At 41.2% G+C, this 72,089-nt stretch overlaps 4 protein-coding genes across 4 annotated transcripts; all 4 read right to left on the minus strand.

The window, feature by feature from the left end:
• Nucleotides 1-471: 471 nt before the first annotated feature.
• On the minus strand, nucleotides 472-25,310 carry LOC134177841 (uncharacterized). Its single transcript, XM_062644617.1, has 15 exons — nucleotides 25,219-25,310; nucleotides 24,752-24,812; nucleotides 24,435-24,674; nucleotides 24,148-24,314; nucleotides 22,494-22,552; nucleotides 22,012-22,274; nucleotides 17,374-17,489; nucleotides 11,191-11,416; nucleotides 10,996-11,135; nucleotides 10,814-10,943; nucleotides 10,462-10,746; nucleotides 8,292-8,633; nucleotides 7,616-7,921; nucleotides 7,206-7,371; nucleotides 472-1,971 (listed from the first exon to the last, which is right to left on the minus strand). The coding sequence occupies exons 1-15, from the start codon at nucleotides 25,264-25,266 to the stop codon at nucleotides 801-803; spliced, it is 3,720 nt and encodes a 1,239-aa protein (XP_062500601.1). The 5' UTR covers nucleotides 25,267-25,310; the 3' UTR covers nucleotides 472-800.
• A 67-nt stretch (nucleotides 25,311-25,377) lies between these two features.
• Nucleotides 25,378-26,257, minus strand: LOC134177842 (23 kDa integral membrane protein-like). The gene has a single exon (XM_062644618.1). It carries the CDS (start codon nucleotides 26,241-26,243, stop codon nucleotides 25,515-25,517), a length of 729 nt encoding a protein of 242 aa, XP_062500602.1. The 5' UTR covers nucleotides 26,244-26,257; the 3' UTR covers nucleotides 25,378-25,514.
• A 10,549-nt stretch (nucleotides 26,258-36,806) lies between these two features.
• Nucleotides 36,807-37,829, minus strand: LOC134177046 (uncharacterized). Its single transcript, XM_062643749.1, has 3 exons — nucleotides 37,692-37,829; nucleotides 37,078-37,176; nucleotides 36,807-37,031 (listed from the first exon to the last, which is right to left on the minus strand). Exons 1-3 carry the CDS (start codon nucleotides 37,827-37,829, stop codon nucleotides 36,807-36,809), a joined length of 462 nt encoding a protein of 153 aa, XP_062499733.1.
• Nucleotides 37,830-44,318: 6,489 nt separating this feature from the next.
• On the minus strand, nucleotides 44,319-44,917 carry LOC134177131 (tropomyosin alpha-1 chain-like). The gene has a single exon (XM_062643865.1). The coding sequence runs from the start codon at nucleotides 44,865-44,867 to the stop codon at nucleotides 44,487-44,489; it is 381 nt and encodes a 126-aa protein (XP_062499849.1). The 5' UTR covers nucleotides 44,868-44,917; the 3' UTR covers nucleotides 44,319-44,486.
• Nucleotides 44,918-72,089: the final 27,172 nt, after the last annotated feature.

Raw genomic sequence — 72,089 nt, forward strand, 5'->3', positions numbered from 1 at the left:
CGTGACATTTTGAGCATGCGCAGTTCTCATTGTACTGCCTAAAATGTGAGATAACAAAAATGGACACTAAAAAGTTGACGCTGATACCAATCATATCATTGCATGTGCGCATCAAATTTTATTTTAATTTTAATTGGTCAACTTAAACTGGACTGGCGAATTCAATCATTTAAGAAATTTAATTGGTTTGGCCTAATCATAGGTAAATCTAAATTGTGCTGGTAGCCCAACCCACACATTGTTGCATAATGCAAGATCCAGGGTTTGTAAATGACATATAATATTATATGCATTTAATGCAGGATAGAAATCACAAACAGCGGATACCATACCATTAATTAATTTTCAGCAGAAATCTATTAACCACAATAAAGATGATAAGCACGTATTCAATATTCTTCACATTGCCAACTTAGTGTACCAAATTTGTGGAGCATATATTTTAGGCCCCTGTTTTCTGTACAGATGAAGTGTACTTCATTCATTTATTCAGTTGATCATTGTCTGCATGCACACATTTCTACTTTCTTCCAATGCAGTGCATAAGAATGCAGGTCATAGTGAACACTCACAAGACCAAAATATGGCATAGTGTCATTGCTCAATTAACAGTTCTAACTTTCCAGAATTATGAATTTCAAGCACTTGCTAGCTGCATTGCTGCTATGTCAGTCTCTAGGTTAGGTGTCTAACATAAGTCATAGATTATCTTTCTCATGTCTGAAAGAACTATTGAATGTTACTAAATCATGATGATACTATGCTGCAATTTAATGAATTCAGACTCACCAAAAACAATTTTAATTGACTCCTCCTCCACCAATAGTGTGGTATGGTCCATCAATGTTCTGAACAGTTCGAACACTGTCATCATGTGTGTCAATCAGTGCTATAAGGTTTTGAGACTTTGCAGGTGTTGCAAGGTATCGGCCAACATGATGTCCAATCATGGCAATGGGTCGCTGGTATGTCCATCCTGCCAATGAATTCAATGATGTTCGTTTTCTCTTCAACATTCTACCAACTGAATCCACGAGTGTGATATTATGACAATCATCCAGTGAAACTTTGGCTAACACTTTCAACTCCTTAAACGTCACATAGATGTTCCAGCCATTAGGCTTTCCCACATAAACGACATCACTTGGAAAATGTCTGCCAACTGTTGCATTGATAGGGATTGTGCAAACATGTATTGCTCTTGCTCCAGACACAGAAGACAGACGATGCACCATTACATCAGGAGAAGAGCTGCTGTTATATTGAGGAAGTGAGACCACATAATGACCATCTGGAGATGCATGTGAGAAAGCACATGATTTCATTGGTGTAGAATGAAGAATCTGCATTGTCAATGTGTTTATCTCCATTAAGGGGCACTGTCCAACATCTCTGAAGCAGCTTGCAAATGCATGCCCATTCAGGAACGAAAATGTCCAACCTGCTGTTGTCTGGCAGCCATAAACATTTGTGTTTATCTCAATGCTAGAGAAGTGATAAGAGTGGAGGTTCAACTCTGCTACTAATGGAGTGCTATAAGATGAAACAATTGCAGTGTGGGTACTACCCCGGAGGCCCACGTGAAACAAAAGAGACATATGGCCGACTGGTATGTTTGAGATGTCCTCAATACCAGTGGCTTTAATAGCCTTCACATTACAAGGATTCTCAATGACAAAAAGTGAAGGAGAACCAAGAGTTTGGATCCATATTTGCGTTTTGTTTTTTGTTTGAAAAAAATGGCATTGATATGGAACCACATTCAGTTGAATTGACTGAACAATTTCTTCTGTCACAATATCAACAACATATATACGTTTAGTAGACATTTCTGGAACATAGATGTACAGATTGCAAGCTCTTGTAGGCTTTCCCCATCGACAAAGATGACAGTTGCCCGTCTGTTCAACAAAACCATTCAACATCCAGTCTGTAGGTTTGTGTTGATATTGTGTGTCCACTGAACCGATTCTAAAAAAAACAAAATTGTTTCTCTAACGCCACCACTACACTTCAATGTTAATTAAGTTAACTAAAGCAAATCAAATCTACAGCCTCTTCTCGCATATATTCTACAGGTACCTGTATGACTGTTTGTCTGTCTGTTCAAATGAAATGTAGTTTCACTAGATTATGAACCCGTTCCTTGCATGGTAGTCTCGTGCAGCCAGCCCCTCCCCCTTTATGACTTCTGTTTTGCACTGGCTATCTTAGTAGGCAAAAGTTAACTAAGATGTGGATATTTCTTCCATAACACCTGCTGCATGCCAGACAATATTCTGCATCGTCCCTCAGCTTGTTCCTGATTATTGCCCATAAAATAATATTCTAAATCTGTCATCATTAGTCTCGTGTACCCAGACCCCTTTCCGCTGCGTAATTTCCGGCGACTATTCAATTGGCCCATCCTTAGAATGAAAACCTTAACATCTCGTCAGTTCGTTCTAACTTAGGCAAATGAACAATATTTCTCTTCAGCTATCTAGATCTCTTTGCTCTGGATGTAGTTGGAAGTTCAGAAAAACAAATCAAATACAGCTTGCTCTAATATGGTGGGAAAGAGAAACCTCCAATTTACATCTTCATTGTTGGAGTCTTCTATGAGGTCGTTAAGTACGTGCATGTGGTCGGTTCTTGGATGCTCTATGAATTCAATCGTTCTTCAGTTCCATCAGAGAATTTTAAAATAGAAGTGCCGTACGGTATTATATAGAGACTATCCACGGTCAATTAATTAACAGATCGATTAGAGACTTCGTTGGTAGCCCCATTTCTGAAGATGTTAGAGTCACCGTGCAGCTAGAGCTACGGAATGGCTGAAAAGACGGGGGAGGGAGCTCAAGGTGCCACAGCTCTTTTCTTGGGTTTAGTTTCTTTTCTCTATTTCTCTGTAGCTTTACATCATGCACGTATTTCTCTAGGATCTCTTTCGCACACAGGGATAACGCACAGTACTAGCTACTTGCGTTAACTACCACGTAGCCTACTAGGACACAAGTAATTAGATGCAGAGGATCTACAGTAGAGTGTATACATCGATTGCTTGAAGTTTGGAAAGTGGTAAATGCCTATAGGGAACCACAAAAGGAGCTTGAAGTCATTTATACATTGGCGTGATCCATCTCTAAGGCGGGTCTTTGCATATATTTGCAAACATTTTAGGGTGTACGTCTCCACCTATAACTCCACTCTAACCCGCGATGGACGTATTGGAAAGCAATACACAGCTTGTAAACAAAATACCTATGTAATGCCTATCATTGCTTTAATTCATGCAAACAATTGATTGTGCACTTACAAGGCAGTAATTAACAGTGTGTGTGTGGTGTGTGTGTGTGTGTGTGTGTGTGTGTGTGTGTGTGTGTGTGTGTGTGCGTGTGTGTGTGTGTGTGAACCATCCTGCTCGATCCTATAGTCCACTTGATAGGGTTCCCTACATTGTTCTTACGAAATGTGAATCTCTAATTCCAGTTCTCTTGGACTTTTCTAACAATTGTTGGTTGTCCTGCATATGCAGTTCCACAGCAGTGGAAAGTTGGAGTTATATACGTCTCATCCCTAAATCTAGTGCAGCAGAAAGTTCATCAAATCCAGCTAACTTTAGACATATATTGCACTGCATGACACCATGTATTAGTAAAATCTATACTGCAATCTTAAATGATCATTGGTGTGATTTCCCGCTAGAGAATAACTTAATGAATACTTGTATTCAACTTTTCTTCCTGCATGGTGTCATGCAGTGGCACACATGAACATCATTTCAAACTATGGTCTGCTTATTTTCTAAGAGAAATCGACACACTCTATCTGTCTGTTGGCTGGATTATTTGCATATGCATATGGTTCCTACCTCACTGGCTAATCAAGGAAAGTTTCAAACAACATCATGCTACACAACACACCTTCAAATGGTTGTTGAAAATCTCTACTCTGATTTGCAACTCATGGTATGATATGACAAAGAAATGGTCTACTTCGATCACTACTTCCTTATAAGATAGGAGTATTTCAGGGTAATCCATTTTCAGTAATTGTTTTTAACACAGTTATTATAACACCCTTGCAGTTCAACTAAAACAAGTTACACCAGCACTTGCTTCCAGACTGAATAGATCAGCTTATGTGATAGATGCCCTTCTATTTGCTGATGATGTGACTTTGATGGCAAAGATGTCCAAGAACCTGCAGAAACTTTGTGATATAGTGTCCAAATGGTGTCAAAGGTTAATGCTATATAGTCATCAAGGTGCCAAAATGTAGTTGCTTGAAATTGTAATATCAAACTAAATGTCACAACCATGACCCATTAATTTCAATATGTGGGCAAACCATTCCCTTCTTTGGCAATATAATTAAGTCCTTCAAATTTTTGGAATGCCTATAAATGGTAATTAACGTCTAATGAATACAAGATCTTTTTGAAAAATAAAGTTGAAGAATTTATGAAGAAATTCGACACTTGCCCTATCAATTAATGGCCAAAGGAAAGTGAAATAGTACCATCATGGTGTCTATCTGAGACTTACGTGGTTTCTCTGTCTGCTGCCACTAGCCCCAAGTTGGATGAAGATAACACTTGACTACGTTGTAACTTTATATCTAAAGAAATAGTGCAAATTACATCATTCTGCTTGTTCAGATCGACTGTATATTTGGATATATCTCCAAAGGAGGTTTAGGATTGCCTCATTTATCTACTGCAGCTATTCAATTGCAATCTAGCTGCCAAATGTGCTCGGTTCTTAACATCTAGCAATGAAGAAAGCTATTCACAACTCTCATCCTGAAAGATTTTCTGGACTAAAGTCATTACAAATGATCCATTATCGTTGTCCAGATCACTCATAGAGAAAACTAAATTCAACCTCAAAGCAGATCAACAACAACTTTGAATAAACTCAACAGTCGAAAAGTTCAAGGATTTACAAGCAGACTAAAAAGTTCTGCACCAGATATGTGTGCCAGGTGCATTCGTCATTTACCATCCGCCAACTGTCTTTCATCATGAATGCTACCAACAAAACTTTACCATCGAATGCCAGCTTAGTCCTATGAAAAAGAGAAACTGTGACAAATGCCCTCTAGCTATGTCAAAGAAGACAAACTATTCTCCATGTACTAAACAACTGTGAAGTTATAGTGAGAAATGGATACTACCTATAATACGTGACATGATGCTGTTCTACATCTATTATTCAACAAAGCTATAAATATCTTCCTCCCATAAGGGTCGTTCTACTGATTTCCCTGCTGATATTATTCCTATGTTTCAACGCCCTGATATTGTTTTATGGAGGAAAGATCCCATTAAAGTTTATTTTGTTGAGGTGACAATATATCATGAAACAATTTAAACTTTGATGCTGCAATTAAGTGAGCGCAAACAAAATTGGTCAATAACATCAAAGAGCAAGGATTTGTATGCAAGCAGATCAACATTAAAGTTGATTCTAAAGGATCTATCAACATCATTGGTCTCAGGCAGTTCTCTCATCTATTAAACATTCCAACAAAAAACACCACCAACATCTCATGTCTAGAAATACTGTATTGTCAAAACTGTAATCGAACATTCTTTCAAAATATGGATTGTTTGAAATAGATTACATAGTAATTAAGATTAGCTTAAATAGAGTTATCTGATCTATTGCTCAGTGCACTCTAATTAATAGTTCTATCTGTCCTGTTGTTTGCAAGCATTTTACTGACTGTATTTACTTTAGTGTAGTGCCACAGGATTGTTAGTCTGTGCTGCTCCTAGATCGTTCTAAATAAATGAGTTTAAACACAACATGAAAGTGACCACATTTATGAAAAAATTGAAATATTTAATCGTTACACTATGCAAAAAGAAGGAATCATCAACAAATAGTCGTTTATTTCCCGACAATTTACAAACAATGTAAGCTTTTCCAAAGAAAAGAGTCAACCTCTCAAAAGGGGATCTCCACCCAATGTTTGTGAAAACCTTCCTCGTAATGTGTCGGTGTGAGTGCCAATTTTGGTAGCGACTGGATTTATATTGTGGCCGTGAATGGAATACACACACACACACACACACACACACACACACACACACACACACACACACACACACACACGCGCACACACACACACACACACACACACACACACACACACACACATTTTCAGTTTTATATATACTAGATAAATTAGAACTATTACAAACTACATCTTACACATAAACTATAATTACTTTAAATTAATACACATCTTGTGACCCCTGACTGTTCACGTCAATGATTTCTCTAACAAACAAATGAATTGAATAGTTTTCAAGACTACACATAGTGTGTACTCTTTCTAAATCTAGCCATGCCAGTCACTTCCTTCTTATAAATCCAGCATTACACGTCTGAAAAGCTACAAAAAGCAGCAATGCCAAAAACACTTAAAGTAGAATATTTGCATTGCCAGTTTCTCTTTCATCTTCATTGACAATAGACCTGATCAATCCAAGAGCTGTCTGTCTGTCTGTCTGTCTGTCTGTCTATTTCATATATTTCATAAATAAATGCCATTACAACCAAAACTATTTAAAATGTTCCAGAGACCCAATAGTGTCAATATACACTTCACAAACCAATGTACACAAAACTGAGTATGATAGTTCTTTACATTACTAAAGCTTATAGATAAAAGGCGTGATAGTCTGCCTGCCTGTCTGTCTGTCTGTCTGTCAGTCTGTCTATCTTCATTTATTTCAATACAGTTTAAGCACAATTACAACACTAAATATATACTAATCCTTGTCTCTGCCTCAAACTTTAAAAGGCTAAAACCACCTATGCCATTTACATTAAACGCAAAGAGTCTTAACTAACTACCATAAACTACATCTAACCTGTATGTAATCAAATAACCAGCGCACGCTACATTGTACATCCAAATCTTCACCCATGACCCCATGCATCTCCCCAAACTCCTGTTATCCTCTTCAATTTTCCTAGTATCACTCAAACATTAGCTTTCTGTACAATTACAGCTATACGTTTCCTCCAGTAGCAGACAAACTCAGAATGGTTTTTCTTCCCTTCACAGTCCCTTGCTCTGGACGCAAGAGTATTCTGTCTGTCTGTCTGTCTGTCAGTCCAGAAGTACTATACTGTAGGATTTGCCTACCTCTCTGAATTGCCATGTACCTATATATACTTGCAATTATTGATTATATAAGTACACACCTGCACATAGTACTTGTATCATCTCCAACAACAACAGTGGTATTGGCTTTCACAAACTTAGACATTACAGCTTCCTCTGCATCTACAGCGTATATGCCATCGCACCCAAACGTAAGAAAAGTCTCTCGCTGAAGAACCTTTTGTTGAGGTCTCACGTGACATGTTTCTAAATGCAGATTCACGTGTAATGTTCTCTCATTTGCATTTGCATTTGTTTGTTTATTTACTTGTGTGGTGCATGTGTGCACAGATGTGTGCAGATATGCATAGGTGTGTGCAGTGGTGTGTGTGTGTGTGTGTGTGTGTGTGTGTGTGTGTGTGTGTGTGTGTGTGTGTGTGTGTGTGTGTGTGTGTGTGTGTGTGTGTGTGTGTGTGTGTATGTGTGTGTGTGTGTGCGTGTGTGGTCTCACTTGCTTCAGTGATAACAGCATCCAAGTGCTCAATATCCGGTGCAGTGAATACAAGCAATCCCCCGATCAACATGTTCTCACCAGTTTGTGCATCACGAGCAACCCACAAATGACCCTCATAGGTGTACAATGACTTCTTCTCATGTGGTTTCAATGTTGCAAACAAACGAGTTGAGCCATCAAGTCCCAACCAAATAAGATGAGTAACACGAGGTGAGAAGTTAATAAAACGAACATAGACTTTACGCATTAGTGCTAAAGATCGAAATGATGATATTTTCTGTGACCGACCAAAAAAGACATTATCTACACAAATACAAAAGTAAACTGTATATTAGAACACAAATCTTGACATGAAGACTCAGAAGTCCTCTCTTCCAGGCAATATGCCACTTTAGGAAAAACAAAATCAAGTAAGCCAAGTTACATGTCATATACTTCTTACACCCAACATGTACAAAACTCTCATGCATTCCTCTTTAATTAAGCACCAACCCAGGCACACATCCATGCAAACAAAAAAATCACGAACACAAAACAAACATTAATGCCTTAGTGTCCACATATTAACCAAATACAGTATATGAGAGCTATTAATTAATGAATATGTTGCAATCACACAATATAGATGTTTGGTTTTGACACAACACAACACAAATTACATGACTGTCCTTACCATCAAAGTATGGATCGCAAACTACCACTGACTCTTGCCACACAGGGTTTGGAAAAAATGGGAAAAGACCATTCATTGTCAGCCAATAGCCATTCACCTTGTCCCTAGCCAAAATGGGATGCGTACGATACGTGTACATGAAGTATACTCTGTTGGGCTGAACTGTCACCAGCTGATCAGGCTTGCCTTCATAATTAATCCACCACAATTCAATAGCATTAGTGTAATTGTTGACAATTGCTAGACGAACACGAAATCGATAGTTTAACGCTTTCCATTCCTGACCACCTTCTGCCTGAAAGAATTGATATAGATTTGCCATGGTAGGAGCTTCCAAATCACCTGAAGAGAATCACAGCAGCTTTAGATAACAAACGCCATATTTTCTAATACACAAGCTGGAAGCAGTGCATCAGCTTGACACCTTCAAAATCAATCAACCAGATGTGATGCAAACCATTACGTAGCCAAAATGTGTACTAGATTACATGACTGCTTTTCTCACAATTTAGTTAAAAACTGCTGCTGTATTCAATTAAAACTGATAGCTTCAGATATTTATAGTAATGAACACAATACTGTTCACCAAATATCTTACTACAGTGTGCTCAAGTAAATAAGCGTTCAATACTATCAAACTCTATTAACTAGATTTGCAACAAATCCAGATCTATTTTCAAATAGTCAATCGAATACATTCCACGTTAGGCTGCCACATATAATCTCTTAAAATCAGCTCCTGCATTCAAGAATTGAGGAACATACTATATGACATTTCTGGCATTATAAAGTCTGCATACAAGTGACAGCAACGTAACAACATGCACAGAGAAAAAACAGTCATATGATCAGTCATATGATCCATATAATGTAAAAATATAATTTAGAGACAAAAACCGTGAGTTAGCTCCGTGACTACACCCATCCACTAACTACACTGAGAAACAGTAAGCAATGTAACCATTCAGTGCAACATCTATGTAGATTAAACTACCTCTCAGTGTGTCGATCAGTTTGTTGCTAACATTTGAAAGACAATGTAGATCTAGACTGCATACCATACACCCAATAAATTAATAAACATGTAATTTATAAAATTTAGATTATTAATTAATTTAATATATTAATTTCAAACGTTTTATTTGCCAGTGTACTGTATTACCTATAAAGGCAAGAAAATTAGGCTCTAACAGTATACAGAGGCAGACTTCAACTAGGTATTACCTGAAGTACATTGTACTTGAACTCTATAGACCTTCATGTGTGAGATCAACAAGCAAGACAGTAATGTAATTTACAGCACAATTAAGTTTGAAAAGAAATAACCTAAGTCTACATCATCTAACACATTCCTAAGAACAATTTCAACTTTATGAATGCTATGGAACAAAATTAATACTGTGATGTAATAAAATACTTAGAATAAGCATTCATCCTTGTAATGATAAAATAAACAATAAACCATAAATTACAAAGCTGTGATCATAACCTACATGATTTCAGAGCACTTTTCAATGCATACTGCTACTGTAACAAGAATAATGCATAAAAGCATACATCCTGATGCAGATTGTATAAATCACAATGAGCAACTTCGCTAACCATGTGCATAAACCACAATGAATATTCATATAGCTGAGCTGCATGATAGCTAGAATTCGGTTATCATTCCAGCACAAAGTGTTAACAGGTGTCTAACAGACCTTGCATGCCTTGCCCTTGTGGTGTCATGCAGTTAATACAGCGACTACAAGAAACCAAGCAGTTCTTGCAGTTCTGATTCCCATTCCAGAACTATGTCACAATGCCAATAACATGAAATGCATGTTGATCAATCACGCTCATGCCCACAACAGCTAGATAAGTGTAGCCTGCCTTTTTAATCAACACAGTTAAATACAAAACTCCTTTCATGAACTTGTGCTTGAAAAGTGCATTCTAGCTTCTTCAGAAGCAGATCAAACTCAAATGAGTTGTGAAATTACAGGTTACTTTAATAGAAACAAAATGTACAAAACTTCAAACAAGAAGAAAAGAGATACATGCACGCACTGCATACGCTGTGCAAATAATACTGGTACTAACAGTAACACTCGTATAGGTCGATCCTATATTTGAGTACTAGCTGACTCCTAGCTCCATCACATACTGTCAACAATAGAACACTTGCCTAATTCCACAACTTTAATTGGAATAGTTCTGCTGTCTGTTCCGATTCCAGCCGTCCTTCCAATGCATCTATAGATAGCGGTGTCTGTTCTTTGAAAGCAAGGAACTGCCAACTGACCAGTTGCTGAGGTCCACTGCCAGCTAGCAAGGTCAATTGGTCGGCCATTCTTTGTCCAATAAATGGTTGGTTTGGGATCGCCACTCACAATACAAGTGATGTTACAATAGCGTTGCTTATAAGCATCAACAATGTTGTGCGCTGTGTATGCAAACACACGAGGAAATTCTGTAAATATGCAATAAAGCATTCAAAACATTTATTGAAGAAATAAAAAAAAGTGAAAACCCCTAACCCATAACAACAACTTCAATTTCTTGACAAACAGCTGTGCATGTGTTGCGAGATATATTCCTTGCACACAGACTGTACACCCCATTGTCAAAGTAATATGCAGGAAAAAATTTCAAAGAATTGCCCACAAACTGGAAAGATTTCATCACAAAATGTTTAAAAAGGAATTGTGCTCTTACTCACCCTAATTCTATTAGTTGGCAATGCAAACTGGCCATTCTTTGTCCAGTATAACAACGATCCAAACACATCCAACTTCAGTGATGGAATTATTCGAGATCTTGTCCTAACCCGAGTCCTGGCTCGTGATAAGAGTGTTGCACCTAAAATAAGCACCATACAAACAAAGCCAGCTAGCTAGAGCATAAACAATCATACCACTGACAGTATGTAAGACAATTGCTGCATCAGCCACATCATCCGCAGAGATTACAACTAGTACATAAGATCCACTGTCGTAACAATTCACATTCTTGATCTGAACAGTTCCATTGCACCAAATTGACACCCTATTGGTCACATTGGCCTCATCTTTACTGATGAAAGCTACAGAAGTAGTGCCATTATATAATGTTATGTTGAGACACTGTCCATCATACGACACCTGGAAAAATATGATACTGCACTCATTTGAGAACTAGAATCTTTGCTTTTAGCGCAAGTAATAAATCAGTTACCGCAATCTACTAACTTAGAGATTAGGGAACTGAAAGTAACCCACCAAGTTTCCAGCAAGACTCTCATCCTTATGTTTTGCAAGTTATCTGTAAGGGACATATTGCTGGCTGTACAGCTGCAAAGCCAGAAATAAATGTCACAATGCATGTGACTTCACACATTTACTTTACTCCCAGTTAATTTCATTAGTCAACAACACTACTCGTCAATGTGGAAAGATGCTGGTAAATGATAAAAAAGAACACCAATATAAGCTTGAAATTTTTCAACAACTTCGAATGCCACAATATAAAAATCATTACATCATTCCTAAAATCGCTGTTTTCATTAATGCTATAATCACAATGACCCAAATGACATTATCTGTAATTGCTACACTTGTTTGTAGCTTTTTGCACAATGCAATAGTTTCATAAGAAAGGAACATGCTTCTATTACAAAGAAACAAAGAAAAAGTGCAATGTGCAATCTTATGCTCTAGACACCAGTGTTTCCATTGTTTTAGTCATGCTCAAACTATCTGCAAATATATATTGTCCAGATCAAATCTGATGTCTCCTTTTATCTTAAATGTTAGCTAATATCCATGCAGTCAATAAGCAAGAATTGCAAGTGCAAACGAACATCACCCTATCACAACTGGTAGCCATATTTTGACAAGCTGTTTATCTAACTTTGTCAGGACATGTCCAAGCCAAAAAATTCTGCATACATATGCACAGGTCCATATACCTTACAACCTTGTATAGCATGCAGATATAAAGGGTATATCTATATGCTGCACATTTTTTAAGATACTGTGTGTGTGCATGTGCGAGAGTATGCATACATGCGTGGGTGTGGCCTTACCCTGTAATAGCTGTGGCAGAACATTCAGAAGAACTCAAGACATGGCACACCATAAATGTGATGCAATTCGATAAAAGAGGGAGATGAGATGTTTTCTCTTAGACCGTCTTGTTAGCTAAAGGCCACAAGACAGCAGGTATCATCAGTGATGGCCAACTGCTTCCAGGTCCATGTGTGGTGTGTGTGTGTGTGTGTGTGTGTGTGTGTGTGTGTGTGTGTGTGTGTGTGTGTGTGTGTGTGTGTGTGTGTGTGTGTGTGTGTGTGTGTGTGTGTGTGTGATGTGTGATGGTGGTGACCAGAGTTCTATGAGCGCTACAATTGCTTGGCCGTCTTGTCTTACCGGACCTCCGTTGCCGTTTATAATAATACCTCATGGTGCTTGTACCTCCGTTCGGTGAGTCAGGGCAGCGAACGATGCTGCCACTAGTCGTATGTCAACGGTCACCACTCATCGTGGTGTGGCGAGCCCTCGAGTGGTTTCTTCCATCCTAGGCAGGAAACAAATTCGCCCAAAGAAGAGCAAAGCAAATTTGCTTTTAGCTCGCGACGTAGCAATTTGAGATGAGAGTGGAGAACTATACGAGTCTGTAGAGGCACCAAGTGGTCATTGTTTCCAGCATTTGCAAAATGTCCTGAATATCAAAAGCCACTTCGACATCTCTGTGTTCAACACTCTGGTAACACAACCTGCCTGTGAAGAGATTGCAACATTACCCACAGCAGACAACCTTTCAAGTGCCATCAAGAGTCTTGCAAATAACAAAGCTCCTGGGAAGTCAGGCGTTTTGCCTAAAATGGTTAAGTATGGTGGTCAAGCTTTCTTTGATGGCCTACTGTCGCTGGTGCACAAAGTATGGAAGGTAAGCTGTGTACCACAGGATTGGCGAGATGCTGAATTGGTTCCAGTACCAAAGAAGGGCGATCTATCATGGTGTGATACTTAGCGAGGTATTGCCTTGCATGACGTTCAGGGCAAAGTAGTTGGGAAAGTCATCAAGAACCGACTACAACAGTTAGCAGAGTGTGTACTCGGAGATTCACAATGTTGCTTCAGGCAGGAATGCTCATGCACTGATCAGATGTTCACGGTAAGGCAAATTTTAGAAAAAGAATATCTGGTGTCCATATTTGTATCGACTTGAGAAAAGCCTATAATTCTGCCCCACGGGAAGCTCTGTGGAGGGGTCTGAAAGTGCTTGGTGTTTCAACTACTATTGTTAAACTCATTTCATGTTTCACCAGGACATGTTTGTCCGAGTACATCTTGACGGTAGTCATACTGAGCGGTTTCCTGTAACTAATGGTCTCCGTCAGGGTTGCACAATGGCACCAGTTCTATTTCATTCGTATTTTTCCCTTGTCTTGAAAAAGTGGTGCAACGAGATGGCCAAGTCATATCCTGATGGCGAGTTCAGTTTCCATTTCAATGTGAATGGCAACCTATTCAATCGCCCTTGAACATAACACTAATCAGCTTCTGTGATAGACCTTGAGTTTACTGATGACGCTGTACTTGTAACACCTTCTCATTGCTCCTCATAGTTGGCCCTTGAACCAGTCAACACTGTTGCATATTTGGACTGACAACAAGTTTGATCAAGATAAAAGTCATGGGTTGTGGTGTAAACTTCTCGGAAGCAGAATGTCAACTACTTGTTGTTTCTGGACAGACTGTGCAGCATGTAAACGCTTTAGGTTATCTGGGTAGCTTGCTGTCACTAGATGCAAGGATAGGCCCTGAAGTTGACCGCCGGCTTGCTGGTGCACCACGTGCTTTTAGTGCCATGCAGTGTGTGTTTACTGATAACAACCTGTCTGTGAAAACAAAGCAGATGTTGTATAAATGCTTGTATTGTGACTGTTCTGCTTTATGGAGCAAAGAGCTGGCCCATACTGAAGAAGGATGAGATACGCTTATTTAAATGCGTTCCATCACCACTGTTTGAGGTCTATTCTAAGTCTCTCGCTGGGATCAACAGCTGTCACATATCACAATCTCAGATCTTCGCCGGCAATGGGGTGACATTGGCCCTCTCTCAGACGTTCTTCGCAAGCGTCGTCTTCAGTGACTAAGACACATTACACGCATGCCCCGGACCGTCTTCCTAAAAAGTTCTGTTTGCCTGGCTACCACAAACTAGACCTGCACATGGTCCTTGCTTATGGTGGAAAGATCATGTGAATGACAATCTGCAAAGATTGCAGGTAGGCAACTGGTTTGGGCTAGCACAAGATCAGAAAGCATGACGGGAGATGTGCACTACACTTCCAGACTCAGCGGTTTCATATCCATCAAGCATCCCTTGCTGTCAATGCCAACGGTATTTAAGAGCTGCTCGAACCTAGCTTGCCACAAATGCTTTGCAACTCATCCGCTTCCTTTTCGTGAACAGCCTGGTGCATGACAATGCTCAGTATGCCGGAGATAATTTAAAAATTTTAGCTGTGCACAAGTGTGTACCTGTTAATCAGCCACAATCGACGCCAACTCAAGCAGTGTTGTCAAAGCTAGCCCTGATTTAGACACCTCCACTGAATGTCCAGCTTTGACTAACAGGCTTGCTGCTTGTTCCACAGTGGACAATATTTGCACTGCTTCAAGTCCTGACCTGGTTTTAGATGCCACATCTGTCATCGTTGGCACCGCATATCTGTCGACAGGAGCTCTTTCTAGCATGTATGTAATGACTGCAATCAACGGTTTTGTTGGCCTCGAGACTTGAAACGTCACTACTGTTCCTCTACTGTTTGTCTACAAGTAAGAAAAAAGCAATCTTCTTAGCTCCCCTCGACAGAATAACTAGCAGCTATACACATGGTATGGTGTTTGTATTTGTGTTTGTTTGTTTGTGTGTGTGTGTGTGTGTGTGTGTGTGTGTGTGTGTGTGTGTGTGTATGTGTGTGTGTGTGTGTGTGTGTGTGTGTGTGTGTGTGTGTGTGTGTGTGTGTGTGTGTGTGTGTGTGTGTGTGTGTGTGTGTGTGTGTGTGTGTGTCCTGGATATTGCATGTGGCACCCAGAGTACATAGTGCTCTTCTGCTGTCTGCCTTTGTCCGGTCTCCTCTAACTTTAACGACCTATTGGATGCCTAGGTACGATCAGTGAGGAGCAAGGCACACATAAAGTGTATTGCAGAAAGGGACCATTTCTTATCATGAGTCCAGGACATCTGTTTGATGGCGTCACTCACATCAAACGTCTTCTGTACAACTGAAGAGAACTTGTAACCCTCTGAGTTGCTATTTCATTCTGCGCATAGAACAACAGTGATAAGTCAGAGATCTAAGCATTGAATTTCGATCAACATTGCCATGATTGGTGGCATGATGTGGTATCGGGTGTGGATGGCTGCCAATGGCTGATGAAGATGGGAGTATGGATGGTGAAGACGAGAGCGTAGATAGCTAACAAGAACGGGAGCGGGGCAAGCAGTTGAAGTCAAGAGCATGGATGGATGGCAAAGATGAGAGTGTGGATGGCTGACAAAGGTGGCAGCATGGCAAGAGGAAAGGCAGGAAGGAACTGTAGTTTACTATTAACATTACATATATTGCGTTGAACTCGACAGTTGTTACTGTTGTTCACCAGTATATGGGGTGGCGTGGTTGCTGATGCGAGAGCTCCCCATGTGGGTGGCGTGACCAGATGCCTGGTCTACATGGTATACTGTGTGTGTGTAACCTAGCCTCACGTAGCCAAACCCCTCCCCTTTTTTATTTGCAGTTGGGAAAAGGTTTGGTGAAATTGCACACAAGCACTGGTGCCAGGCATACGCCCACATCTTTCCAACTAGTAATTAGATTAAGGTTAAGCTGACAGGTGATAATTACTGGAAACACTCTTCCCTCTGTTGTGGGCGAGAAATCACTTGTTGGAAGGCTTACAACAATCAATGGACAGACTTTACAATAGTATGGCATTGTTCTTGGTATAGGGTGCTTAATTAGCTAGGAATTCACGGAAACTGAGCGCTAACCTCTGCATAATTAATTGTTTCAACTGCTAAGCCCTGACGTGCCATCGCCTCGATCTCTTCCCGCAACCCTTAAATTTGCTGATCTAGCCTATGAAACAGAGCAAGCTTCGTTCGGCAATGTATCACAAACAGGCTCGATCCAACTGTTTCTGTCTAATCAGCTGGTCAACAAAAGAATGTCTGACTAGCTTACACTTGCCAAGATGTCTACATCGCTTGAGCATTGCGAGAGCTGTTTCTTTTTCTGTTTGTGCGTTTTGCTGAAAAAGACTCCAAGCACAAAGCACAACAGCCCAGATCCATTGTGTAACTACCAATCAACTTGTGTGGGGTTGCTTACATGTTAACGTTAATGTAATTATCTTCCACCCGAAAGTTGGTGGCGGCTGACACCAGTGCTTGTGTGCAATTTCACCAAACCTTTTTCCTGCCGGTAGATATCAAAATGAGAAGGGGTTTGGCTCCACGAGACTATGTGCACGTAACCATCAAATACTGACATTGGACACAGTACCAGTACAACTGCAAATTGAAGAAACTACAATCAAAAATTGAAAAGCATGTGCACAAATAGACGCCATGTCAGTTGCAAGCAAAAGCAACGAACAGACAAGTTGTATATTGTAGAACACATGCTCACCTCTCATTAGTCAGAATTGTCAGAATCTATCAATTTAGTACACCTGGCCTGATGTGTGCACAAGTACATAGCTAGGGCAGTACTTATAAACACAGGTATTAAATAGATTCCTCAGAACTTGCCAAGATAAACGTCCGTACAACTGCAGTAATTACCCTAGCCAGACAAAAGCTACTAATGATCAAATACCTACTGTAAATGTCTAATGAATGGCCATTATTGCCAGCCCTGCCTGTACCTAAACTCCTATGTGTACTTTAGCATGTTATATCCTTGCAGCTCCACATACAAGTTTCTATATGTTTAGTCAACAGGCCATGCACCTTCAGGATGTCCTTTAATTAATCAACAGTTCATTTGTGTAGTCTTACAAGATATCATGAATGCACTTCAGCAATCTAGAAAGAACTGTTGACTCACTTTGAATGGTAATACAACAGTACTGCCAACTTTAGTCAGTAGCTCACCAACAGGTGTAGTCACACGTAGAGGTACGAGTGAAACCCTTTGTTTCAAACGCATGACTGTGCTATTTTCTATAACACAACACAACACAACACCATCACAAGTATTTTATCTTCTGTGTAGCTTTTCTTTACTGCCTATGGCACTATGCCTGTATTGGTGCGAGGACAAATATACATACATATGTACCACAATGTACAACTGTCTCAGCTCTTATTTAATTAATGCCTCGTCTATCTATTGCTTCCAGTCAACTTCCTAATTATATATTTATGCCATTTTGACACTCCTATTGGACGCCATCACTTCGAAGACGTTGCTGCCATTGCAAAGAACAGACATATCTAATGTGGCATCTATATTGCATATTTTTAATGAACCAAATATACTAAAATAATATCTGACCTTTCTTATGTCACCAGCAAAGACGACATGCTCCGTGTGTACCGTCCGAGGTCTCAAACGGGCATTAAATCATGTCCAGGGGGAGAGTCCAAAAGACAACGACATGCAGCTTCACTGTCAAGTTCTGTCGCTTCAGTGTGTGTTAGCCAAGTTCAGTGGAGATCAGACTTGCCGTTTTCGAGAAACGCTCTTACAGACAGATACAGCCAGACAGCCAGACATACATACATACATACATACATACATACATACATACATACATACATACAGACAGACAGACAGACAGACAGACCGACAGACAGAGCTTGAAGATGTTCAGCGTGCCACCTTGCTCCTCAGGTCTTGTCATGTACCTAGGCTTAAATAGTCTTCAGCCATAGGGCCCCAAAAGCCAAAGTGCTCAAAAACCAATGGGATACATGGTGTGGTGGGCTCTGATATGGATTGTTGTTGACCATATTTTGCCATCTTTCTCTGTTCTCGCATCTCAGCTGATTGTAGGGTGCCGCATGAATGTGGGTGAGCCATTGAAATATCCAAGTCTGTTGTGGAATGTTCAGTGGAATCGTATGTTGCTATAACCGGTCGGTTCTCTGAGTTGATATATCTGTTTCTAGCCTCAACTTGATGAGGAATGTTTAATTTATCTAAACATTTAGCCCAAGTCAAGACGATTGTACTATGTTGCCAGACTGGGCCCCTGCCAAACATGCAGGTTAATAGATGGTAACCGTGTTCATCAAGACTTGTGCCACAGTCACACTTGGTACCAATTTGAGAAAAAGGTAAAGGAATGCCAAGTCTCAAGAATGATGCCAACCGAAATTCTGAATATTTAGTAACAAATTTTGGTGCTGAAGGGACAGCTTGAAGCCATGAACCAGCTCCACATCCCTGACATGACCTTATCCTTGCAGCATGCTTGACAGAAGAAGTTTGTATAATACATGTTGCAGCGTTCTCTTCAGCGATATCAGAGCTTAAGTGATTTAGGAGTCTTACTGGATTTGCCATAAGTCCAGACAAAGTCTGAGGTGTGAGTGCCTCTCTATCCGATCCTACAGTGGCAAGAAAGCTTGCCACTGCCTCACAAAGATGCTCGAAAGGAGGTGGACTAGCATAGCTGATTAGATTGTCACATAGATCTGCTCTAGATGAAAATCTTTGAGGAACTTTGCATAGAGAATTACACCATGATCCCACAAAGGCAGCAGTGGAGATTTGCATCAAGGCTGTAATGCCAAAACCTCCAGGCAGACAAAGAGAGAGAGAGAGAGAGAGAGAGAGAGAGAGAGAGACATTTTGGGAGATGGGGGCAAGAAGCAGAAAGATACCTGAATACTCTTGCACCCAGAGCAAGGGACTGTGAAGGAAAGAGAAACCATTCTGAGTTTGTCTGTTACTGGATGAAACAAATAGCTGTAATTGTGCAGAAAGCTAATGTTGGAATGATAACAGGAAAATTGAAGAGGATAACAGGAGGTCAGAAGATGGGGTTATGGGTGAAGCATTGGATGTACAATGTAGTGTTCACTAGTTAGTTAATTACATACAGTTTAGCTGCAGTTTATGGTAGTTAATTAAAACTCTTTGCATTTGATGTAAATAGCATAGTCTTTAAGTTTGAGACAGAGACCTACACACACACACACACACACATGCACGCACGCATGCACGTGTGCGCGCACACACACACACACACACACACACACACACACGCACGCACGCGCATGTGCACGCACACACACACACACACACACACACACACACACACACACACGCACGTGCACGCACACACACACACACACACACACACACACACACACACACACACACACACGCACACACAGACTTGGACAAAATTATAGGGACACCTGGCATTTTGTGTAGCCTAACTTTGGCACCGAATTTTTTCTAGCAAAACAAAATGTTTTTCGAATCTCTTTTTATGGATTGTGCCATTGTTAGTATGTAACATAGCTTGAGTTCATAATTACAGCTGTACTGACTATTACTGCGCATCTAGTTTGCTTCGAAGAAGAAAGACGGCCATTTTTACTTTTCTTGTCTTTGTACACGTTCATCGCTCTTGGACGCCCATTCTTGGCATGCAATCTAAGAATGCTTTGTTTTAGACAGTGAAAGCAATTTTGTGGATCCTCCTAGCAACATTATGGAAAAAGGTGAATCATCTGTTTTGCACATTGATTTCACGCATGTCATCACAATTTGAATTGTTTTGCCACTTTAAGCAATAAACAAACTTTAACGTATTCAAACAACCATTTGATACTAATTACAAAACAATCCTGCTAAGACAAAACTAAACAAGTTACAGCGACAAAAGAACACCGACATGCCACTTCTGGTCCATGCTTTACATAGCAAAACCTCAAACTTGTACTGCCCTAAATGTCAGCTGCACTAAAACTGCTGCCCTTGAGACAGCCAAACTCATGCGATAAGATAGCCTGAGCGTTCAGCTGCACGCAGTTGCAAAGTCTTGTTCTGTGCGACATTTAATGAGTCATAGCGATGCCTTGAGGCAAACAGTTGAGTCTGAAAACGCGAGGAAAACTTAAAGCCCTTCACTCAGTTGGCAACTCTGTGTGTCAGATTGAAGCTTTCGTCCGCCGCTCCAGGAATTCAGTTCATCAGTGCCTGCAACGGCTTTCCCATGGCAGCAGCAATTACGAAAAACGACCTAGATGTGGGAAGGCAACAACAAGCCGAGAAGATCATCGACTGAAGAGAATGGCACTGCAGAGCCGCAGAGCACCATCACGACTGCTCTTGTATCAGCTGGCTGAAGAAACCGGCTAGCAGGTGTCAGGTAGAACAGTCCGTCGCCGTCTCAGTGAGACAGGAGTGAATGCTCGGAGACCTAGAAAAAACCACTGCTAACAGAAAACCATCAGCGTTTGCAACTGGGATGGGCAACCACTCACACACGGTAGACTTTGGATGACTGGAAATCTGTTCTTTTTACAGATGAGTCAAAAGTCAGCATAGGAAACGATGGTGCTCTGTACATTTGGCGTCCCAAAGATGAGGAATTTCTCCCTGAATGTTGTGCCCGTACAGTCCAGCAAGTGGCTAGTGTGATGTTGTGGGGATCGATGTGTTGGCATGGTGTAGGGTCCCTGGTGAAACTGGAAGGTCGTTTGGACAGCACGGCTAATACAACAGGTTCTGGAGGAGCACATGCTTACAGACGCAGCGGCACTGATAGAAGACGACTTTGTCTTCCAGCAGGACAACACGCCAATCCACACGTCTCGGTCAACAAGACACTGGCTACGCCAGCATGACTTCACACTGTTGGACTGGCTGCCAAAATCGCCTGATACAAATCCAATTGAGAACTTGTGGCGTGAAATCAAAACTGCTACCAATTGTCATCAACCAAGAACTGCAGCTGAGCTCTGGAATGCTTTACACAAGGCATGGCAGCAGATTCCAGCCGCGCGTGTCCGGAACTTGGCAGAAAGTGTTCCGCGACGTCTGGACACAATCAGGAGGGCAAGAGGCAGGAACACTCAGTACTGATGAACTGGTGAAGGGTTTCAATTTTCCTTCGCGTTATTAAAACCGGGTTTTTAAAAGCCAATAAACAAAATCAGAGAGAGTCTAACCTACAATGCTTACGAAGTCATGACGTCATACACTTTTAGCTCTCGTTTTCAGCAATGCGAAACGTAAAGAAAACTATTTAGGGTCTACAGTATTCTTAAGAAACCTAACAATCAACTCGATAACTATTAAGTTCTTAGGAATGTTGATAGTTGGTAAATTGTGACCTAATTATTGCGTTACTACATACCCACAGCGGGGTGTCCCTATAATTTTGTCCAAGTCTGTGTGTGTGTGTATATATATATATATATATATATATATATATATATATATATATATATATATATATATATATATATATATATATATATATTATGTCATGCGCAAAGCGATGATAGGGGCAAACCATGGATGTCTAGTTTTCCAGGTAATTTGAGAGTCAGGGTTAGGATTAGGGTAGGGTTAGGGTTAGAGTTAGAGTTAGAGTTAGGATTGAGATTAGGGTTAGGTATGCATGGTTTGAATTGGCGATCCATGGATTGTCCAAATCCGCACTTTGTGCACAACATATATATAATTTACAATTGCAGACATAAAGAGAATCAGTCTCACCTTTCACACATTCAAGAGGACAAATCTTTGCATCTGATACATAAAGAAGTTTTGGATTTGTAATATTTCTCCTTGATTCAACTGTTCCTTTCCATGCATGTATAAAAAATTGACACCTATCAAGACTTGCATCCTGTGGATCAAGTATATTGAGTTGACGCATAAATTGAAGACGAGTAATGCCCTGTTGAAAAGTTCCAGACAACATAGTTAAACCAGACTGGTCACTGTCCAACACCAGTGAGATTTCAGATGAAAAATGTCTACATGAAACAAGGAATTTATATAACAGTACATACTGTACTATATTGCAAACGATCGCATGCACAAAACACAATCAACATAACACAATCACAGATGAGAAAGCATGTCCATAATTATAACATCTTTGTACGTTTTTCCCTTATAAGATTATTGAAGATGTTGCTCATAATCACTACTACCTCTCATACTTTACAACACTATGTGCATAAACAAGTTACCTGTCTTGAATTGTAAATCGACTTCCTTCAATCCATCCAACAAGGATATCATCGTCTTCCTAAAATTTCACACAAAGGCAAATAAATATACTACTGTTAGAGCTAGTTTGTTACGCATACACCAAATTAGAAATTTCATATGGTTAAAATAAGAGAAAGTATACAGCCAGTTAATTACTAGTCTACTAACTTCATTAGCTACCAAAACATGTTATGTACCGTATTTCCGCACAGTTAGCTACATGCCAGTATAAGCGGGGATAACCAAAAACTTGCTTGTCGGACTCTGGTAACAATACAGTATTACCAAGGCATGCCGGTACAGCACGAAGGAGTGCCTATAATGACGAGAAAGCAACTACACATGAACGGTAATTCTATAGCATACTGCACATGCACCATAATTCGATTCCATGGCATGACCTACTAGAGAATTAATGCAGCTTCTCCCGAAGCCCAGCTAGTAGAGAGAGAAGTTGAACACCCAGATGTTATTGAGAATGGAACTTTGCAGTGTGGCAGAAAATCATACATAATCAGTTGGTGGAAAGAAAGTATGACGAGCTCAGTGGAAACAAAATGAAAGTCACCAGGGAATGTGGAGTGTCTCATCAGTGACGAGATGCCTTCTAGCAGATGAACAGTTTGAACAAGTAGACAAATACATGAGGCTGACAGAAGATGATGAAGAAGAGGAGGAGGATAAAGACCGAGAAATTAAACATTATAGGATTAATTATATATTACATCTAGATGAGAAAAGCGTCTTCATGTTTATTTAGGTTAGTTCAATCAATATCTAAGAACGGATGCAGCATAGATCTATGGGTACAGTCTGGAGAAAAGTTAGTCAAATCACCTCTCTTTCTCCGGCATACCGATGTACTCCGGGGTATACCAGCACCTTGGTAATCCTAGGCTCAAACCGGCATGCAGCCAAATGCGCGGAATTAGGGTATTAATTGCTTGCCATAAAAGATGTACATACTGTAGCAATGAGCAGCTAGCAATTAAACAATCTATTCAAAACGTGGTCAAATTTGGTTTAGATCACGTACTGCTTATAACCACTTTGTGTACCACTTTCAAGGCACAAACTATCCCCAAACCCTATGTAAGAAAGTTGGATATGCAACATCTAATGTTATTATCCAAGAATCTTAACCCAAAAAGAACTTACTTGTCAAGAAACCAAATTTCATAATTTAAAAAAAACTACATGCCCTATTTGTGTGAATTAATTCATGTGTAATATAGTCATATCATGAATACCAGTAATGTAAAAAAATGACGTAAAGAATTTAATAGTGCAATGAAGTGTGTGACTGTATAAAATTATATGATTTTGTTGAATGCAATTGAAGGTATCAGCTAAACAGACCAGCCACTGTTTACAGTCTTCTGCAGTACTGTACCATGCCAAAAAGACATGTGTCACATGTCACTTATATATAAACAAAAATAAAAACTATGAGATATATTATAATTAAGTAGTGCCTATCATTCATAAGGTTTCAAACAATTGAATCCAACATTAACTAGCATCTGTAATTAAAGCAGTAGCAGTTTCCAAGAACACAATTAAGTGATACCATAGGTATCCAATGAATGATGCCAAACCTCACTCCTACATAGCTAGTAGGATTATAAATACCTTTGGTCTCATTTCCTGTGAAAACCCCACACCGATCCATTGACTAGGCTGGACTCGTGCCATCAAATCAAAGTACACATGATTAACTGTATGATCAGGCCACCATCGAGCATGGTAAAAGTCAGGATGATCAGAACTTTCATAAATCCATTCAGATAAACACTGATCTACAGTCATCAGAAAAATACACAAAGCTATGTGCAAAGTGCACCAACGTGCATCAACACAGTACGTACTCAAAAGTTCATATATGTATGCTTGGATGAGAACTATTTTCATGCACTTACTTGGTATGATAAGAGTTGCATATGCCTTTTTACTTTCTCCTGTTTGTGGATGTTTTGCTCTACATATATACTGCCCAGCACTAGATACCGTTATATTCCTGAGTTGTAGCAATGCCCTGTTGCCAATAGGCTGACCGCCAAACCACCAACTAAAGCCAGCATTCTCCTCATACTGACATTTGAATGAAACCGTCTCTCCAGGAAATGCAATGAGAGTAGATGGTATAGCAACATAGGGATCTCAGAAAAGCAATGCAGCAAATTAATATACAATACACTGCAAAATGCATGACTTGACTCTTGTCAATAGAACATACCAGAATCTCTTATCAGGATCTTGCTGGTCTTCTCATTTCTCTTCACAGTAGGCTGTGCCAACTAGTTACAACTTCACACTGTCACACTGATTACACAGTGGCTATACACCTCTACATTCTACTATTGCGGTAAATTAAGCGGATAATCAATACTGCAATCTTTGTATAGACGTCTGCTTGCCTGCGTGTGTAGTGCAACAAATTAACCATGAATAGCTAGCTTATGTAGAGTTACACTGACACCCATTCCCTACTGAAATCAAGACTGTAGCTTAGCTAATATTTCTAGAGAGACGTCTTACTCCTGCGGCAACCGTATTGCTACTGTAGATGCATGCATGCGTATGCAACACTGCAATTACACACGGACTGTACCTGCATATAGGCTATAGGCACTCACACTACATTCTTAGTCTATGTAGGCTACATTGATCTAGGCAGTCAACTCATTCTCTAGTTTGACTCACAGCTGCAGATGTCAGCAACAGTAGGATGAGACCACAGATCAAGATCATGTTAGCCACACAACGCAGGGCGTAAGAATAGAATCACATTTGTGTACATGTAACATCGCGTAACATTATATCCACGTGATTCTCCACGTGACCATGCAGTGAGTTGCCTACTTTACAGAAACAAAAAGATGTCTTGTTATTTACAGTCCTGTACTATAATAAATACATCAACCAACTACTGGCATAAAAACATAAGAACACAACGTAAACATCAAGTCTCCAGTCCATGTCACTGTCCTTGTTCAAGTTCAGACCATTTCTGCCATCTCCTGGTAGCGAACTTCTCTTCTCTTTTTCCGATACATCAGTACTCCAACAGATACACTAAATAGCTGCACAAAAGCAAAAGTGATGGTGACACCAGCTATTGGAAGCAAGTTTTTCTTCAGTAAACTGAACAATGAGTTCACGCAGCCGTCGCAGTAATTTTTAGTCAAGCAAGTTGTGCTGTTGGCGTGCTCACAGCAGGATAGCGGAACGCTCATGTTGATCTTGTGCCATGACTCGGGTCCTTCTGCTCCACAGCAATGTAGATCTTTCTGAACATCGTCTATTTGCTTTTTCACTTTGGCATTGTCGTAGTCCTTCATGTGGCTGTTAAATTGGCTTCGAACAGTCTGTTTGGCCTCCTGCTTGTACGAAATAGCAATAGCACCTCCTGTCAACTCCAACAGCAAAGCGCACAGTTGGAGAATACCGAAGATCGCTAGAGCTAGCGTGTTCTCTTTTATTGCGCCGATACAGCCTGTTGCACCAACAGAAAAGAGAACTACACCTGCCACTATGGTCGCTGCCGCAGGGCCAGCCACGTTGCGAGATCCTAGAAAGACTGCATAAGTGTCGTCGTGCTGAAGTAAAGCCGCACCGACGTATACAACAACAACGGCTACTAAGCAGTTGACAATTTGAAACACCAGTAGCAACAGCTTGTACAGTTTGAGCGCTTCCATATTTGCACAATAGGGCCTACTGCGCATGCGTACCTATCCAAAAATGATGTAAGTATTCTAATTATAGAGCCTCTAAAATTAATAATAATCATCAATAATGGCTCTCCCATTAGAGTGCAAGAATAATTAGCGAAAATTCCACTAGGCGCCTCACTTAGAGGGGCTCACCTAATTAGTCATTGGGATCATTGTAGAATGTAAGGTGCTACACTACCAATAATTTCAAAAATAAAGGGAAACATGCTAGGTTGAACAGTGAGTTCCTCAATTTCCATTTAGAAAATGTTGCAGGTTACAGTAGTGATCCAGGCCCCATCTACGCAATCTTGTTACCTGTTTTACAATGATTCTGGTAGCCAAACGCCTCTAAGAAAATTGCTTCCAAAAGGAGCTCTAACTAGAGCCTAATAAATAATTGCAACTCTAGATAGCGCTTCAGTAAGAGAAGTAGACTTAATTGCTTCAATTAAAATAATTACAGTAGCTAACAGTTGCCAGTAACAACTGTTGTACTAGCTAGAAGCTTAATTAATTAATAATGAGAAAATCAGATGTTGTGTTTTTATTAGTTGTCTTACTCTACGCAACACAATACAACAACATTTATCACACGCACGCACGCTCGCACACGCACACACACAGAGGCACCCACACACGCACACACACACACACACAGACACACACACACACACACACACACACACACACACACACACACACACACACACACACACACACACACACACACACACACACACACACACACACACACACACACACACACACACACACAGACAGATGCACACACAGAGGCACACACGCACGCACACATGCACACACACACACACACACGACACACACACACACACACACACACACACACACACACACACACACACACACACACACACACAGATGCACACACAGAGGCACCCACGCACACATGCACACACACACACACACGACACACACACACACACACACACACACACACACACACACACACACACACACACACACCTAAATCCTAAATCCTAAAAGTAAGGAGCTGCCTCTCAGAAGACACACCCCTCAGCTGTCAAGTTGGGCCCTGTGCACTACTCAGGCAACTCTGGGCCTGCGTTAGCAAATTTATGGAGTTGGGCCAGGCACTCGCAGGAGCACCGACTTGTAAAGCAAACTGTGGCGTGAGCACCCGAAGTCTCACCAAGACCCCAATGGCTGATGTCATGTCACAGCCGATGGCCGCTTAGGACCCCAGTCAATGACCAAGTACTCATTTATACTCCTGAGTCAACAGAAGCAAATGTGTGTTAGTTTCTTGCTTAATCAAAAGGAAATTATGCCATAGCTCGCCATCACTGTGACTTGAACTTGCAACCCTTCAAGGTCCTGGATGTAAACACTCCATAAGATGACTCTCTAACCAACTGAGCTATCGCACCACATACACAAACACACACACGCACACGCACACACACACACACACACACACACACACACACACACACACACACACACACACACACACACACACACACGAAGAGTTCGATGGACTGCCATATAGGACCACGCCCCTTTCTGTTGTGCGACGGGGATTAGAAGCCTTGCTATGCTCGGCAATAATGTAGTGTACAAGGTGATTGAAGGTAAAAAGACATGTATTGTAATGAAGCAGCGTGTTAGCTAAAAGTGGTATGCTAACGTGCCCTAAATAATTATGACTACTAGACTACTACATTACATCACTACACCTCAGACGAAGGGCCAAAGTCCGAGTCTACAATATAATCGTTCAAGTATTGTGGGCAAAGTCTTTGGCATTGAGATCTTCTAAGTAGCCTGCTGCTCCTAATGTTTTCAAGACTAATTATTTTCGAGACTCCAAAATTAATTTAGAATTTTTTATGGATCCTAATTTTTAGGTCTTCCTGTACACTAGCTATTAGTCAATTTTCGATTTTATTAACTGATTCAATTCTCTAAACATTTCTAGTCAGCATTTTGAACTGCGCAAAACCAAATACCCAGACAACTGACAATTTCGACACCAAAATACTATTTTTTCTGTTATCCTATTATTTTTTTTAAGGCAACCTTTCCAAAAAGATTATTACTCAAAAACACTAGGAGCAGTAGGGTACTTGCAGAGCTTCATTATTTGGGCTAGAATCTGATTCAACCGGACCAGGTAACTCTACTGGATTATCCTCATAAAGTCCGTTGAAACATCTGAAAGAATCTCTCTCAGTTGGTTTACATTTGTTGTATCCAAAAGATCCCTCTGTTGGTTTACATCCGTTCTAATATCTATATTAAACCAAGAGTCACGTTGTACATCCAATGTTATTCTATCGTGATTGATAGTCACATCCTTCTTTCCATATGGTCGGCAAACCTTATTATATATACCACATCGGATATTTTTAACAACCTTATAAAGTCTCATCCGTTGTGGACAAAATGAACGAGATACTTGTTTCCCTCTGCTAGGACGTGTAATCCACACTAAATCTCCACTACTGTATGGGATAAAGTGCAACTTTGATTTGTTGTACTGTCTTGTCTTTTACTTGACCTATGATTGTTCCCTTACCTTTCAGTATAATGTTAGGAACAGATCAATGTCAAACTGTTCTCTACATAGGCCATTGGTGATGTCGTCTTGTGTCCTGTTATTCTGCACACAGCATCTGTCACTCAATCTGTTGCAGCTTGTAACAATGTTCAAGGCATCTCTTTGAAAATAACTCTATAGGAGCAGCAGCAGAAGCGGAGGAAAATGAGAAAGTCTGACGGCATCAAACGATTTTATCCACAACAGGAAGCATATTTGAACCACTTGTTGTTGAGTCTCTTGGTCTGTGGACGCCAAACAGTTTACGCACATTGAAAAGTATAGCACCCAAGACATCATTTCAACCTTGAGTCAATGAACAACTTGCAGTAGCTTTGTGGTTGCTTAATTCTATAGACTGATTCTAGAGAGACTGACGTTGTCCTGTAAGGATGCGCTTTGAAAGAATAAAATATTGAATTATAAAAAAGGAATATATATATATATATATATTATATCCCGGATGTATGGCTAGAAAATTATTGTAGCCATCTATTGCTAAAGGAACAAGAGAAGAGAAGGTCGTCATCTTTTCAGACTGTCATTGTGGCTTTTGCCACTCTGGCTGTCTGCATCAGTCCCTATTCTGGTGATGGGACCCTATTTCAGGAATGAACACTTTTCATTGGCTTTATTGTTGTGTGGGCAACTGTCAACTCGTCATATTCCTATTGTCCATATTTTATTTGTCCGTTGGAGTATACAGGTCAATGGGAACATGGAGTTTGCCGCATCTTCACCCTACTTCCAGTGCTCTGCATATTCCGGTTTACATTTGTATTGTTTCAACGACTTTAGCTGTTTGTGACGACTCTACTGATTTCTTGCTGCCTCATTTGTCATCGAGTGGAACAGTTGGTCAAGTTTCTGAAGCTTGCCGCATCTTCAACACGTACCCAGCGCTCTTCAGTTTTCTTTGCTCATCTGGTTTGCTTCTTCTGATTTCTCTTTCTTGGATTCTTTTCTTTTTACCTCTAGTCACTGCAGTCGTATGGAGTATTGGATGTTGCCGCACTTTCACCCATTCTTCAGTGCTCTTCAATTTTTCATCTTCTGCATTGTTCATGTTCAACCTTTCTTCTTTTCCATTGATGTGGAGACTTCTTTCTGTCTTGTGGCAAATGGTGCAGTTGGGCAAAACCTAAAGTTTGTCACACACTCACCCGTCTTCCCGTGCTCTTCAGGTCTTCTTCCTCTTATTCATTCATTTGCTGTTTGTTCTCTGGTATATACTTCTTCGTCTTCATATCGTTTCTAGCAGATGAACTCAGACTGGATTCTGGAGCATGTCACACTTCAACCCTATTTCAGCGCTTTTCAGGCCTCTTTGTTTATCTACTGTACTATTCTATAACTCTTATCTGCTATATAGTGGTCTTTTTAGTTTCTTCTTTTGTCTTGTACGCGGACAGTACACTAGCTTGTATTTTGAATGTAGAGCAGCTTAGCTGCTCTAATAATACCAAAGATATATAGTATATATAGTATGCCGTATCCCATGTTGACTACAAAATTGATGAAAAACTCAACTCGTACAATATGTTCCATTGTCAGAATGAACTACTTCTGGCAATCCATATCTACCAATCCATTCTTGAATCTTGCAGCTTACTTCTTCTGTTGTCTGTGGTTGCAATGGAAACAATTCTACATACTTGGAAAATGCATCCTGAATAACTAAGATAAATGTTGATCCCTTGTCGGTTCAAGGTAATGGTCCCTGAATGTCTATTTCGCCTTTCTCAAATGGTTTCTCCGCTATGTGACGTTCTTTCAACAGAGCTCGTGCTCTTTGATGTAGTGGCATAGTTTCCCCACATGTATGACAAGATTCGGTGTAATCCATTACATCTTTATTTACAGCTAGTGCTTCACCAAAATCGATCTAATATCTGAGTCAACGTCTTCTTGACACCCTGATGCCCTGAAAAAGCATTATCATGTGCCAGCCGAAGTACTTTAGCTATCAGAGCAATAGGTACGACAATCTACAAATCCCTTGAGATGATGTTCTATGTAATATTCCATCTTTAGATAGTGTTAACTTCTCCTGCAGTAAACATTGTAATTGCAGCTGTTCTGGTTGATCCAAACTCGATTGCTTCAGTGTATCTCTACTACGAGATCCCAACTGAAATGACGTAACTACAGTTCCCTCGCACCTTAATGTAGTACCATCAGCCATTATTGGTTGGTGAACAATATTCCTTCTAGCTGTCAAGTAGTATCAAGTTGATGTCTGCGCTTGTATTCATCAAAAAAGGAAGAGGTTGCTGTCAAATTAGTGATCCAACCACCTCTCTTTGAGGCAGGAAATGCTTCAGTACAGTTTAGGGCAATATGCCCGGTCTCAAACATCGATGAAAATCATGTGAGGACAACTAGACAGAGTTGGTTATATGATATCACCACAAATATAACATATCTTGCTAAGCATTGGATTGTAAGGTTGGTGATACTTCCTGCTTCTAGGAGTCCACTTCCGACCGTGACAACGCATCGCATCGACTGCACTGTCACTTGGGTATGTAAACTGTTGTTGCCAAAAGGGTAGCTGTCTGACAAGTAGATGACACATCATGTAGGTTTCCAAGTCACATCCGGAAACTTGACTGACGGCTGCTGAAGCCAGTAAACTGCTTTGACTGACTGGACTTGTATGTGCTGGTGCCAGTCTGGCTAAGGAAATTCCGGCTAATCGAAGTTGATTTGCCTTCTCGGCCAATTCTTTGACATTTCCGGAATTAGCTATTTTGTCCCTTCTCAACAGAACTTGGAATTCCTTTGGAAGACCATCTAGGAATGCGTCCCTGCATGGCTAAAGTATCAGGACTCGCTGTTAAATTCTGGATATGCCAGCTGCACCAACCTGCTAATGCCATGTGCACAAACCACTAGTAGTTCCTCAAATTGCCTCCACTTTCTGCCACGGCAGTTCTTCCACAGCAAGACACCTATGTATCGCCCCACTAAGAAACTCCTTCTTTATTAATGAAGCTGCAATAACGTCAAAATCCAGTTTTTCGTTTTTTCTCCAAATGTTGATCATTCTCAAAAGCAGCTCCTTCCAATCGGGATGCTAAGGCGAGTGCCTTATTCTCACCTTCAAAACTCTTGAGCACTGGTTTACACTCCATAAAATGCAGTCTAACCAACTGAGCTATCACACACCACACACACACACACACACACACACACACACACACACACACACACACACACACACACACACACACACACACACAGTATCTAATTACATGATCCAAAAAGGAAAGTAAATTTCCGGTTCCATTAAACACCTGCAGCATGTCACCCTGCATTATAAAATCCCGCTCTTGTCACCAATGTAGTGTACAAGGTAATTGCAAGTAAAAAGACTGATGTATTGTAATGAAGCAGTGTGTTAGATAGAAATGGTATGCTAGCGTGCGCTAAATAATTATGACTACTATACTACTAAATTACAAATAATTAGATACTGTGTGTGTGCACGCACATATTTGAACAGCAAATATTTGTCAGATATCAACAGTTGGATTTGTTGTTGTGCTAATACACAGCAGAGTTTTACTATAGATATTTGATACTAAATTGTGCTATGTTACCTTGTGAAGTAATGAAATATTTCTTGACATTTACATGTACAAACCAAGAAAGATGACATCTGTCTGTTGGGTGATTTCAATAACCTATTGACAAGTATGTGGGTAGTTGTAATTTTGGTTTCGTTTGTTCTTTGTCCCTTTGTTTGTTGTAATATGTATCTACGTACAGTGCCTGGGTTCAAAAGTTTCAACCACTGCATCTGTACATTACTTCTGCACTCTCCTACAGAAAGATTCGTTTTTTACGAGTTTCGGCTCATTCAGAATTTAGTACACTTTTGAGCTAGTTTAGCAACTTGATTTCGTATTCCAAACGTTAATAGTCTTTTACTGTCAAATGCTACGAGTAGACAACACAAAAGAGTTGCCTGGAAAAGGTAAAACTGTGAAGAATAGAAAGAGATGTCACTAGTAGCGTGGGACAGCCTATGCAGTATGATGGAGCCAACTCTCTCATTACTATCAATGGAAACACAAATACTTGCCAAATCTTGAGAAACATTTCTGCTATATGTTGCTGAGAAAGATAACCAACATTTCTTTATATAGAGCCAAGATCAGTTAGTCTGGAAATCAACAAAAAATCATTGTCTCAACAGCATGGCCAGCAAAGCCCAACTTTAAATTCTGTTTGTCCGTCTTAATGTATGCTGTCTGTTTGCATGTCTGTCTTTCCATATACTGTATGTTCATAAATGAAGTTAGATACAATATAGCAAGCAAGGCTAGGTACAGTTGACATGCACTGTCCAACTGCTAAATACAACTTGCAAATTATAAGTACAGTAAGGGACGTAAACGTATGTCACTGACTGTCTGTCATCCGTCTGTCTGTTAATACATATATTTCCATTACAATGAAATTTCCATCAACTCTAAAAGCAAACCTAATTAAAGTCCTCTACATAATAATTACTACATAATACATTAGCCCCATATGGGGATAAAGCTTAAAAGAAGCTACTTAATTAACTACAAGTTGTGCAAGTCTGTTTCTACTAAGGGTCTTAGGTCCAGAACCGATCATCATGAGTTTTCTTGTCAGCACACTTGCATTGCAACGTTGCAGGTGAATTGAAAACCATCTCCTCCATTGTGTCTTAAACTCAGCAACATTTGTTCGTCTGTTCTCATCTCTCCACATACTTGCAATTGCATTAAAGTAATTAGTGGCCCTTCTCCACAACGCCCAAAGTGCTAAAAAACTAGAGGCACTGTCTATTTCTGTCTGTCTGTTTTACTGTATATTTCAATCACTATTGACTTCAAGTCGTGTCTTAAGATCATTGGCTATATATATACCGTCTCTTGCAATTGAGGTCCTGATAAGGAATAGTTGTTCAAAGTGTTGCTCATCTTTAGCTTCAGCTCCATTGATTATGCAACAGTTATTGCAATAAAGCAATAGTAAGACACATTTAGTAAAATTTGACACCTGGCTATGTTTCTACATGTATTGACATAAATCCATATCAGCATGGCAGAAATCTACTGTTTTATATCTATCAATATTGATTGTATATATGAATGAATTTTGACCGTATAAATCCATACTAATTAATGTATACAGTCAATATTGATAGATATATACACTCAATATTGATTGATATATACAGTCAATATTGATTGTGATATGCACAGTCAATATTGGTTGATTTAGACAGTCATTACATTGCTAAATTTAAACAGTCAATAAAAACAGAAAGACAGACAGACAGACAGACAGTAAAATTTATGCCCCTTTACTGTACTTATAATTTGCAAGTTGTATTTTAGCAGTTGAACAGTGCAAACTGTACTTAGTCTTGCTTGCTATATTGTATCTAACTTCATTTATGAACATACAGTATATGGAAAGACAGACAGAAAGACAGACAGACAGACATGGAAACAGACAGTATACAGTAGGACGGACAAACAGAATTTAAAGTTGGGCTTTGTGCTGGCCATGCTGTTGAGACAATGATTTTGTTGATTCCCAGACTAATGATCTTGGCTCAATATATAAATAAATGTTGGTTATTTTTCTCAGCAACATATAGCAGAAACGTTTCTCAAGATTTGGCAAGCATTTGTATTTCCAATTATAGTAATGAGAGAGTTGGCTCCATCATACTGCATAGGCTGTCCCACGCTACTAGTGACATCTCTCTCTATTCTTCACAGTTGTACCTTTTCTAGGCGACTCTCTTGTGTTGTCTACTCGTAGCATTTGCAGTAAAGACTATTAACGTTTGAAATGCAAAATCAAGTTGCTAAACTAGCTCAAAAGTGTACTAAATTCTGAATGAGCTGAAACTCGTAAAAATAAATCTTCTATAGGAGAGTGTAGAAGTAATGTAAAGATACAGTGGTTGAAACTTTTGAACCCAAGTCACTATACGTAGATACATACTAGTTGTATGGTATCCATAGGTGGCACCTCGCGTTGGTGAGTAACACAATGCAACGGAGTTTCTGACCATCTACTGAAACGCCTTGAAGCCCTAGCGAGACAATACGTATTTGTTGAAACCCTGTCATGGAAGTAAACATGCAAACTTCCTAGTAATTTAGATTAGGTATAAACCTGGTAGGTAGTCGTCATTTTTCAGAATTGTGATCAAGACATTTGAAATGTACAGTATAAGTATGTACTCAGTTCCGTTGTAGACAGTGGTATGTCGTATCCCATATTGACTACAAAATTGATCAAAACCTCAACTTGTAAAACTTGTTCCATTGTCGGAATGAATTACTTCTGGCAGTCCATATCTACCAATCCATTCCTCCAACTTTCTTCTTCTGTTGACTGTTGTTGCAATGAAAACAATTCTACATACTCGGAAATGCATCCTGAATAACTAAGATAAATTGTGATCCCTTGTTGGTTCAAGGTAATAATAATAATAATAATAATAATAATAATAATAAAATAAATAAATAACATTGTGAACTTGTCTGTCTTTCTTTCTCATGTTTCTCTAGCTTTATCCATGAGACTATGACTCGTTTCAGTCGTTGGGGAGTTTCTGTGGTCTGGCGAACGGTCCGTTGACGATGACGTCCAGTGCTTTCCTGGTGGTCATTGATATCCACTAGGCATGCTGTATCGAGTACACGGTCACCGTAATGCCTGCAATCTATATCAAATTGGCTAGTCATTGATCGCCGCATGGACTACACGGAAACATGTACCCCGCTGGGCTCACCTGCCGGGTTGGTGGGTGCCCAGATGGGTGTAAAGACCCCACTTGCCCATTATGGAGGGGCATAACGACACAAATAATAATAATAATAATAAAATAATAATAATAATAATAATAATAATAATGCCTGCAATCTATATTGAATTGGCTAGTCATTGATCGCCGTATGGACTGCACGGAAACATGTACCCAGCTGGGCTCACCTGCCGGGTTGGTTGGCACCCAGATGGGGGTAAAGACCCCACTTGCCCATTATGGAGGGGCATAACGACACACACAATATATTTCACTTTGTACCAGCAGGTACAGCCTCTCACAGATGAGAGGTAATGGTCCTTGAATGTCTATTTCGACTCTCTCAAATGGTCTCTCCGCAATGGGGTGTTCTTTCAACAGAGCTTGCGCTCTTTGATGTGGTGGCATCATTTCTCCACATGTATGACAAGATTTGGTGTAATCTATTACATCTTCATTTACAGTGGTCCACAAAAATCGATCCAATATCCGAGTCAATGTCTTCTTGACACCCTGATTCCCTGAGAAAGGATTATCATGCGTCAGCCAAAGTAATTCAGCTATCAGAGCAATAGGTATGACAATCTGTGATTCCCTTGAGGTGATGTTCTATGTACTATTCCATCTTTAGATATGTTAACTTCTCTGCAGTAAACATTGTAATTGTAGCTGTTCTGGTTGATCCAAACTCGATTGCTTCAGTGTATCTCCACTAACATGGCTAGATGCTGCCGATAGCACAAGATCTCTCCTCTGGAAATCCTTGAAAGTGACTGTCGTCCAACAATTGCTCAACATACAAACTTTTGGTGAGCCTCCTTGAGGCGAAAAGAGTGATGTGGGACTTGCCATATTCTCTTCCTGAGTAAACTGTTCTTCTTCATTACCAAATCCAAGACGACTGAAGGCATCCACCTCTCTGTTTTGATCTCCTTTATGTATTCACTAGTGAAACAGTATTCCTGTAATTCCGGTATCCATCTAACACAGCCTGCAGCAAAATTCTGTGCCACGCAAATGGTGTCCGAAATGACAAATTGCACTAACAATTGTCAGAAATTTCTCTATCATATGTAGAGTATCATCTCTCTGTTTCAGATAAAACTCTACTAAAATATGCAATCGGTCTTAAAGTCCTTCCGAATGTTCTTGTGCCAGTTCTGCGCTAATCCCAACAAGCCAAAACAAATGGTTTATCCGCCACAGGATAAGCCAAGATCGGTGCTGTAGACAGTTTCCGCTTCAAAATATTGAAAGCATTTTGACACTGAGTTGACCACTGACATCTCTGTTCTCCAGCTAACATAGACGTCAAAAGTGCTGCAACTGTAGCATACCGTGGAATAAATCGATGATAAAAGCCAGTGATGCCCAAGAAAACCTTTACCTCCTTTACAGTAGTAGGTGTACACATTTTTTCAATAGCAGCAATTAACCTTCCCTAATTCAAGATTCATTCCTTCCACACTGATATGAAATCCACAGAATATTGCCTGAGTTGTAGCAAATTGGCATTTCTTAGCATTATAGATGACCTTTGTATAGTCTCAGATACATTCAAATTACATTTGGATCAGTTGGAACAAGCATTTACAACTCTTCACAAACACGGACTTCGACTTAAGTGTCCCAGAACTAGTGACATCATTCGACAAAGGTTGCTGGGACCCCCTTCAATCCAAACGGCATTCTGTTAAATTCCTACAAACCTGAAGGTGTCCAGGACGCTGAATTCTCTTATCTCTTTCCGCAATTGGCACCTGAAAGTATCTACTTGCCAAGTCTAGAATGCTAAAATATCTTGCTCCTGATAATGACTCGCTGACCTCTTGAAGGTTCCCTGTTGGTACTGCTGTGCCTTTAGTTCTAGCATTTAACTGTCTATAGTCTATGCATAAACAAGACTCGCATCACTCGTTCTAACTGGACATGTAGCCAGGTGCTGTATATCCGGAAGTAGATCTCACCACTTCTTCAACCTCAGCTAGCTAGCCTTCACAATTATAGGTAGACGTCGAGGACGGCAGGCTATAGAGGAGTTAGTAATAACCGGAAGCATTTGTGCAACATCCACTGAATACCCTTCATTGCCTGGATATGCAAACACGTCCTGACGACGTTTTAGAAGGTTCTCCAATTGTTGTTTCTCATCAGAGCTCAATGACTCGCCAAGATTTATTTCAATCATTGGGCAGCAACAAATCCAACTTTTGATATATATACAAACACACACACACACACACACACACACACACACACACACACACACACACACACACACACACACACACACACCTGGACTTGGACCTGGAAGTAGGCCATCATGATGATGATGCCTTCTGTCTTGTGGCCTCCGGCTACAAAGATGGCGTGAACTAATGACTCATGTTCCTCTGTTATATCAAATTACATCACAATTGTAATGTGCCATGTCTTGAGGTCTTCTGAAGGATCTAGCACAAGTGTTGCAGTGTCCATTTAGACGAAAGCAATACAGGAAGAGGAGGTGTGTGTGTGAGCGAGTGAGTGAGTGAGTGAGTGTGTGTGTGTGTGTGTGTGTGTGTGTGTGTGTGTGTGTGTGTGTGTGTGTGTGTGTGTGTGTGTGTGTGTGTGGTGTGATAGCTCAGTTGGTTAGAGTGCATTTTATGGAGCGTAAAACAGCACTCAAGAGTTTCGAAGGTGAGAAGAAGGCACCCGCCTTAGCATCATGATTGGAAGGAGCTGCTTTTGAGAATTATCGAGGTTTGGAGAATGGAGAAAACATGATTTTGACATTATTGCAGTTTCAGCAAAGGAGTTCTTTAGTGGGGCAATAGATAGGTGTCTTGCAAGAGCTGCGCGGCAGAAAGTGAAGACAATTCGAAGAACCACCAACGACTTGTGCACATGTCATTAGCAGGTTGGTGCAGCTGGCATATCAAGAATTTAACAGCGAATCGTGATTACTCTAGCCATGCAGGGAATTCGGTCTCTACCAAAGAAATTCCAAGTTCTGTTGAGAAGGGACAAAATAACTAATTCCGAAAATGTCAAAGAATTGGCTGAGGAGGTAAATCAACTTCGATTAGACTGTAACACCGGCACCGGCATATACAAGTCCAGTCAACCAAAGCAGTTTACTGGCTTCAGCAGCCGTCAATCAAGTTTCCGGATGTGACATGGAAACCTACATGATGTGTCATCTACTCCTCAGACAGCTACCGCTCTTGGCAACGACAGTTTACATACCCAAGTGACAGTGCAGTCGATGCGGTCGGAAGTGGACACCTAGAAGTAGGAAGTATCAGCAACCTTGCGATCCAATGCTTAGCAAGATATGTTAGTTGTGGTGATATCATATAACCAACTCCGGTCTAGTTATCCTCATTTTCATGATTGTCATCGACGGTTGAGACAGGGGCATATTGCCCTAAACTGTACTGCTACATCTCCTGCCTCAAAGAGGTCAGATCTCTAACTTAGCCACTGCTCTTCACGGTCTAATTATGGTTAACGCTAATATTAACCACCAACCTCTTCCTTTTTTATGGATACAGAAGCAAACATCAGCTTGATACCACTTGACAGTTAGAAGGAATATTGTTCACCAACCAATATTGGTTGATGGTTGATGGTACTACGTTAAAGGTGCGAGGGAACTGTAGTTACCTCATTTCAGTCGGGATCTCGTAGGGTATACAGTTCATTTTATGTTGTGAAAGGAATTGACTATAGGGTTTTGGGCACTGATATTCTGTCAACTCTTGAGGTCCAGATAGATGTTGCTAATAGAAAGTTGTTCTTGAAAGGGAAAGAAATGACAACATTCCAACCAACAAGGTCTGGAATGCGTCTATTGAAGTTTGGTGGGGTGTATTCGCCAAGCAGTGTCCTATAGTCGAACCTGGGCAAGAAACCACAATTTGGGGAACTATAGAGCCTGGCGCCCTCGACATCTACCTACAAAATGGAAAGCTGAGGTTGAAGGTGAGATGAGAAAATTACAGCGAGATGGGATTATTCAACCATCTACTTCCGGATATGCATCACCTAGCTGTATGTTCAGTTAGACATGGTCATAGAAGTCTTTGTTTATGCGTAGACTATAGACAGTTAAATGCTAAAACTAAAGACACGACAGTACCAACAGGGAACCTTCAAGATGTGATCGAGTCATTATCAGAAGCAAAATATTAGCATTCTGGACTTGGCACTTGGATATTTCAGGTACCAATCGCGGAAAGAAATAAGAAAAAGACAGCATTCCAGACACCTTCAGGTTTTAGGAATTTAACTGAATGCCGTTTGGGTTTAAGGGGGCTCCAGCAACGTTTTGTCAAATGATGTCACTAGTTCTGGGACATCTAACACCAATTCAGCAGTCCTTTATATAGATGATCTTTGTATAATCTCAGATACATTCCAATTACATTTGGATTGGTTGAAACAATTAAGCATTTTTCAATTAACTCTTCACAAACACCGACTTCGACTTAATGCTAAGAAATGACAATTTGCTACAACTCAGGCAATATTCTGTGGATTTCATATCAGTGCGGAAGGAATTAATCCTGAGCTAGGAAGGCTGCTGCTATTGAAAGAATACCTACACCTACTACTGTAAAAGAGCTAGGTAAAGGTTTTCTTGGGCATCATTGGTTTTTATTGTCGATTTATTCCATGGTATGCTACAATTGCAGCACCTTTGACATCTATGTTAGCTGCATGGAGAACAGAAATTTCAGTGGTCAACTCAGTGTCAAAATGCATGTAATATTTTAAAGCAAAAACTACCTACAGCACCGATCTTGGCTCATCCTGTGCCAGATAAACCAATAGTTTTGACTACATATAACTGTAGGGATTGATGCAGAACTGGCGCAAGAAAGTTCAGAAGGACTATAAGACCAATTGCATATTTTAGTAGAATTTTATCTAAAACAGACAGACGAACTCTACATATGATAGAGAATTTCTTACAATTGTTGTTATGGCAACTCATCATTTCCGACACCATTTGCTTGGCACAAAAGTTTTGCTGCGGACTGATCATTTTCCACTCCACTATCTATCTACTGCCAAAGATCCATGGGGTCGTCATGCTAGATGGATAGTGGAATTACAGGAATACTGTTTCACTACTGAATACATAAAAGAAGATCAAACTAGAGTGGTTAATGCCCTCAGTTGTCTTGGATTTGGTAATGAAGAACAGTTTACTCAGGAAGAAAATATAGCAAGTCCCACATCACTCTTTCACCTCAAGGAGGCTCACCAAAGTTTGTACGTTGAGTGATTGTTGACCGACAAGCACTTTCAAGGATTGCCAGAGGAAAGATCCTGTGCTATCGGCAGCATCTTAGCCATGTCAGTGGAAATACACTGAAGCAATCGAGTTTGGATCAACCAGAACAGCTACAATTACAATGTTGACTGCAGAGAAGTTAAAATATCTAAAGATGGAATATTACATAGAACATCACCTCAAGGGAATCACAGACTGTCGCACCTATTGCTCTGATAGCTGAATTACTTTGGCTGGCGCATGATAATGCTTTCTCAGGGCATCAGGGTGTCAAGAAAACATTGACTCGAATATTGGATCGATTTTGGTGGAGCACTGTAAATAAAGATGTAATGGATTACACCAAATCTTGTCATACATGTGGAGAAATGATGCCACCACATCAAAGAGCGCAAGCTCTGCGAAAGAACATCCCATAGCGGAGAAACCATTCGAGAGAGACAAAATAGACATCAAAGGACCGTTACCTCAAACCGACAAGGGATCACAATAAATTATTTATCTTAGCTATCCAAGATGCATTGTCCAAGTATGTAGAATTGTTCCCATTGCAAGAACAGACAACAGAAGAAGTAAGTTGCAAGATTCAAGAACGGATTGGTAGATATGGACTGCCAGAAGTAGTTCATTCTGACAATGGAACATAATTCACAAGTCGAGTTTTTGAGCAATATTGTAGTCAACATGGGATACGGCATACTATCTATAATATATAAGTCAACGGCATATCACCCCCAACAACTAGATACAGTCAACGGCATATCACCCCAAGCAAATGGTGCTGTAGAATGTTTCAATAGAACATTGAAAAAATGCTAGCAAGGTGATAGATATTCTAACCATACAACATAGCAAAATCATCTGATACAAGTCCAACTGGCCTACAATACGTCGTATCATGAGTCGATTGGAGACATTCCATATAGAGTTATTTTCAAAGGGATGCCTTGAACATTGTTACAAGCTGCAGCAGATTCTGTGTGCAGAATAACAGGACACAAAACGACATCACAAATAGCCTATGTAGAGAACAGTTTGACATTGATCTGTTCTTAACATATATACCGAGAGGTAAGGGAAAACTACAGTCATAGGTCAAGTGAAAGACAAAGACAGTACAAAAAAATAGGTTGCACTTCATCCCATACAGAATTGGAGATTTAGTGTGGATTAAACGTCTTAGCAGAGGGAAACAAGTATCTCGTTCTTTTTGTCCACGATGGATGGGACCTTATAAGATTGTTAAAAATATCCAATGTGGTATATAAGGTTCGTCAACCATATGGAAAGAAGGCTGTGACTATCCATTGCGATACAATAACACCATATTAGAACGGTTGTAAACCAACAGAGGGATCTCTTGAATGTTACAACAAATGTAAACCAACAGAGAGAGATTCTTTCAGATGTTTCAACGGATAATACGGAAAAGTTACCTGCTGAATCAGATTCTAGCTGAATCAGATTCTAGCTCAAATAATGAAGCTCCGCAAGTGCCCTACTGCTCCCTACATTTTTTGAGTAATAATCTTTTCGAAAATTTTGCCTTCAAAAATAACGTAATAACAAAAATATTTTCGGTGTCGAAAATTGTCTGTTGTGACGAGGCTTTTGGTTTCTGCTTGTGCGAATGAAACATTGTCAAAAATGGCCGCTAGACGGAAGTGTGCAGTTCAAGATGTCAACTAAAAGAAATGTTTAGAGAATTGAATCCGTTTGAAAGAATAAATAAATGAATAATAAAATCAAAATTGACTAATAGCTAGTGCACAAAGACCTAAAAAAATTAGGATTCATAAAAAAATTCTAAATTAATTTTGGAGTCTCGAAAAGAATTAGTCTCAAAAACATTAGGAGCAGTAGGTACTTAAAAGATCTCAACGCCAAAAACTTCACCCACAATATTTTAATGATTATGTTGTAGACTCAGAATTTAGCCCTTCATCTGAGGAGTGACGTAATGTAGTAGTTTAGTAGTCATAATCATTTAGCGCATGTTAGCATACCAGTTCTATATAACACACTGCTTCACTAAAATACATCAGTCTTTTTACCTGCAATCACCGTGTACACTACATTATATAACTGTCGTCATGTCACCAACCATATAACAACCAATGCCATAGTGTGTAGTTTGAAATATAATGCCAGTTGGCAAAAAGCATATCCAGTGTATGTATACACCTATAAGTGTCAACAACAAAATGACTGATTAACTTAAATTAATTTAAACCAAATACTAGCTCTAAATATAGATTACCTCAATAAAGCTATGTGACAACCAGCAGAACTATGGATATGTCGTCGTCATCATCATCCATCGTATTCTATGCATTAATAATTGTTATGTTGTTTGCATTAATTAAATGATATCTAATGATCATTGAAGTGTCTATACATTATTTCATGTACACGTTTATACCAACTAGATAATGCTTAATAAATATTGTGTACACACACATATCATATGTTGTCACTTTAATTGTATAGTGTTTATGTATCTGTTAATAAATCTTTTGTTGTAGTAGTTCTGAGATATTAAATTACCTGAGTACAAGTACTTCCCACTTTTCTAATTGTATTATTAATTGCATATTATTTAATTGCACACAAGAAATAACTTCGCAATAAATAATACACAATTTGTTGTATGCAGCGCATGCAACAGTATCAATATTCACCCCTTGTTAGTATGGTAGTGTGCGTAGCATGTTCTTGCACCAAAAATTATTTATGAAAAATGAAAATTTTTTTAACCGTAGAGAAAAGTAATTATAAATTATTATACCTGCCGTCCAATTTATTTGAAGTCGATTTGTGCCGAGAAAACAACGTTCAGCAGACGACGTTCAAAACTGAGGCCCCTTTCAATAAACGGTGGGTGTTACTGCTCAAAAGGTGCGCAAAAAGGCAGCACTTCGTTTATGTCAAAATCGCGGTTGTAACATGTCCATTGACTACCGAGAATCCGGATGCGTCAACGGCTGCGCCGTAGCTTCGTACTTGCAGACCACTGCAAACCGCAACCAAAGAAAAATTCGCCCGGACAGGTTTCCCAAACAACTCGGCCTGATCTTTGTGGTGCAGACAGCTCTAAAGTATATGTTATGTGCAAAGCATGGATATGGACCAACCGTGGGTTTCTAGCTAGGTAATTTGAGGTCTAGGCTAGTCTCACGTAGCCAGACCCTTTCCGTCACGTCATTGGTTGTACGTACCGTACTGTACAGGTAATCCATGGATTGTCCAAATCTGCGCTTTGCGCACAACATACACATCTGGTTGCATGTCTACACTGTTACTATTATTGGAGATTCGGATGTACGGGCAACAAAAGGCACCGGTAACATGTTACAACATTCTCCCAGATTCCCTAACCGCGTAGTGGGCACATTCACATTGCAGCACTGCGTTGAGAAACAACAGTTACTACCTACGCAACACAATACATCTAAAATGCAGAACAAGTCTTCAATCCGCCTCAGCGTGATCTAGACATGCAGTGAAGGAATGTCACCACCTACTGTCAAGTTCAGTCCTCGGGCCAACCACAACGGCTCACTACTCGAGAGAAGATCCAAGCGACTCCAACTCCTTCATCACTCTCTCCTTTTCAAAATCGACGTCGCACAAGGCTCTTTTTAGCTTTTCCTTCTCACCCTCTAGCGACCTCACCCGGCCTTCCCCAGTACTTGCGCGTTGATCCCATTCACGTAACGCATTTTCCAGTGTCTGAATTTGCTCTTTTGAAGAGGTTTCCGCCTTGTCAAGATCGTCCTCGAGAACAGACAAGCGCTCTTCTAGTTCCTTGATGTCGTCGTCAAGACTTTGGCAGCGATGACTCGCATCCTCCACGCTAGCTTTCGCCTCTTCGGCTTCGGTTGAGGCATCAACCATGTCTTGGCGAAGTTTTTCCATTTTGTTTTTCAAAGCGTCAACCATCGTGCCGGATAGGAAACAGAATGCAGAATGACGTGAACACGTACCGCCCAGTCTCGCGTAGCCAGACCCTTCCTGCCTACATCCTTCCGGCACGCTTTACACACATGCAGCTAGGAACGCATGCAAACACTAAATAATTGGCGAGCGAAGCGAGCCTCTTTCTTGTCATGTCAATTGAGATCGAGATATATTATATTTATATATTTATATATTTATATATCTAGTTGCGTACGTCAGCACTTGTCATATGGATTTACGGCAAAACGGAAAGACGGCTCGACAAAACGACGATGCCAGATGAATATCTATTTCTATCACTTCACCACAGAATGGAGTTTCCACTGGGGCATACTAACACACACACACACACACACACACACACACACACACACACACACACACACACACACACACACACACACACACACATACACACACACACACACACACACACACACACACACAGCCACACACATACACACACACACACACACACACACACAGCCACACACATACACACACACACACACACACACACACACACACACACAGCCACACACACACACACACACACACACACACACACACACACACCACCACCACCACCACCACCACCACCACCACCACCGCCACCACCACCACCACCACCACCACCACCACCACAACAACAACAACAACAACAACAACAACAACAAAGGAAACCGACAGTCTCGCAGCACATGCCGTAAAGTCAAAAAGACCATTCAAGTGTGAGTATTGCGGTCAGGTACACACCCCGAAGAGCTGCCCAGCTTGGGAAAAGCTTGTACGTATTGCAGCAAACTCAATCACACGGCTGAAGCCTGCCGCAAAGCCGCCTTATAGGGACAAGAAAACAAACAAAATGACAGGTGACAAGATTAGTTCTAGAGAAAATGAGACTGTGAATGCCTTGACCCTACCACATCAAGACAACCTGCCGACAGAAACAAGGAAAGCCAAGCGAGACCACTTTGCCTAGACGCTTCAACAATGTACGTTTAGCGCTACGCCCCCGCAAACTCGCAATCAAGTTGGAAGGTTAGGCTAAACAAAGCTGGATATCAGAGTGTAGTCACCGTTACAAATAAGGAAATCGAAAGGGAGCGATTTTGCAATCTCGTTGTTGAAGCAGAGTTCGGGTCGCGCGCAAACTAACTCGTCATCTTTCCTCAGGTCGAAGGCACCGACTAAGTTACGTTTTACACAAAACCAGATTTGAACATGCGAGCGCTACATATCAGCCTGAAAACAGAGCACATACGATGATCACGTGGTAATAAATAATTAGGTCACGTGATAAGTGCAAACGCAGAAATGCAGTGCAGTTAGTCCCTTCAGCTTTGCATGCACATCCATGCCCGTTTCATAACCCACGGGCACATTTTCTCAATGTGTCGCGAGTGTCTTCTAGCATTTGGTGGTAGCGAGGCTCCTAGCGTTAGCGCGCGTTGACGGAGTGTTTCTCATGTGACCATCGTATGGGCTCTGTTTTCAGGCTATTTGCTGCTAATATCTAGCAAGGCCGCGGCCTTAAAGCCAAAGTGGATACAGGAGCTTCTTGCAATGTAATGCCTATAGCTAGTCTATGCAAGCAGCCTCCCCAGACTACAAATACACAAATTACAACTTATGCATGGTGGCTCGAGCCTAGATGTGTGTGGTAAAAAACAAGAGCAAATCACCTATCAAGAACAGACTATTTGCTGGAATGTATCCTAGTACGATAAAATTTACCAATTCTGATTAGACTACCCTCAGTAGGGGCCTTGGGGCTACTACATGCAGCGAGTAGTCTTGTTGACCAACATATCTACCCCCTAGTCAGGGCATATTCGGAAGTCTTTAAGGGTCTAGGCCAATTACCAGGTGAACATTACATCACACTTAACAAGGATACCCAACCAGTGGTACAGGCAGCACGACGAGTGCCTTTCAAGTATCGACACATTAACTCAAACAACAACTACAGGAAATGGTAAACGACAAGATCATCACATCAGTAACGGAAGCAACACAGTGGGTCAGTCCCATAGTGCTAGTCAAGAAGCCAAGATCAACAAAACTACGAATTTGTATAGATTCGGAAGAGCTGACAGGCATTTCTTGATATACCAGGAGTATTCATTTATGTTGATGACATCCTAGGCACAGCATCCACAAAGGTAGAGCATGACCAACGCTTAAAGATGGTTCTTGAGAGCTGCAAGGCTCTCAATCTACGCTTAGACAAAGAGAACTGTCATTTTTGTCAATCAGAACTACGCTACCTTGGTATCAAGCCTGACCCACAGAGAGTGGAAGCCATACAGAACTTTTCCACTCCATCCTTACCATCGGAAGCAGTCAAGCTACTGGACCTAGACACTTACCCTATCAAAGTTCAGTCCAGATCTTGCTACCATAGCACATCCCATTCGCCAACTAACCCACAAGGAAATTGAATGGACATGGCCCGGGACTCATTCCACAATTAGACACTACGGCAAATCAAGCAACTGGTGTTTGAGGCTCCGAAATTAGCCTTATTCAATCCCAAACTTCTTATCACACTATCTGTGGATGCTTTACAGTTTGGGTTAGGCGCAGTCCTGCTGCAAGAGGGACGTCCAATTGAATGTGCTTTTCAAACAATGTCACATACACAGAATATGTCCAAACAGAAAAAAAAGAGACGATGACAGCATAGTTCGGACTTGAACGATTCCATCAATATGTCTACGGTCAACAGATAATTGTAGAATCTGACCATTAGCCTTTACCTGGGCGTTCTAAAAACCGTTGATAGAAAATTTCCCCAGACTTACAGTGCATGCGACTCAGGTGTCTGCGATACCACCACTTGGAATACCATCCCGGCAAAGATATGATAGCGACAGATGCTAGTTAGTCGCCTGCCTTAAGAACTGTATACAGAGATCGTGATGCATTGACGGAGGAACAGTTTGCAGCAACTATTGAACAAACTATTCCCACCCCTCTGGACAGAGAAAGATGTAGAGAGGCAACATCCAGGGATCCCACGATGCAGACATTGATACATTATATACTAAATGGATGGCCATCTACACGTAAACAGGCTTCTTCTGGTCCTGTTATACCATTTTGGACAGATAGGCAAGATCTCACTATTGGAAGATGGCATGGTGTTCAATGGTCAGCAGGCTGTGGCTCCTGTGATACTTCGCAAGACTACACTACAAAGCATTCATGACGGTCACTCGGGAATAGCCAAATGCATCGAAAGGGCAAAACAATCGGTCTACCGGCCGGGGTATGTTAATTAAGGAGATGGTAGCAAGCTGCAGCATCTGTCAAGAACACCAAAGGTCAAATCCATTACTAGACTCTCATCCCAGAGAGGTACCCCAATATCCATTCGAGTCAGTGGGGACGAACTTATTTGAGATTGAAGGCAAACAAACACTATTTACTTATAGCAGACTACTTTAGCAAATGGATCACTGTCTCTGAACTGCGAGCCACTAGGGAAGTGGATGTTATAGCCGTCTTAGACAGTCACTTTGCGGACTATGTCATACCAGAATTGCTGTATTCAGACAATGGTCCACCATTTGCCAATGCAGAATTCATGCTCTTTAGCCAACGCATGAGCTTCAAGCACATTACCTCAAACCCCAGTTATCCAGCTAATAATGGTCAGGCAGAAAGAAGCGTTCAGACAGCAAAAATGACAATTGATGAAGATGTTCAGAGATGGCAGATCACTAGCTAATGTATTGAAAGTCTTACGAAACACTCCCATCGGGAGTGGTCTTCCCTCTCCTGCGACCTTGCTGCAAGGGCGTCAATTAAGAACACAGATGGCCATAGAGAAAGATGCTTATCTACCTCAACACAGAAATGTGCAGGTTATTGTTGTATCTTGGCAATGTACACTTGCTTCGTGCTTATATATTGTTACTCCACAAACTCGCCAACTAGCTACCTCTACCTCGTATATCCTCCATCCCCGTATACTCTACTCTAAATACTACATCGTCTTCCCTTGTCCCAATTAAAAGAACACAACACCAAATAAAGTTAAAACACACAACAACTACTTTATTTTGACATACTTAGTCAGACTACAGTCTGACATATATAGTCCTTCAAATGTTCCGGTGTTCTTCTTTCACGAACTGGTCGTTGTGGTCGTGCCGAAACCTCTGCCTTATTCCTCTGCTCTATCTTCTCCTTCTCCGCTGGACTCTGAACAGATTGCGGTGTCTGTCCATCTGCCAAACCCATTGGCAATCCTTTGTCTTCGACGTCTTCCATTGACCGTATCTCTTCATCTATCTCAGTAGTGGAGTGAGGAGTTCTCACATACCGTTTCTAAAAATACCATTTTGTATTACAGAGATCTAGAAATCACCCCTCTCTCTCGTTTGCGATTGCGTGGAAACAATGATAGTCAAATATTTTTCCGCCGAAAGGTAGCGAACGAAAGGTTGCCAAATATTTTTCACCAAATAAATTTTTTGCCAAATATTTTGTCCATTTTCTTCACATCTCGCGCAAGAGAATTGCGCCCTATGAGACAAATAGTATCTATAGTGTATAGACACAGAATCGTGTGGTGTGCTCTATAGAGGAAACCTGTGCCTATTAGACAAATAGCTCCTACTTATATAGCCACAGAATTATGTGCCTCAACTGTAGAGGAAAATTGCGCTCTGTTAGAGAAATATAATCTACAGTATATAACTGCAAAATTGTATGTACCATGACTCACCGATTCAATGCGAACGAAGGTCTAACCCCAAACACGTTGTTTTAACAACGAAATTGCTGCGACTGCAAGCCAAGAACATCGGACTCAAGGGATACTCTCACCTACGAAAATCAGATCTCGTAGCGCGTATCTCTGAAGCCAGAGACTCAGAAGGTCTAACCCCCAAACCCGTTGTTTTAGCAACGATCAAAGTCCTGCGACAGCAGGCCAAGAACATTGGACTCAAAGAATATTCTCGCCTGCGAAAAGCAGAGCTTGTAGAGTTTATCTCCAAAGCCTGAAACCCAGAGATGGTGCAACGAATACAACGTGCCACTCAACCTGGGCGCTATCCAACTCTGCGTGGTGTCGTGGACAACCTGGAGCAATATCGTGCCGAGCTACAAAAAATTCGTGAAGACGCCGATGCTTTCCTGCGTTCCAAGAAAGTTGTGAAAGACCTTAAAATCCTCAGTATCGTCTTCCCACTCTCGACAGATTTCGAAGGAAGATGTTTCGTGAACCCTGGCTACACGCATCGTGAAGAAAGAAGCCGGCATACTTGAGAAGCAGGACAGCGAACAGGAAAGGACAATCAAAGGACCTAGGATGCTGACATTCGCATTCTGTCGTAAGGTAGGTGCTCTCACCAACAGAATGATGAAAAAGTTGGCAGACCGCGTACAAACGTCATTCTACCGTAGGTATCTCTACACCTACGAGATTAGAAATGTCGAGACCGGGGAATGAGGAATTTCCGCACAAACGCACCAGGCAGCTCAAGAATGGTTGGATGACAAAAGCTCGCGCTTGGATAACCAAGCAAGTAGAAATCCGCCTCTCCTGGAACAACGTAGATCGTTCCAGCACCAAGTGGGCTCTCATACGCTTTATCGAAGTCCAGCTGACCGCAATCCTGAGCAGAGATGCTCTGGTAGGCAACGGACCCCTACCCGACTGGCTATGCCGTAAGAGGGGATCCATTGCTCTGGACACATTCAACGACAACCTATTTCTATTCCGTTGTATTGCCATACAGCAAGGCAAACGAGCAGATCGTACCACCCACAAAGCCAGAGAGATAGCCACGGCGTTCTACGATATCCACGTTCTAAACATCCCCAAGTCAAATATAGACAAGCTCGCTGAAATCGAGAAACGATTCAAACTGGGTATCCGTGTGTACAAGCCCGCCCAATACATTAAGGAAGTCGATGCCAGAAATGGACCTGTCTGGAGTTTGATTCGACAACACGCCCAGTAACCCAATATTATGACCATTGGTATGTTCGAGGAGCACGCCTTCTATATCAAAGATATCAAGAAGGTCTCCAACCTCTACCTCTGTGGTCATTGTTCCCAATCCTTCCCCCAAGCATGTCACCTTCAACAACATGCCACCCTGTGCATCCAAGGCGTCACCCAAGTCAAGCGTCCAGGTGGCACAGTAGAAGCACCCCAGTCAGCCTACGAGAAGACATTCCACTCAATCTGCAACTCGAGCAACGTTGCCATCCGCTGGCTAGAATACGAAATCCAGCAGCGTGGCATTCACATCCACCACGCCAAATGCGGACACGGTGGTGAGCGTTGGATCAAGGGCGCTCCCGTCGACGGTATGGACGGCCGAACTGTATTTAAGTTTCACGGTTGTCACTGGCACGGGTGTCCAAAGCATGAACCCAATGCAAACAGCCTGCACGAAGCAACACTCAAGCGAAATCAAACTATCCGAGACTCCGGATTCGATCTCGTAGTAATGTGGGAGTGCGACTCATATAGGCGAGCCCCGCCCAAGAACCCAAAACCAAGCCTATCCACGCACTATTGTGTACGACGTCGAAGCCTATCTCGACGAGAGAAAGGCCCTCTCTCCCACAACCTCACCTATCGAGACCGAGCACACCCCCATCTCGGTCTCCCTTGGTGACACACTAAACTCCTCCACACACCTATGCAACGCCGATTCCAACCAACTCGTTGAAGATTTTGTCGACGAGCTGCGCAGACAAGGAGATCAGATACGAGAAGTCGTTCGTCAAAGATATCTTCTGGATGATCTCGAGTTTCTCCCCACCAAGCAAAAGAACCTGATCCAAGAGCGGTGCGACCAACTGCCCGTGCTGGGATTCAGTTCAGGTAAGTACGACTTGAACCTTATCAAAGAGTACTTTGTAGACAAGATCACCGACACTGCCAAGAAGATCAAGGTAGCCAAGAAGGCCAACCAGACCATGTTCTTACTAACACCCCATTTTCGATTCTTGAATGTCATGAAATATCTGGGACCAGGCACCAGCTACGAAAATGGATCAAAGCCTATGGATGTAAATTGCAGAAGAGCTGTTTTTTCTACGAGTGTTTCGACAATCCCGAAAAACTGCAACACCTTGTCTACCTGACTACCCGCTTGGTATTCCAAATTAAGAGGTCAATACCCAGTCTCCCTCAAAGAGTGGCAACCATGCAAACGCACATTCCGAGAGCGAGGCATGACCATCTTTGCCGATTGGCTGCGGTACTACAACGACCTCGACGTCGAACCATTCCTAGAAGCACTCACTACGATGAAAAACTTCTATCATGAGTATGGAGTCGCCATTCTGAAAGACGCAGTCTCACTCCTAGTTGTATCGCTCCAGTTACTACTTAAGGCACCCACCGACACCACAAATAACCCAACCTCATGGCTTCCAAAAGAAGGCCTACGACATGCTGAAAGGTGCAGTCGTAGGCGGGCCAAGTCTCGTCTTCACAAAGTATCACGAAGATGGAGTCTCACTCATTCGCTCATACCAATACTACAATGCACGCCTCTGCCAAAAGGTTGTGGGCTACGACGCCGACGGTCTATATCTTTCGACAATGGCCAAGCACATGCCCTGCGGACCAAGAGTTGTTCGGCACTATGACAATCCCCAAGCCAGTGCACAAACCCTCCTCCCAAACCTTGTCCAAAAACATTGGTAGGGGTATGTAGGGGTGGTGGTAGAGCTGATAGTATTGGCAGGCCCAAAATTGGACCCAAATTAGCACATTTTTTGCACACAAAATTGACCAAAATTGGCACATTTGTACCCTAACTTGGTGCATTTGCACGATCAATCTGAGTCAATATGAGTCCAGATGTAGCACATTAGCACAATTTCTTCGTGCCCCATTCTTCGGCACATATCGCGGCCGATTCGATATTGGTTGCACCCCATCTGTGGCATAGAATCATGATCCCAAGGTGTACATGTCTGGCGGCGTGAGCAATGACAGTATCGAGGTCTTCAGCACCCCAATCATAGCACAAACGCACAATAGATTCGTGACCATTGTTTGCAGCACACAGCATATTATGTTTGATGTCGGTGGCCCCCAAATGGCGACATAGTCGCACGACAGATTCACGACCTTCCTCTGCAGCAAGCGTCATAGCCAGGTCGATTTCTTGGGCACCCCAATCGTAGCACTGGCGAACTGCGGATTCGTGACCACCACTCGCCGCCCATGCCATAGCCGTGTCGACGTCAGTGGCTTCCCACTCATAACATACTCGCATTGCATTTTCACAACACATTGTTTGCTGCCCATACTATACGTAGCTCAAAATCGGTGACACCCCAATTGCGAAACAGTCGCATAATTTTTTCGTGATCACTGCATGCGGACCATAATATGGCCGAGTCGAACTTGGAGGCTTCCAATTCTCTATATAAACGGACGACTTCCTCGTGGCCACCTTCTGCAGCCCACTGCATGGCTTCGTCTAGATTGACGTTGTCGTAGTCGTGGCACATTTGCACAATGTGGGTGTGACTGCCATAGGAAGCTGTATTTATAGCCTCTTGGATGTGATTAGCGCTTAGTTGTTGAGCTAGATATACCATAACGGTATGGCCGCAAATGGCAGCCATGGGAAAACTTGATTGGAGAAAGGCTACGCCCATATACAATGACGTCTCTTCCATTGGGATGTATTCGACAACCCAACCAATAAACGCCTAGAGTTTTTTGAGTACATACAAAATATTCAGCGAGAGTTGCACCATGATAACGCACCGCTTGAGCAGCGGCAATAACTTCAACGAAATAGCCATATATTAAAGATGCTATTTGTCTAATAGGGCGCCCTATTAGAGAAATACCACTGTATAGTATATGCTATCTTTGTATGAAGGACTGTAGGATTCGTGAATTCGTCGAACGCCATGGATCTCTCAGACAACGTACTGGGAAATGGCATCGATTACGACGGTATATGGTTGGAGGATCACATATAGCTGCTCTATTGGGTTGGGACCCCTATTGTTCCTTTCAACAATTGCTCGAAGATAAGAGTGGTGTCGAGTCGAGATCCTCGGTGGGGATTGCCTGTTGGTGGGGACGGTCTTCGAACCCATATGTGAACGATTGGTCAAGATAGATTATGAAACCGCTTGTATGGGTGGAAAGATATCTATTCAAGCTGGAAATGTAGGCTATAGTCCAGACAGATACTGTGTCGTATCGTCTACACAATGTGGTAAAAATTAGGAGGCACATTCACACTACACGAGAAGATAGTTTGACCTATGGTAGGCCAAGAGTCCACCCAAGGATTTAATCCCATCCAAGGTCTCCAGAGATATCGTATCACTCGAATATAAGGCTGCCTATCGAAAATACCCAAATGATCGTATACCTAGATACTGTTTACCCCAAATATAGATGGGACTGGATCTATCTCCCATTGCTAGCTTCGGTCTGTATGTAGAGGTTGTATATCGTCTCTGTAACTTAAAACAACTAGGGCCTACACCGAATTACAACAAATCCTATCAAAAAGATCCAAACCATGGTTGACTGAACCGCTATGGCTTGGGGTTGTATAGTTGCACTAGAGAATAATGATAAGGGAACCGACGATGAGGCCTCCTCACCCTCAACTGTGATCAGAGCTATAGACTTTGGCGCTGCACCCAATGATATATGCAATTATGGAGGCTATCGCTAGTGGTACTCTTCGAGTTAAGTATCTAGAACCTTGGTTTGCAGATGAAAAATGTGGTAACACAAGATCGCTCGAAGAGACCCTAGATACCTGTTTGACCAAGCATGATCGTATAGTAGGAAATGTACCTTGGAAAGTTATGGAGGTGCACTATAGAACAATAGAACGCAAACGAGATTTCTACGAGATGGTTGACAAAAGATAAAGGAACTGTGGAAGACGGTGCATACAATCCAATCCTCGGATAATCCACGTAGGACCTGCATGATATGTATGAACCACCTTTGGGTTGGATGAGATATGTCCACCACCAGTTGGGTATACATGCGAAGATCTATATAGGGATAAGGTATAGAACCTTGGTCTAATAAAGCGCCCTATTAGAAAAACACGACTGTATGATATATGCTATGAAAATCTTGCTGGCACGAGAGATAATGTAAACCCAAAAAAGAATCCAAAATGGAAATTTTTTAATAATATGAATTAGTGTTGCTGGTGCAAGACCAAATTTTTATGTTCTCCACAACATCTTCAACCCGTCTCGGGGCCTAGAGAAGTGCAGCCCCGAGAGGGGATGAAGATACTAGAGGCCATAATATATTTGACTATCATTGTTTGCACGCAATCCCAAGCGAGAGAGAGGGGTGTTTTCTAGATTTCTGCAATACAAAAAGGTATTTTAAAAACGGTATTTGAGAACTCCACACTCTACTACTTATCTCCTTCTCTTGGTGCAGTCTGGTGTGTGCAACATGTCTTCTTATAGTCCTGTCCCCTCTCCGCACAATAACCTCTGGTCCTGTTCTGTCAATGACTTCATAAGGGTCTTTTTCATAAGTCGTTGAAAGTTTAGTCGCTTTCCTTTGTTCTACTATGACTGTGTCTCCCACTTTGATGTTGTCTCCGGCAACTCTATTGCTGCTGTTATTCTCTGCGCTTAGTGCTTTCTTTCTCCAGTCGGTGTCCCGCATTTCCTCATCTAAGTTCTTCCACAGACAGAACAGAAACTTGCAACAAATTTTCCGATTGAGGAATGCCTCCGCTGGACTCACACCTGTGGTACAATGAGGCGTTGCCCTGTATGCAAAGAGAAAAGTCTGTAATTCACGTCTCCAGTCCTTCCCCTCTGCATGGGGGATCTTCATGGCCTTAAGGAGAGTCTTATTTTGCCGCTCCACCTCTCCGTTTGCTCGCGGCCACAAAGGTGGTGTTGTTCGGTGTGTTACAGAATAGGCTCTCAAACATTTGTTAAAGCATTGGTCAATAAACTGGGGTTCGTTGTCGGTAGTAATGTAATCAGGTGAACCGTAACAAGCAAAAATTTTCTTTAAACTCCGGATCATGTTCGATGCTTGGACTGTCCGCAAGATGTCGATCTCGAAGAATCTGCTGTAATAATCAACGACAACAAAAATGTACTCTTCCATGGGCATAGCTCCCAGCAGATCTATGGTTACATTCGCCCATGGTCCTGTTGGCGATTCCGTTCTTCTCGTGGGAAGAGGTCTGCTCGGTAGGTGAGTGAGTTGGCAGCCATGGCATCCCACACATGCTTGTAGTCTATTGATACCGCCGATTGGTCTCCTTGAAGAACGCGTCCCGAACGCGCTGGAGATTTGCTCTATTTCACGAGGTGTAATGGCTACTGGTGCAGCTTGGTATACTACAAACTTGATGTACTCATCAAATTCAGTTTCACGTTCAGCAGTGGCGTGGACTACCAACCTCGACAATGGGTCCACAATATTGTATTTCCTGGCTTGTACACCACTTGAAAGTTGTATGGCTGTAAGCGAAATATCCATTGTTCAATTCGAGCTGAAGGGCTGCTCTTGGGGCCATAAATGACTTTTAACCCCTTATAGTCCCTGACCAACTAAAATTTTCTCCCAAAAAGATACAGTGCAAATCCTTCACACGCCCATACCGAGGCAAGTGCCTCCTTTTCTGTTTGAGAGTACCGCTTCTCCACACTAGATAAGGTCCGACTAGCATACCCAATGATGCGTGTGCCCTCCTGCTCTTGAACTAATACTGACCCTGGTCCTGCTGGACAGGCATCAGCAATAACTGTAGTTTCAGCTCCTCTATCAAATATTGCCAAAGCTGGTGCTTCATCATACGTTTCAATTCTTGGAAGGCTTTAGTCTGTTCACAGTCTCACTTAAAAAGCTGGCTTGCTCTAGTGCATGTCGGAGGGGTTCTGCTACAGTTGCTAGGTCTGGTAAAAATTTCGAACAAAAATCTATCAGTCCCAGGAATTACCGCACTTTGCTAGCATTCTCTGGAGGTCTGGCTGCATTAGTTGCCGCTACTTTGTTTGGCATCTGGGTGATGCCATCACGAGAGATCATATGTCCCATGAACGTCAACTTTGCCATGTTGAAATTGATTCGTCAGGATTGAGAGTTAATCCTCTCTCCATCAATCTCTTCATTGCTGCCTCTAAGTGCTCATCATGTTCTTGCTTTCTTGTCCCATGCACCAGTATGTCATCTGAAATATTTACAGCACCCTCGCACTCTTGCAACGTCTGCTGGATAATGCTTTAATACATTTCCGGAGCCGCTGAGATTCCAAACGTAAGCCGTTCGCAATTGAACAAACCCTTGAGTCGCAAATGTGGTTATTCCTCGTGAAGTTCGTCTAGCTCAATCTGATAACCCTTTTTTAGATCTAAATTGGACAAAACTTGCTATGGCTGAGCTCCTAAACAACTTCGTTTACTGTTGGTATTGGATACCGTTCTCCGTAGACTGCTTCATTGGCTCATCGCATGTCAACACATAATCTGACCTCTCCTTTTGCCTTGGGAACCACTACAACAGGGCTGATCCATGTCGTTGGCACTTGAGCTTCTTCAATAACGTCACTGTCTAATAACGATTGTAACTCTTTCCACATTTGCTCGAAGTCCAAAAGGAATCCGTCTGGATGGCTGTGAAACAGGTCGCACTGACTCGTCAAGATGCAGTTCCAATCTGAAATCTTTCAATATCCCTAACCCAGTGAAACTTCCTTCGCAAGTCGTCATAGGTACTCTGGTGTTGTTCCTGTATGTGTCCCAATCGTAACAGTTGTAGCGCCTCTAAAGTTCCGCGACCTAACAAAATGGAACCGTGACCCTTCACAACGACAAATTCTGCCTCTATTTGTTTCTGTCCCGTCTTCACTTCTGTTATGAAACCGTAGACAATCTCCAGTAGTTGCGTTGCTCCATAAGCAAACAGTCTCTTCTGTACTCTGTGGGTCTTGTAATGGATGTGGGTCTTGTAATGGATGTGAGTCTTATAATGAATTCTCCTCGTTTTCAGATTCTCCCAATGGGTCGCGGACAGGACGTTACTACTTGCACCACTATCAGTGATGACTTCTGTAGAAAAGCCTCCAATTTCTACTGTAGTCGTGCCATTCTTTGGTCTACCGTAAACACATACTCATCTTCATTGTTCTCCGTTGTGTTTTGCTCTCCAGTGTGATCTTTGGACACAAAATGAGCCTTTTCCTTCGTTTTGCCTCTATGCTGAGTGTTGCATTGCCGTGCATAATGTCCCTTCAACTCACACTTCTGGCACACAGCATTGTTTGCTGGACAATTGGGGTCATTAGCCCCGTGGCCTTTCCAGCCACACCTGTTGCGGGTTGCAATCGTCTGTTCATCCATTCGCTTGTGCCAAAGTGTTTTAGACGTTCTCTCTCCCTCACTCTGTATACCTCCCCTGTTACTGTTCTGATTTGGGCACGAGTTCAGCTATCTCCTTCAACTGTACTCCCACTGACTCAATCGTTCTGGCCAATGACAACGCTTTTGTCAGGCCATTCCCTTCTTCAAAAGCTTGGATCGGACTCGGTGGTTCTGACACTTCTCCACCACTTGGTCAATAATGTTCTGCTCGCTGTCTGAAAACTGACAGTTACTAGCTTGTTGACGTATTCAGCTGACAAACTGATCAATCGTTTCACCTAATTTCTGGCTGATTTGACAAAAACAATACTGTTGATAAGATTTATTCACAAGAGGCAAGAAGTAACCATCAAGCGCTCTGATGGAAGTGACGTAAGTAGTCCCCGTTTCAGGCAGTGTCTCGAACACTTCTTGTACCTGCGGCCCTGCGCAATGTAACATTAATGCCCACTTCCTGGCATCATTCGTGAAGCCTTTCCAATCAACGTACTATTCAAGACTGCGTTTCCATTTTCCCCAACGGAGGCTTAACTCAGCGGGGTTTTCCCCTGTACAGACAAATCTGCTCACCGGTGGTAGCTCCATCTTGTCTATCCTCGTCGCCAGTTGTTGTAGCTTGCCAATATACACTTGCCTCGTGCTTATGTATTGTTACTTCATGAACCCGCCAACTTTACAGCTACCTCTACCCCGTCTATCCTCCATCCCCGTATACTCTACTCTAAACACTACAGTTATCAGATCAAAACTTGAGAAACTGCAGACTGATCAAGCATTTTACTCAAGAAGAGGCAGAATCACACCTCCCGTCTTACAGCCAGGTGAACGGATTTGGATACAAGGCAAAAAAGTGGATTCCAGGATGTGTCCTTAACGCCACTCAGAATCACAATCATACATTGTCCAAACCTCAAGTGGCAGGATTCTGCGCAAACTCGTGCCCATTTGAACAAAATCAACGAGGAACATGGCCCACAGATTGAGATTCCAACTGACTCAACCGGCATACACACATTCTATTCCCTAGCTCACGTGCACTTCCGTCTCCAGTGACCATTCATAAAGAACTAACTAATTTGTCCACACTTAATGGGACCACAGCTAGCGATAAACAGCAGGAGACCACCCTAAAAGGTGCCGAACAGTAGAGTAGACAGTAATGCTTAATCGCAGCTAGGTATATGTTGAGTTCACTAGACACCCTACTATAGTATTCAATTTGCGTTCAATTACCCGAATCCGGCGTTCAATTAGCCGATTGAGGCGTTCAATTATCCGATTCGGCATTCAATTATCTGAGGTTCAGTCATAGAAGTACCAAATCTATAGCAATTATTGCTATAAATTCTCTCAGTGTGGTATATGTAAAGTCAAAACCGCGCACATTTCTTTCATGACGTCTGACGTTTCAGCTGAACAATACATGATTATTGATTCAACCATGGTGGGAAAGCGATAAGTAGTGAAATTTGAGCTCTTTGATTAGCTAAATATCCGTCAACGACGCATTTTGTAGATGGAAGTGTTGCATGGTATATCACTCAGAATGCGCGCCTTACGAAGTTCACCACGTAAAACTGAGGGGCGGAGCAAGGCGTTGAAAGCTTCCTAGATATGTAGATCTTTAATTTCGCTCGCAACAGCTTAATTAAACCTCCGCGGAAACGTACGTGGCCATGGGACACCAAGAATAGTGCAAAGCAAACGTACAACACATGCTAGCTGATTTACGCTAACTTCAAGATTAATTACAAATTATTGCGTCTATACAGCTGATGAATGTAAGGAGTGGTTTTAGATAATTAGATTAGTAGACTATATAAACGTATAATAGCACTTAGCACTCACTCGATGTTAGCGTAACTGGTTGTACTGTTTGAGCTATTGATATATTATACTTTGTATAATAACAATTGCAATACATACAAACGTTACACGGTGTCAGGAGTGGCTAGTAATGGAACAAGCAGATCTAGAACAGCCACCAGAGCAGCCAGTAAGCAGACGCAGCAGCAAGCAGCAGCCGAATAAACCAAATTTCCTCTCCATATGCAAGGTAGAATACCGCTACCCAAACCGCTAGTGGTCAAAGGGAACCTTTCGCGGGATTGGCGAGAGTGGCGACATATATGGAGCAGTTATGAGATCTTGTCTAACTTGCAGGTAAGAGACAATAGATATAGAGTAGCTACGTTTGTCACTTGCATAGGCGCAAACGCTCTGCGAATCTACAATTCGTTACCGTTCGACAGACAAATCAGACATGGACAAAGCGCTCGCTATGATGGAAAGTAATGTCTACGAAAGACGAATGTAATTTACGAGATATATATTTTCAACCAGAAAACGCATCAAGAAGACGAAACGTTTGACCAATTTCTTACAGCACTGAAAGAGCTCGCGACTTTGCGGCAATGCGCGATGACCTAGTGCGAGACAGAACTGTTGTCGGAGTCAAGGACTACAGTGTGAAAAAACTCCTGCAAAAGAAGAACCTCAGCCTTCACGACTGCATATAGACATGTGCCGAGCAAGCGAATCAGCGAATGAACAGATGAAAATGACGACTGCAAAGGACACAGTACACACTGTGAAGCGCAACGCAAAAGCAGAGTCAGAAAGTAGCAGAAGCTAGAGGCAAATTTCAGAGAGATAACGCACCTCTTCAACAATGCAAATATTGTGGCAAGACGCAACCCAAAGGCGTACGGTAAACAATTTAGAGCATGTGGCAAACTGCACTACTACAGAAGCATGTGCAAATCTAAGTCATGTACACCTTAAAACCACGGAAACAAACGAGATTGCATTCCATGAAGAACGAATAGAACTATGACAGTGATGAGACCTACAGCAGTGACGTCTCACAGACTGAATATGCACTGACATTGATGTTGACTGACAAGGAGACTGTCGACACTATTGATGGACAACATACAAATCGAATATATACAAGAATGGAAGTGACTGGACAAAGAATACAATTCCAATTGGCCACAGGAGCCACCTGCAAAGTCCTAAGGAAAGCTGATCTAAGCACAGTTGAGAACCCGAAGGAAACTAGACAGATCCGATCTCTATATGATGGAACTACCATTACACCCATTGGAAAGTGCCAAGTCATGGTTAGAAACCCAAAGAATGGCAGAAGCTATCTCACACAATTTGTGGTGGTCGAAAAGGCACCAGTTGCAATACTGGAACAAAAGCTGTGCAACAAATGCAATTACTACATATACACTCAGATGGTGAGTACTCAGCAGAAGAAGGCACCACAAGCAGCAAAGGACAAGATAAGTGGATTGACAAAGCAAGATATTGTGAACAAATACCCAGAAGTATTCCAAAGAGAAGTTGGACGACTGGAAGGAAAGCTAAAACTAGAAGTTGATGATATGGTAAAAGCAGTGAGATTACAAGTTAGGAGAATACCGCTATCAGTCAAAGCAGAATTGAAAAAGGAGCTGGACCGTTTAGAGAAAATGGAGATTATCCAGAGAGAATACAAGCCCACAGATTGGATATCCAGTTTGATTGTTGCGCATAAACCAAATGGAAAATTAAGAAATTTGCATTTATCCGAAGCTTCTGAATAGAGCTCTCAAGCGAAGTCACTGTCTCTTACCAACATTGGAAGGCCCATTGCCAGAACTGAATCAAGCCAAAGTCTTTAGTGTCCTGGATGTGAGAAACGGATTTTGGCACATTAAACTAGACGAAGAATCAACACCCCGCTCCCCCGCGCGCGAACGTCTGGCCACGCGAGACTAGAGTCAAGCCTACTGACTACATTTGCGACACCCTATGGTCGATACAGATGGAAGCGAATGCCATTTGGCATCTCGCCAGCGCCTGAGATATTCCAAAGAAGACGAGATGCAGCAATACAGAATCTACCAGAAGTTTACACAGTTGCAGATGACATATTAGTGATTGGCAAGGGAGCAACCCAACAAGCAGCCAGAAATGATTATGATTCAAAGATAATCCAATTGCTGAATAGACGCAGAGAAAAGGGATTGAAGCTGAATCAAGAAAAATGCAAAATAGCCATGCCCCACGTTGCATATATGGGACATATACCAACAGACAATGAACTTAAAACCAGACCCTGCAAAGTCACAGCAATTCAGAAAATACAGACACCTCAAGACAGACCCGGAGTTACAAGACTTATGAGAATGGTAAGCTATTTGTCAAAGTTTGTCGGCAACTTATCTGATCTATGCAAGCCACTCAGGCAACTCACAAAACAAGATGTGAAATTTTGCTGGACAACACACATGATGCAATTTGAGAGAATCAAACAGCAGTGACAACAACTCCAGTGTTGAAGTACTTTGACCCAGCAGAAGAGGTAACAGAACAATGTGATGCGTCTCAGACAGGCATTAGAGCAGCCTTAATGCAGAAAGAACAGCCTGTTTCTTACACAAGCAGATCCTTGACAGAAACAGAAAAGAATTACGGCACAGATAGAAAAAGAATTGCTCTCTATTGTGTTTGGAGTTGAGAAATTTAACTGTTATACATATGGAAGGACAGTGAACGTGGAAACAAACCACAAGCCACTGGAATCAATATACCACAAGCCTCTACAGTCTACACTACAGAGAATGCTATTACGCCTACAAAAGTATGACATCAACATCGTCTACAAGCAAGGCAAACACATGTATTTGGCAGACACACTGTCGAGAGCATACATGCAAGGAACTCAAGGAAGGGATAACAAAAATTCAGATTTTGTTCATATGCAGACAGAGCTTGAAAGAGAATTGGAATGTAGTGACGTGGTACAGCATATACCAGTGACTGATCAAAGATTGCAAGAAATCAAGCAAACAGCAGCAAATGATTCGACAAAGCAACAACTAATTACAACCATTGTGACAGGATGGCCAGAATCTAGGCATAAAGTCACAAGCTATGAAAGACGACAACACTACAATATCAGAGAGGACTTGGTAGTATAAGATGAACTGATCTTTCGTGGACAAAGAATCGTGATACCACAGTCCTAACGACGGAAAATGCTGGAAAGAATACACAGTTCACACATTGGAATAAATGGTTGTATTCGAAGGGCAAGAGACTGCGTATATTGGCCAGGAATGAATAGAGCAGTGAAAGAGTATGTGGAGAAATGCTTGATTTGCCATACGTTTGAAACAATCAGCAGAACAAAACAATGCAAAGCCACGACGTGCCAACTAGACTAGGAGCCAAACTGGGAGGAGATATTTTCACCTTTCAAGACAAAGAATACCTCATCACAGTGGACTATTATAGTAACTTCTTTGAAGTAGATTGACTAGACACAGCAGCATCAGAGGTAGCAATTTATCAGCTGAGAAACATTTCACCAAGCATGGGATTCCAGATCTATTGATAAATGACAACAGACCACAATTTTCATCTAACATGTTTCAGAAATTCTGCAAATCCTGGAACTTTACTCATAGAAAAAGCAGCCCAGGCCACCCCAGTCATATGGGAAAGCCAAAAATGCTGTAAAGACGTGCAAACAACTGGTGAAGAAAGCAAGGAAAGCACAAACAGACCCTTGGCTAGCAGTTTTAGATAACAGAAATACACCGATTCAAGAGATGACATCAAACCCATTCAAAGGCTTATGAACCAAAGGACTAAGACGCTGTTGCCAATAGCAACGTCGTTGCTACAACCCAAAGTTACCAAAGAATATGAAACAATACAACAAACAAAGGAAAGACAAAAGAAGTATTATGACCAACGAGCCAGAGACTTACCAGAACTGAAAGAAAATCGAAGAGTAAGAATACTACCCTTCACAAAAGCAAGAGTGGCAGAAAGCAATGGTAACCAAAACAACTATCAAATAAGTCTTAAAAACATTATCAGGCACAACATGCCAAAGGAATATGATACATTTAAAGCCAACCAAGGCACAAAGTCTAAAAACAGTTGCAGCACCTGAAAAGGCCCTACAAAGAAACAAAAACAAGAACAACAGCAACAACAACAACAACAACAACAACAAGAGAGATCAACAAAGACAACAACAGAAATCCAACAACCATGTCAGACAAGAAGTGGAAGAACAATCAAAAGACCAAGCTATTTCAGGGATTATATTACTTAACTTTAAAAAATGCTAGATAATTCATGGTTCTTTTTGAAACTGTAAGAAAGAGGGATGTAAGAAGTGGTTTTAGATAATTAGATTAGTAGACTAATAAGATAGAAAAGCACTTAGCACTCACTCGATGTTAGCTTAACTGGTTGTACACGTACTGTACTTTGACTATATACAAATGTTACAATGAATGACGATATTTGAGCAGCTGCCCAACTGCAGAGTATGTAAGGTATTTAGTTTTCATGTTATTGCACAGCTGTCATTACATGACGGATAATTGAACGCCTGAATGGGATAATTGAACGCCCAATTCAGATAATTGAACGCAAAATACTATAGTAGAGAGAGCGTAAGATGTAATTTAGTAGTGTTGATTCCCAGATGTGAGAGATTACTTACGCACCAATTTGTATAAAATAGATCAGATTGACTTTGGGTATCTTAGTGTGAGCATATTACAAAGACAACCAACTGCCTTCAAAATTTCTGACACATTAATCTCAACGCACCACCTGCACCAGGGAAGTTGTGGTCCAGACATCCGTTCTAAGAGCCATCTCAAACATCAACTGCATGCTCTTCTTTAATTCCTCTTCTGAAAAGACTCGCTATTAACAATAGAGCTCAATGATCTCTCCACATAGATAGAATATCAGTATCCTTTGCTGCTTCTCCTACCCGTACCGCCATTGCAGACCTAACAGCTAGGTTTGATTCCGTTCTGAACATTTTCCTGAAACATGATTGATTGCCTTTCTGTCACTGCTTATACAAGCCTACCAAAAATAACTTTTCCTGTCACTTCAAGTTCTGAACTCTACTCTTGAATAATTTTCTAGACTTCACCATTGTCTCATACATGTCACCTTGTCTGGGTTTGCCAGCAGCCTTCCACAAATAGTAATCTTTACTAGCAGCTCGTTTCAAATTCTTCATCTCCTTATTCCACCCCATCTTCTTGCCTCTTCTAATTTTCCTATAGGAATGCTCCTCTTGGCTGGATTTAACTATAGCCACACTTAAACTGTTATAAAATACCTGCATCCTATGTTGATGTACACAGGATAGTGGTTCATTACAAACTGCAGCTTTTACTGGAATATCAATGACATCCAACTCCATTTCCAAAATCTCCTGAAACTTTGCAATGTCTATGGCACTTGCCTCTTTCCACAATAATCTTCTATAGATGAATTCCCATCATCTGACGTTTCATTTGTGTCCACAACCCGCAGAAAGGACACCATTATTGCCCAATGTTCAGACAAAACACAATCACCATCCCTTGCAATAAATCAATCAACGACATCCCTCAAATGGCTTGCAACACACATATAATCAATCCATGACTCACAACAGAAGTCATGACTATGCCATGTGCTTATATGCATTGATCCTGCATTCTCCATTCCTGTCACCACTAGACTATACTCACTCAAAAAGGAACTCATACTAGCTGAGAACCGGCTCTTGATCATTCCTATGCAAATCAGCATTGAAGTCTCCCATCAATACAATATGATCGTAAACATCAATATCCAACTAACCCTCCAGAAAACCCAGTTCAGCAATATACTCATCCTAAGCAGTATAGTCACCATAATCAACATGCATACATACCAAGCAATCATAAGAATGACTCCCAGTGAAGTTCTCACTTTAACAGCAACCATCCTATCAGATATGATTTCAATTGGAAACACTGCATGTTGATATCTAGTTCCTGTGCCAAAACAAAGATACCCCACTAAACGGTCTCCCACATAGAATCTCATCTTTTACCATTGGAGATCTAGCCACGTAAACAACATCTTCTGATACAAAAGAAAATTGATTAAATTCCATAGGATTCAGCCAATGCTCCTGGAGCGCTAAAAAGTCCATCTCATCAAACAATTCAGATACATATTCTATCCAGGATTTGAATCATTGACAATTAAAACTATAGCAATCCTAAAATCATCATGAACTTGTCTTTCTCTTGCCCACCTTGCTTTTATGATGTACAGGGACTATTTGGTCACGGGGACTATTATCTCGGGCTTATTTGGTTCCCCTATCCAAACGCATGCTAGCCAAATTTCTTATAACTCAGTAAAAATCTCAGAGACACCTAACGCTCAACTGTAAACAGTCCAAATGGTAGCCAGACTACTAACGCTCAGACGCATTAAGCCGTCTATGGGCAAGTAAAAAACGCAATTTATTCTTTCCCATTTCGCTTTTGTCAGCACCCCACTCAAAGCAACTACGACAATAACAGTCATACGAACCGATCGCTCTTTGTCCAAGGAATTGCACTGACCCAACAGCTAGAGCTGTGTAAAGTCCACCCAGTAGCAGTCAACTGCTGCTACTCAGTTCTATACGTACATGTCACGACTTCCACAATGCCATGCTACAGTTGCGTGTAGTTGAACATGTAGAACTATGCTCAACGGGGTGCTGTCTCCGTGCATGTGATCGTGTAGGCTTCAGTGCAAGATGAGTGAAAGTTGTTGATTGATGCAATCAATGCTATTAAGTACCTCCATCAGCTGCTAGTAGCGTCCCGGTAGAGCACATCAGTCAAGGTATCGAATCCCAAGCTGTACGTGTCATTTCCAAACCATGTACTCACAGCTGGTACAGTAGCAACACACAGATTGCAGTGAGACAAAAACCACTTCATTTACATAACTAAAAAAAGATGATTGAAATAAGTCTAGAAACATTTTGAAAAAATGATGAGTATGTAGGGGTGAGTATGTACTTATTCATGCTCATCTCCTACATCACAATCCTTTTACCTAAATTAATTGCTTGCGGCAGTTTCAATCTAAAACCTAGCAGTCATGTGTTACACTGACAGTACTCGATTGTGATGCAGGAGATGAGCATGAATAAGTACATACCCATCCCTACATACCCGTCATTTTCTCAAATGTTTTAGACTTGTTGTATATACCGAGAGCTTGGTGGATTGCCATATAAGACCACGCCCCTTTCTGTTATCTGACCCTCATTAGAAGCCTCATTACGTTCGGCAATGACCCCAATTAGAAGCCTCGCTATGCTCGGCAATTATTGAAGTAAGTAAGACAAAATGGTTTGGAGCAGTTGGTATGTTAGCCAGGTTCAGGTCCAGGTCCAGGTGTGTGTGTGTGTGTGTGTGTGTGTGTGTGTGTGTGTGTGTGTGTGTGTGTGTGTGTGTGTGTGTGTGTGTGTGTGTGTGTGTGTGTGTGTGTGTGTGTGTGTGTGTGTGTGTGTGTGTGTGTGTGTGTGAATCAATGAAGTTAAAAGTACAAATTTAAACAGTTCTTACTTCACACTTGCAGTAAAATAAAAACAAGTTCTAAACTTACAGGTACGTGCAATCACGGTAACTAACAATCTGTACTGTTTGTTTAAACATCCTCAACCAAGTCATGCTCACTGTCTTTGAGACGCTCATCTTGAGCACGCTTTCTTCTACGATAGATTTCATTTATAGACTCCGCCATTTTCTTTATGTCCTGTATCTTTTTGTCTCTTTTGTAGTGGCAGTAGGACCTACACATGCACAAGCAGATATTAACTTAATAATACCACCAACATCCATTTGTATTGACAGCAGACATTAAGTTAAATACCCTATTGCCTCATGTACAATGACAGTGCTCTTGTGAGAACAGTTTGGTACTACGCATATACCGTATTTCTGCGCATTTCTGCACGTTAGCTGCAGGGCTCTTATTAGAACCTTTTTGGTTCTACAGTACACCCTCGATTATCCGGAACTCTCTGGAGACAGGTTAGAAATCCGGATATACAGTGTCCAGATAATCAAAAGTTGATAAATATCAACTAATTTTCCTCCACTGTACTAAAAATGACACTCTGTCCACACTTACTGTACATTCATGTCACTAGAAAAGTCATCAATAGCTGCCTGTTTATTAGATTATTACATTCTCTGTCATGTATTCACTCATTCGTGAAAGGCTAGGCTGTGTACCTACAGTGTATTAGTACGAAGTGAAATATATTATAGTTCCTTTATCCGGGAACGGATTGTCCAGGAACACAAAAAGTCGGGGGACATAGAATTTTGTCTGGATAATCTAAAGTCCGGATAATCAAGGGTGTACTGCATGTTCCTTTGTACAGTGTGGTTAGGGGATAGGGTACAAGCCATAGAATTCCCTAGAGGATTGCAGACAAAGGAAAACATCATTGATAGCCATATTTCTGATTCTGATTTAGCTGCTTCCTCCACAAATAAATAATTGTCAGTAGGAACTGGCCTCATGCATCAGTCACATGCTGCAGACATTCATCAACTGTATGACAGTAATGTCATCCTTTGTCTGCAATATCCACCAGGGAATTCCATGGCTTCTACCCTATTCCCTAACTACACTGTACAAAGGCACATAGAACCAAAATGTTCTAATAAGAGCTGTGCAGCTAAATGCGTGGAAATACGATATAGCTTTTGAAATAGGATAGAAACAATAAAATTCCCTGGAGGATCAAAGAAAAAGGAAGACATCACTAATTGCCATATTTCTGATGCTGATTTGGTTGCTAAGTCCACAGATAATTTTCATTTGGCAACTGCTCTCATGCATTAGTTACACATACTGCAAACTTTCATCAAAACTGTTGCTATCGGTGATCTCTTCCTCTGTTTCCAATCCACAGCTTCTACAGTACAACCTCGATTACCTACTCCAGAGATAGGTTAGAAGTCCGGATAATCAAATGTCTGGATAATCAAAAGTTGATAAATATTAACTAATTTTCCTCCACTGTGCAAGACAACGCTCTGTTTCCACACTTACTGTAAATTCATGTCACTAGAAGAGTCATCAATAGCTGCCTATTACATTATTACGTTCTCTGTTAGGTATTTGCTCATTTGTGAAAGGCTGTACCAACAGCGTATTAGTACGAAGTGAAATATTGTAGTGCCTTTATCGGGGAACGCAAAAAGGCAGGAGACACAGACTGTATCCGATTATAATAATCGAAAGTCCAGATAATCGAGGTCCGGATAATCGAGGTCCGGATAATCGAGGTTGTACTGTACCCTATTCCCTAACCACACTGTACAAAGGCGCATACTGTAGTACCAAATTGTTCTCATAAGAACCCTGCTGTTGTACGTGTACTACACAAACCCCAATATCAGATAAAAGATTCTGGTTACTTCACAGTACAAGAGCTACAATAATCTACTACCATAACACTGTACATACCAGCTTCCAATAGAAACAATTCCAAATGTTATAACACCGTAATCTGATGACCTGAGCACATGTTCTAGAAAAAACTTGTTCAGAGCACAAAAATACAAATATTCTAAATGTACAGCATACAAGTCAACATCAGATTTGCAAAAATTAATTGTGAGGTAAATATCTTGAAAACCTTCTTCACTTACTAGAACTTTTTGTTTGTTTGCAAAATGTTCACAAACAAAATGTTCACAAACAAAATGTTCACAAACAAACGTATCTATTTAATTAAAAGAACTAATATTGAAAGTGTTCAGATCTGGATGTTATAACCAGACAAGGATGCGTGTGAAGTCGAAAGAGAAGTTGTCTGATGTCTTCAAGATGAGTAGTGAAGTGAGACAGGGAAGTCTTCTTTCCCCCGGTCTTTTCAATGTATATGAAGACATGATAAAGTCTTCAGAGCAGTGGATATGGAGCCAGAATAGGTAATCTGTATTGTGGATGCCTTGCATATGCTGATGACATAGCACTTCTGTTGCCCATACGGTATGGCATGCAGAGAATGCCAGATACCTGTTCCGTATTTGCTGAGGAAAATGGTCTGATGTTTGACTGCAAGAAAAGTATATGCACCGTTTTGTTAAAAATAGAAGTTCATCATTGGTAGATCCAAAACTGACATTGAATGAGGTGATGCCGTTCGAAACATCTATAAAAAGTCACTTGGGGATAGTAATGGATTCAATCCGGCAATCTCTAGTCTCTGTGGAAGCAAGAGTAAGAAATTCTTTGGTAAAATTAATAGTTTTTGGACTTACTGACGGTGAGCTTCAATCAGATAGAGTGTGGATGTATTATGGATCAACAACTATTCCCAATATTTGTCATATAAGTGTGGTGTCATTTATGGGACTTGAACAAACATGACGTGAGGAATGCTATCAATAGAGGCACAAGGAGAGGCATCAAGAAGGGTCTTGGAATGAAGAAGTATGACTCAATTACAGATCATTTAAAAGGAACGTTTCAGGAGGCTGAGCAGAGGGTTAGGATATTAAAACCCAACTTAACTAAAAGAGTGTTTCACTCGGCAAATACTTAGTGGTCTTGTAAGAGGGGTGCTTATCCTGGTAGTAAACAAGAAGTTACACTTAGATATTTTTAGGTAGCACAGTTAACTAGGGTTATGTAGTTGTGACTGTGTGTGTATGTATGTGTTTGCGTTGCCCCTATAGACAGCATTTTCACGTGACATTACAATACCGGAAGTCGTCATTTTGGTGTCCAACTGCGCATGCTGAGATCTAGCTGGTGCCGGTTTCTGGTCATTCTTGTAGTAGTAATAGTTGCGGGATGTTCCAGCAGATAAGGGTGCGATAAAGACGTGTCATTCTTCCACATACCAGTCATTTGGAAAAGGAGAAATGACAGAGAGCCAAAGTTGAGCAGCACTAGAAGAGATGGCTACATAGCAGCGATCTAGCGAGAAGATCTAACAGAAACCAAGCTCGCAATTAAACAAATCTTTCTAGGCCCTTTATTTCTGGCAGACCAGCTGATCTGTTTGATGAACTGATCCAGACTGGTTACCATGCAACGAAGAACAAAGAGACCTGCAATTACAGACATGCAATCCTATTGTCAGTTTTCTTCTTTTGAGCTTTGACAGATGACATATCTAATTCTTTCACTGGTCTCTATGGTATGTCCTTCAGAGAAAATTGGATTAAATGGCCCAATTGCACCTCTGCTGTGTGCAAATAAATTTTCATTAACTTGAGTGTATGCTTCAAGGATAAACAGAATAGAGCTCCTCCAAGTCCAGCCATGCATTTGCGATGTGCACAACATACCTCTCCTGCCTTTTCACAAATCAACCATGAATTCAAAGTGAGAGGTGTTTTATTGCATCTTTCAGAATGACGAACTTAAGACTGTCAAGGTATACGAGAGAATAACGTACTGTCTTACAATATTCTACTTACAGTACTTACTCTACTATAGAACAATGCTAATAGCCTATGCTATTAAGGATTTACATTATCATAGCATGTCCACTTCTCTACAATGTCCAAGTGGAGCACAGAAATTGTCACATAGACAAACACTGACCATTAATTAGGACGGAAACTTGAAGATCACGTCAGTTGATTCTCCACCAAAATTATTATTGAACTCCTTTTCACATTATAATTGCAACGTATTCTCTTTCGCAATCCTCTCACATAGAGCTGACAAAGATTATCGGCCATGTACAGTAGGTGAAATATATACTCTAACAAACGTTTACTACACATTACCACAACTGAGGCTTCCACAACATGCGCACGCGGGCATCTTTCACCCAGCCATTTGTAAACTGGTTGTAAGCTTTCAAATATTTGTGAACTTAAACTGTTTGACTGTTATCAAAGTCGTCTGTAGAACTAAATAAGAGACAATGCCAGAATTGTCGACAGGAGGAAATGTGGTGTTCTGTAGCAATGGTATCTCCAA

The sequence above is a fragment of the Corticium candelabrum genome, chromosome 3 (genome assembly GCF_963422355.1).
Source record: "Corticium candelabrum chromosome 3, ooCorCand1.1, whole genome shotgun sequence".
Lineage (NCBI taxonomy): Eukaryota > Metazoa > Porifera > Homoscleromorpha > Homosclerophorida > Plakinidae > Corticium > Corticium candelabrum.

Excerpts from the sequence above, each read along its gene's own strand:
- LOC134177841 (XM_062644617.1), bottom strand. The coding sequence starts at position 25,266 with ATGATCTTGATCTGTGGTCTCATCCTACTGTTGCTGACATCTGCAGCT. Across the intron at positions 24,813-25,218 it reads TGTTGCTGACATCTGCAGCT|TTGGCACAGCCTACTGTGAA; the intron begins GTGAGTCAAACT and ends AGTTGTAACTAG. Across the intron at positions 22,275-22,493 it reads CGATTTACAATTCAAGACAG|ACATTTTTCATCTGAAATCT; the intron begins GTAACTTGTTTA and ends TGTTTCATGTAG.
- LOC134177842 (XM_062644618.1), bottom strand. The coding sequence starts at position 26,243 with ATGCGCAGTAGGCCCTATTGTGCAAATATGGAAGCGCTCAAACTGTAC.
- LOC134177046 (XM_062643749.1), bottom strand. The coding sequence starts at position 37,829 with ATGATTGAAATAAATCTTGGCGAGTCATTGAGCTCTGATGAGAAACAA. Across the intron at positions 37,177-37,691 it reads ATGTTGCACAAATGCTTCCG|GTCATCTATAATGCTAAGAA; the intron begins GTTATTACTAAC and ends GACTATACAAAG. Across the intron at positions 37,032-37,077 it reads TGAATCTTGAATTAGGGAAG|GAGGTAAAGGTTTTCTTGGG; the intron begins GTTAATTGCTGC and ends ACTACTGTAAAG.
- LOC134177131 (XM_062643865.1), bottom strand. The coding sequence starts at position 44,867 with ATGGTTGACGCTTTGAAAAACAAAATGGAAAAACTTCGCCAAGACATG.